Source organism: Oncorhynchus kisutch, linkage group LG20 (genome assembly GCF_002021735.2).
Source record: "Oncorhynchus kisutch isolate 150728-3 linkage group LG20, Okis_V2, whole genome shotgun sequence".
NCBI lineage: Eukaryota > Metazoa > Chordata > Actinopteri > Salmoniformes > Salmonidae > Oncorhynchus > Oncorhynchus kisutch.
The window spans coordinates 16,202,570-16,274,658 of NC_034193.2; the positions used below are offsets into that span (position 1 = coordinate 16,202,570).

Below are 72,089 nucleotides of genomic sequence, written 5' to 3' on the forward strand. Positions count from 1 at the left end.
AAATGGTGGTCACACCAGATACTGACTGGTTTTCTGATCCATCTTTTTTTAAAGGTATCTGTGATCAACAAATGCATATCTGTATTCCCAGTCATGTGAAAACCATAGATTAGGGCCTAATGAATTTATTTCAATTGACTCATTTCCTTATATGAACTTTAACTCAGTAACTCAATTGTTGAATTTATTTTTGTTCAGTGTAATACACATCCTAGTGGTCCTCATCAATCACGTTCCTCTCACAATGTACATCCTGGCCATAATGTTTTGGCTTTGGGCTGTGAGGACAGCTTCACCACAGTGAATGGGGCTAGACTGTGATTTATGCTGATAAAGGCCTGGGAGTCATTTATGTTATCTGGAGAAGTGCTGCCAGCCTCCGGCCAAAACCTCATCCCTTATCAGCAATGCGTTCTCTCACCCCCGGGAGTGGAGGGGCACGGCCCTGGCCTGCACCCTCTTCCACATCTCCTGTAGTTTAAAAAAATATGTATATATTTAACCAGGCAAGTCAGTTAAGGACAAATTCTTATTTCCAACGATGGCCAAACCCAGATAACACTGGGCCAATTGTGTGCCGCCCGATCACGGCCAGATGTAATGTAGCCTGGATTTGAACCTGGTACTGCAGTGACACCTCTTGCACTGAGATGCAGTGTTTTAGACCACTGCGCCACTCGGGAGCCCCAAGTGTTCTGCGAGACTATAATTATATAGCTGTAACTGCTTATTGCTCAATATTCCCAAGAAGGGATTTCATTTTGATGATGAATATTCCCATAGCCGTAGACCAGCATGAACAATACGTTTTCTGGTCCGAAATGTCTTCTGATCTTCATGAGAAATTAATCATTGTGTAATTAGCTGGAAGTACAATTACACATGTAAACAAAGTTGGACAGCACATTGCTTGGTTAAAGTTGGGTGGAAATTATCATTATTTTTGGTATACAATTGAAGCTCAGAATGAATATGCGGTCCTTGACAAATGAGATGTTCCAAGGTTACACAAACAACCTCTTTGGGCCCTGTGAATGTGACATGTGAAGTGACCACAACTCCATATCATAGTTATCTAAATGACATAGTGGTTCATACAGAAGCTGCTGAATGTGTGTGTGTGTGTGGCAGAAGTAGAGGGTGGGCCAGTCCCTGGGGAGGCCTGCCTCTCTTTACAGATGTCTCCTATCCAAATGTTCTGGGTGGAGCACCAAAGAGCGTGTTCAAATGGGGTCAGTGACTGCTTCTTTTACAACACAGAGCCTCTCATAATTCCCATCATTTAAAGGCTTGCTGTATTTCATTGTACTTTACATAGAGTTTGTTGGCACAGTCTGAGAATTATCCTATATGTGTCATTTGTCTGGGGTGAGAGAACTGTCTACAGTATTGTGGTACGTTAAGCTTTTTACCTGCTCTGTTTGTGACGGTGTAATAAAACTCACAATCACTGCAGTAGAAGACATGTGGCCGTAGTATTACTGGTGTATCAGAAACAAAGTTGTAAATGTTTCTTCCCTCCATAGTGGTGCTCTCCCTGCTGGCCTGTCTGAGCTCCTCTGTCTGTGAGGTGAGGAGGGCAGCCACAGCCACCCTACAGACCCTGGCCCAGGTGGACAGCTCTCCCTTGCACCCCACCATCGACAGGCGGGTGAGGACCACCGAGGAGCATCATCGACCTCACTCCAGCACCATCGCTGACCTCACTCACCTCAGCCAGGTCTCTCTCCCTCTCCCACACACACACTCCATAATTCATATACTGTCTACACACACACACACACACACACACACACACACACACACACACACACACACACATACATGCGCGCACACACACACAGTCCATAATTAATATACTGTCATATACTGCCCATAATGTCCATACACACCATCATATACATATATATTTATATTCTGGACTCTGACAATACTCGTTCTAATATTTCTTAATTCCTTTCTTTACATTTTTCAGATTGCGTGTATTGTTTTATGAACATTGGCATTTAGCCAAACCCACGAGAACTTCTGCAAAATATGTGTACGCAACCAATAACATTTTTCATTGGATTTTGACACACACACACATGTAAAAACAACCCATTAGTCACATATAAAAGCTTGGAAGTCAACCTTTATTAATACTGTTAAAAAAAAACATTAAACACATTAATGTCTTTCCATACTTGTTTCAGTACTCCCATTAATACATGAAAAACAATGGTTAACATGTAAAACAATGGTTAACATGTAAAACAATGGTTAACATTTAGCATCTCAAGAGTTTTTTTCTCTCTCAGAACACCACTCCACAAAGGTCCTAATAGTCATTCTGAAGCATAGAGATAAAAATAAAAAAACGACATAATAATGAGGTGTATATAATGTTGTTGCTTGCTCCTCTAACTACTGTATGTCATTGCTTGAGTGGGGTGATGTACTAATAAAAGCCATCAATCCAGTCTTTCATCATTGTCAAAAAGCAGAACTTTTATATTACACTTGGGTGCCTTTTTAGTTTTATTTGTGCTACTGTACCAATAAAAACAAAGTAAATATATGCACCTCTTAATCATCATCATCATCATCATCCTCCCACTTTCAGCAGTGCTACAAGATATCAAAGGAATATAGTAACTCAATGGTATTATAGTACATAATCGAATGAAGTACATTATACAAAGAGAGTAGAAAAATCTAAGTAGAAAAATCCTGAAAGGTACCGAGTGTAAAAAGTTTCTAATAGTGTTCCTCAACCTTTGTCTGTACCAAGGACTGGCATGCTGTAGTTCTTCCTCCTTTGGGGACTTGATTGAATCGCTGTTGGTGCGTAGAAAAATCCCTCAGATTTCACCATGTTTTTAATAGCCTTTAGATAAAGTACAGTTTCACTAAGGAAGCAATATTCCATGACCTAGTGCCGGACTATAGACCAATGGGGTTGAGAAACGCTGTCGTATGAAGTTGCGTGAATAGTTTGTTTACATGCACAGTGTGTCAGTTGACACCTTTGTCGTATTCAAGTACCCTCCTCTAGGTCTGGGGGTTAATAAATTAGAGACGTGGTGAACTGCCCTGCAGTTGCAATGTGATTGTGGTCAAAAACAAAAGGTAAACGATACAAGGTATCAAATTAGTGTAGTTTTGGGAATGTAAAAACATGATGACAGAACAATGACCTGACTTTGGTTGTTTCATTTGAGAGGTTCATGAGTCAAAAGGGATAAAAAAACAAATGAACGAAAGAAAACTAAAATAATGCCATATCTGAACTGCATTCAATGTGCACAATTACCAATATTAACTTAGGTAAACCTGGGTTCACCCTCAGATATTGACCAACAAAGTGTTTAAAAATGCCAGATTTTGTCGATACACATCTCCTACGCTATGTACGATTTTACAATTACTAATCAAAAAAATATACACATTTTACGCGTTCAGTCCATATCAAAAGTATCTCAGTGTCAACTTATGCTTATATGCTTATGGCTTCCGGCAACACTACCAAATGGGAGTAATGAAAATCGGTTTCTCAATGGGAATATGGACTAACTCACATGGGCTAAAACCAGTGGTGTAAAGTCCGAATGTAAAAATACTTTAAAGTACTACTTAAGTAGTTTTTTTAGGGGTATCTGTACTTTACTAAAACTGTTTATATTTTTGACAACTTTTACTTTTACTCCACTACATTCCTTATGAAAATAATGTACTTTTTACTTCATACACCCAAAAGTACTAGTTACATTTCGAATGCTTAGCAGGACAGAAAAATTGGGCCAATTTTATCAAGAGACCATCCCTGGTCATGCCTACTGTCTCTGATCTGGAGGACTGACTAAACTCAATTGTTCTTTTGTAAATTATGTTTGAGTGTTGGAGTGTGCCCCTGGCTAGCCGTAAAATAATAAAACAAGAAAATCATCAAAAGTAAAACATTTACTTTTGATACTTAAGTATATTTAAAACCAAATACTTTTAGACTTTTATTCAAGTAGTATTTTACTGGGTGACTTTCACTTTTACTTGAGTCATTTTCTATTTCTATATTTCTAAGATATCTTTACTTTTACTCAAGTATGACTTCGTTACTTTTTCCACCACTGGCTAAAACTGAGTTTAACTCATTTGGACATCAGAGAAAAAAACATAATCAAGCCCTGTTGTGTGACCCCCTAAACAATTTGCCCTTATGAAATCTTTCAATGTACAAAAGAGAGATCTAAAAAGCTATATGTAAATATTCACAAAAGAGAGATGCAAAAAGCTAATCTAGATTGGTTTGACAGCAGGTTCGTCATACTAGAAAAAATCCAATCCTTGTGGTTGAAAGTAAATCGACTCAGTGATAACTAAAGCCACACAAAGGCCCAGTCTACTCTACTGTCACCTTGACACTTACCATCATCGGATACTCAGTAGTTGAGAAACAAATTTCATCCATTGTAGTATTTTTCCTCCTATGACTAAATCTTTTGCTGTCCAGCAACAAACCATTACATCTCCTGCTAAATTCACCCCAACTCAAATAAATACTATGTTTATTTTTGGTTGAGGGAGCATCTTTGGCAGCGGGGACTATTGCTTTATTGGAGTGGGGTCCCTAAATCGCTTTCATGGTCTGTTGTTGGGGCACGGTGGGGGGCGCGAGGGAGGGGGGCAGGGGGGCCCTGGGGGGGTGCGGGAGGGGGGTGGCCCCGGGGGTAGCTGGCTGACGGGCGGTGCCCGTGGGGGCGAGCTGGTCTGTGCTGGCGGCGGTGTAGTGGGGCGGATCAGGGGATGGTAGTCTGGAGCAGATGGACTATGGGCCCGAGGAGGGGCCTTGGCTGCTGCCGCTGCCTCATCTTTCACCCGGGTGAAGTTGATGCATCGACCCTGGGGGGAAAGAGAGCGTAACATCCGATTACATGGTGATCAATGTCCTAAAAGTCAGGAGGTATACAGAACCCCATTAAGCTACAGTAAAGACATAACTCAGATTACATTGCACCCCCCCCCCCCCCCACATGGTCCAGCCCACCTCCCAAGTACAGTACACAGGTGTCTTACCCATCAGCCCCTGCTGTGACCTCTCTACCCTCTCCTCCCAGCCCAATGTCCTGTTCCAATGTCCTGTTCCAATGAAACTGTTCCAATGTTCTGTTACCAATGAAAATGTGGCCGCTTTCCAATAACCCCAAGTTGTTTATAGCACCATATGGAGAATGAGAGAGAGCAATGTAGAGACAGAGGGGGGTGGGGGGGTTGCTGTGATTTGAGTCAATTCAAAGCAATACGTTCCTTTTGCAGCATAAACTTTTGCTCCCTATTCTCGTCCACCACAGCTACTTCCCTACATAGTGAGAACCCCTAACTTCGACCACAGTGGTGTCTTACAGAGCACTCTCGCGGTATATGGTCTAACTCAGATTTATGCCCTTAACAGACAGACATCCCAGTGGCCCCTTTTCCATTCCCCACGCAGCTAGGCAGACATGGACTTACTAGGTCATACTGGAGAGCCATTTAACATATGCAAACACACACACAAACACACACACACACAACCTGAGTGGCTGCAATGAAAACAACAGAGGACACATTCCATTCATCTTGACTTGTAAATGATATATGAGGGTAGAAAAAATACAGAAATCCTCTGGTAAACAAACTCGGTCTCTGACATTCAATCAAGTCAATAACAGGATGAGAACACGAGAAGGGTCATGGATTCTAATCAAATATTCTTTCATTCTCAGTGCATACGTTCTCTGCAGACCCTTTGAGAGAGGCTCATTTTAGCGACCTATCTGCGAGTTCATAACATTGAACCACTGTGGTCAAATCAAATCAAGCTTTATTTATACAGCCCATTTCAGACATGGAACACAACAAGCATTTCGCTAAACCCGCAAAAACATCTGCTAAAGATGTGTATGTGACCAATAAAATTTGATTTGATTTGAATGTACTTCACAGGAAAAAATCAAATGAAAACAATAAATAAAAACTGAAATATTTACTACACAACAAACATAAGAGGATAAAAACAAAATAATGACATTAAAACTGAACGAATAAAAGGCACCCTAAGGAAAAGCAAAAATAAATGTGTTTTAAGATCTCTTTTAAATATGTCCAGAGTTTCGGCCCCCCTCAGGTTCTCTGGCAGGCTGGGGGCATAATAACTAATGGATGCCTCTCCGTGCATCTTGGTCCTAGGCTTTAGGATAATTAAAAGGCCAGTGCCAGAGGACCTGAGGGACCTACTGGGTATATAACTTAAAAACATCTGACATGTATTGGGGTGCACAAGCGTGGATTGATTGACAGACCAATAGAAGAATCTGGTGCGAGACTTTGAAACGGAACTTACAGTACAAAGGCAAAACCTCCCTCTTCTAACGTCTACCATTAAAACCCAGAGCTCATAAAACAGACTGTGTTACGTCAGAATGGTTGTCATGTGCCCCCCACTGGTTGAGACGACTCTCGCGGTCATCTCTGCTCGCTATTACATCATGTCGTTCGCATTGCGAACACTCTGTCAGACGTTAAATCAAAGCCTCTAATGTAACCTCAGGAGGCGATCTGCTCGAACACATGATGTTCTATGTAGGAGCTCGCTGAGAAGTTGAGAGTATTTAGAGACATAGCTGTGGTCCTATGTAGCGGTGTGGAGCCAGTGAATTAAGACTAAGGCTGCACAAAGAGAGAGGGATATGACTGAACCAGACTATGCACAGATAATCATACCCTGTAGGGCTGTGCTCACAGTACACAAGCACACACACACTGCACTATACCACACTCAACCGAAACTAAGCAAACAAGGAGTGTGTCTGGGTGTCCTAAACCAGCACAGAGAATCCCACAGTAAAGCTGGGGAGGAAGTTAGAGAGAGGGAGGGAGGGAGAGAGGGAGGGAGGGGGGAAGAGAGGGAGGGAGAGAGAGAGGGAGAGAGGGGGAGAGAGAGAGGGGAGGAGAAAGAAACTGCACAATATTAAGAAATACTATAGATGGAAGGAAAGTAGTGTAGAAATATACCCAAAAATAGTTAGGCAGCAACAAATTCAATCCCTTCTAGACAATTTCCTGGACAAAATGTTTCACTGTAATAGTGAAGGAGTAAACTTGGCAGTAGAAAACCTAACCACTCTCAGCTTCCCTATCAAATCCCAAAATTTCAAGCAGTCAACCTAAGAAAATGAACAACAATGACAAATGGTTTGATGAAGAATGCCTAAGAAATAAATTGAGAAACCTATCCAACCAAAAACATAGGGACCCAGAAAACCTGAGCCTACGCCTTCACTATTGTGAATCACTAAAACAATACAGAAATACACGACGGGAAAACAGCACGTCAGAAATCTAACTATTTCTGGGAAAATTGGAAAACTCGAAACAAACAACAACATGAAGGATTATCCATCCAAAATTGAGATTTATGGATAAACCACTTCTCCAATGTTTTTGGCTCTATAACAACGAACAAACATATACATGATCAAATATGAATCTTAGAATAATCTATTAAAGACCACCAGAACCCAATGGATTCTCCAATTACATTGAATGAACTACAGAACAAAATACAAACCCCCCAACCCAAAAAACCCTGTGGGGTCGATGGTATCCAAAATTAAATAATAAAATATACAGACCACAAATTCCAATTGGCTATACTTAAACTCTTTAACATCATCTTCAGCTATGGCATCTTTCCCAATATTTGGAACCAAGGACTGATCACCCGAATACACAAAAGTGGAGACAAATTTGATCCCAATAACTACTGGGGGATATGCGTCAACAGCAACCTTGGGAAAATCCTCTGCATTATCAATAACAGTAGCTTCGTACATTTCCTCAGCGAAAACAATGTACTGAGCAAATGTCAAATTTGATTTTTACCAAATGACCGTACGACAGACCACGGATTCACCCTGCACACCCTAATTGACAAACAAACAAACCAAAACAAAGGCAAAGTCTTTAAAAAAAGTTTTCACCTCAATTTGGCATCAGGGTCTGCTATACAAATTGATCGAAAGTGGTATTGGGGTAAAAATATACAACAGTATAGTGAAAATGCAGTGAAAATTAGCAAAACACACATACATTTCATTCCACAGGGCCGGGGGTGAGACAGGGATGCAGCTTAAGCCCCACCCTCTTCAACATATATATCAACATATTGGCGAGGGCACTAGAATCATCTGCAGCACCCGGCCGATACCCGCTAATTATCAAAATCCAGAAAATAACCGTTAAATTCTACAACCACCTAAAAGGAAGCGATTCCCAAACCTTCCATAACAAAGCCATCACCAACAAAGAAATTCACCTGGAGAGAAGCTGGTCCTGGGGCTCGATTCACAAACACAAACAGACCCCACAGAGCCCCGGGACCGCAACACAATTAGACTCAACCAAATCACGAGAAAACAAAAAGATAATTAGTTGACACATTAGAAAGAATGTACAAAAAAACTGAGCAAACTAGAAAGCAGAAAACCTGACCACTGTGACTGACCCAAACTTAAGGAAAGCTTTGACTATGTACACTCAGTGAGCATAGCCTTACTATTGAGAAAGGCCGCCGAATGCAGACCTGGCTCTCAAGAGAAGACAGGCTATGGCACACTGCCCACAAAATGAGGTGGAAACTGAGATGCACTTCCTAACCTCCTGCCGAATGTATGACCATATTAGAGAGACACATATTTCCCTCAGATTACACAGACCTACAAAGAATTCGAAAACAAGTCCATTTTCGATCAACTCTATTAGTTGAAATACCACTGTTGTCATCACAGCAACAAGATCTGTGACCTGTTGCCAAAAGAAAAGGGCAACCAGTGAAAAACAAACACCATTGTAAATACAACCTATATTTATTTTTATTTATTTTCCCTTGAACTATTTGCACATCATTACAACACTGCATTTATACATAATATGACATTTGAAATGTCTTTATTCTTTTGGAACCTTTGTGAGTGCAATGTTTTACTGTTCATTTTCTATTGTTTATTTCACTTTTGTTCATTATCTACTTCACTTGCTTTGGCAATGTAAACACATGTTTCCCATGCCAACAAAGCCTCATGAGTTGAAATTGAAAGAAAGAGAGAGCAACAGATGCTGCCTTTCTGTTTTTCAGTAGTCATGGAGTTAGATCAATAGCTACGTGAGTTGTATTCATAGGATGCATAGACTAGGGGACATAGCAGGTCCTTTGTAAACTGATGAAATCAAAGGAAACTGGGCTTGATAGATCAGCCTTTCTACTGTGGATACGAGGAGCATTCAGTCGTGTTTTATGGAATTGTACTGGAAAGGCTTTTAGCCAAGGCTTCTCTCAATAGTGCCATTCAGGATACAGGCGTCGTCATAGCAATCTGCGTGGTGATAAAATGCAACATAGCAACAGACTGAAATATGTCTGTCGGGAAACCAGATCTGATCTTGGCCAAATGGATCCAATGGAACACACAAGGCCTGTACATGTTCTGTGAACACCAATATGGCCTGTGTGTGTGTGTAAGAGTGAAAGAGCTGTGTTACCAACAAGCATGGCCCGGTCTCCTCAGGTAACACTTTACACAGGAAAGAAAAGAGCTCCTCTGCCTTGTATGTGTGTTCATTCCTCCCTGAAGGAAAAAATACATATTACACCAGTACAAGTAGGCCTGCCTCTGAATTTTTGTGCTTCTTCGTAACCGACCGCAAATTACTAGAGTAGGCGACGCCATTACACGGAGGGATGGAAACGATTCCGCTGGAGTAAGCATTGCGTCACGTAATCCTTTGTAGGTGGCGATCGTTAAAAGCTTTCCTGGGTCAAACCCTTTGAACAAAGTATCGACATCTTTTTGTCCGAGAGAAATCTGAAGGACGCTAATCATCATTGTTCCTCTTTGCGGTCGATAGCTGACTTCCCGTGTCGTTGTTGAGAGCTTATCTGGCAGTACAGTCATGTCTTCTCAGTTCCTATTTTTGGCCGAGATAATACTCTTTAAATGTGGAATTCCACTTAAAAAGGGCTATTGAAGATTTTCTGCAAATAACGCATGATTTTAACTAGGACCTGGAGAGGTGCCATCTCAACAGGCTAGCTGCAGCTCTCAAATGAAAGAGATCTATGGGAGATCTATGGGATACAGTCCCTCAGATAGTCCAGCCCTCCAAAGTGCATATCTAGAGCAAAGAAACTTCAATCCAAACTCCAATCTCCATTTTGATACAAAGGGTCAGCATTGCAAAGTTAAAACATGTGAAAGTAGAGATTTTAAAACATTAAGAGGAACTTCCTGGAGTGTGTCCACAGTCCTGGTTTATTTCCCTTTTATGGCTGATTTGAAGCAGGTGTTGGGTTCTGCCTGGTCATGAATCTTGGCACTGGTGAGGTGTTGGCCACTGCGGGGGCGTTTTTTGGGGATTGGACTGTCTGATGAGGGATTGGACTAAGGCTGGGCTCCCAGGGTTTTTTAAGGCTTTAGTACTCACATGTTCTCCTGGCTGAGGCCTCATGAGAGAGACCTGGTCGTAACCGCGGCGAAACAGGGCCCAAATGGCGTCCAGTTTACCCTGCCGACAAGAGACAGAGAAACGACTACAGTGAATACTGTCAAAAATAAATTCTAGCTAGCAAACTGGTAAGTGTGCATGGCCAATATGTTCTTTCATACTACACAGTACCCTATTATAAAAGTAGCGGAAGAGAGTGTACATACTAGTCTTAGAAAGAAACGAAGAAAGGAAAGAGAAGATAAGTGTGTTTCTACCTGTATGGGAGTGTACCACTTCCTATCCGCGGCTGGCTTCCTGTTGTGGGCCTTCTTGGGCTTGGGCTCGTAAGGCTCAAACTCCTGCTCGGGCATTTTCACCACAGCGTTCTTGGGCATCTCCAGTTTAGCCCCCTCCTCCGTTGAACCCTTCCCTCCCCAGCGCACCTGTAGGAGTGGGACACAGCTTATATGACCTACAGTACCCGCAGAAGGGCAGTGATGTAGTCTATAATAAAGTTCCAACTTTGGTGTGTTTGTGAAGAAATATGGAGGATAAAGACTCTTGACAATTTCAATGTCAAAAGTGGATTAGATTCAACTCGCCTCCATTCTTTTGATTCCTCCGACTCCTCTTCCTCCATAGTAGGATGCATCCACGGTGGGCCACTTCTTCTTGGGCATGCCATCTTCATCATCTGATTCCTGGCGGAGATAAAAGATAGGAGACAGTAGATCTAGCTGGTCTGTCATAGTATAATAGATACAGTAGATCTAGCTGGTCTGTCATATTATAATAGATACAGTAGATCTAGCTGGTCTGTCATATTATAATAGATACAGTAGATCTAGCTGGTCTGTCATAGTATAATGGATACAGTAGATCTAGCTGGTCTGTCATATTATAATAGATACAGTAGATCTAGCTGGTCTGTCATAGTATAATAGATACAGTAGATCTAGCTGGTCTGTCATAGTATAATAGATACAGTAGCTCTAGCTGGTCTGTCATATTATAATAGATACAGTAGATCTAGCTGGTCTGTCATAGTATAATAGATACAGTAGATCTAGCTGGTCTGTCATATTATAATAGAGATCTACTGTCTCTACTGTCTCTGTTCATGTGTTACGATATTATGCATCTTTCCCGTATTCTTGGCCACGATAGTAAGCGTCTACAAAAAGCTATTTATCTCACTTGCCTTGTATGAAAGCTTATTTCATTCACCAACAAAATAGCTTCACAGAAAGTGAAACAAGAATTCTGCCAAAAAGGAAATAGAATTGAAAGACTCCCAGTGAGAGTAAAATAGAGAATTAGTAAGCGCTTTAGGCCATTCATGCATCAGAGATCAATAGAATATAATGCCTCTGCTTCACGAACAGCTGTGTCACATCCATGGAAAATGTGACAAAGACTTATTATTTGTAATCAACTTCTGTGGCGAAATGCCCTGAAAAGGCCTCATGACTGCATCACTTAACATTTTGTCACTTACTCTTCGATTTTTCATCTGAATACTGTTGCTTTTTCTTGGAACTTCATCCATATTGAGCATAGACCCCACTTATTGAGCATAGACCCCACTTATTGAGCATAGACCCCACTGAGCTTGATGATGCGTTCCCTGGCTCACTAATAGACCTGTGCTATGATTGAGACCCTGTGTGTGACTGAGTGTGTGTGTGTATAGTCTTTAATGCATGTGTATACTTTCAGAGATTTAAGGGCTGACTTACTGGCTCTGGAGGGGGTGGCGGAGGAGGCTCCTTGATCACCTTGACAGGAAGTTCAGGGGAGAAAGTCACATTAATATCAATTGTTGGACACCAGCTATGTTTCCAGTTTCTTTTGGACATTTAGAGCGTTTGCATAGAAAATAGATTAGACAATCGCCTGCTAGGGTGCGTATCCATTTAATAATCTTGTTTTGATAAAACAGCTGGATGTAATGACATGACACCAGAAAAACTATAGTGTCTAATAAAAATGTAGTGGCTGAAGTGTTTCATTATCCATTGAGGTAAATTGCGCATGAATCAATTGGCTACAGCCTGTATCCCCTCCCACCTATCTGTTTCAGGTCTCAGGTAGCCCGAGAAAGCCAGCATGGATAGAATGCAATAACTGACTAATATTTGCCATATTCTAATATTTCCCATGTGCCTGAATGTATCGCCGTGGCAAAAGTTGCACTCCTGTGGATCTGACATAATTGGATGGTGAAACTTGAATCAAGACAACCAGAAAAACAAGGAAAAACAATTCAGCTGTTCTTGAACGTCAGGAAAAGTATCCTGCAAAGAAACATGATTTTTTTTATAGTTGAAAAATAGATTTAGCCGGCAGTTTAGATGCGGCAATCATCATTTATTGTCCAAATAAAGAATGTTCAACAAAAGGAAAACCACAGATGTATCATTTATTATCTGAATGAACTGCAAAACTGAAAGAAATTTGTTACAAATGTTTAAAGTAATGTTTTCTGGTAAGTAAAAGCCCTTACAAACAATAACAACATAATTGTCATTAGATTGAACCAGGTTACTTTGTTTACGGTAATTACATAAATCATTCCAATGAAAATGACTCTGCTATAGGGTCTACTCTATACAGTATACAGATGTAGGACCTTAATTTGAGCCAGTTTGCTACAGCAGGAAAATAATCCTGCAGTAACAGGAAATTTGAATTATTATGTGGATTATAATGAATGGACATTTTTGTAGGGGTTGATACATTTGATATAAAAATAATGTCTGAAATTTCCAAGTGGAAATAACAAACTTCAGAAGCCTTTTCAAATCACAAATACACCACATGTTTTAAATGTCATACATTGCAGGAAAGTTCTCCTGCAACCGGGCGATCAAATTAAAATCCTACACTTGTAAAATAACACATGGCCCATAATCGGCATCATATTGAACCAACTGTTAATGGAGGGTTTCACTAACCACAGTGCAGCAGAGGGGCCAGAACCACCACATGAACAGCACGGCCATTAACAGGAACAGAACCAGGAGGGTGATGAGAAGGATGGTGCCATCAAACTGCCAGGGAAGATAAAAGACAGAGTTAAGACAGGGTTACGACTAACATTAGGAGGAGGAGGAAGCAGAAATAAAAAACAGAACACGATTCAGATAGAAGAAACAAACCAAAGATTCAATGCAAAATCATGGAAATTGGATAATTGTTTCCCAACATTAGACAATTTCTAGTAAGTTTTGAGTAGTAGTTGTAATGTGATTGGTAGAGCATACTTACACACTCTGTGGTGGTGATGTGTACAGAGCTAGTGATGAACGACAGGCCTTCATTCATGCTCACTTGTAGATAAACAACCCTGAAACACAAAAACAGACATATTAGGCTAGTTAAGACCTGCTTGCCCAAGACCACTGAATGGCAAAAGGGCACAGTTGTCCAGTGCCAAGTGGCCACACAAAGAGAGCTTTGCGCCCAACAAACAAAACTATTAATGCGCAGACATGTTATTACATGTCTGAGACTAAGTAGGGCACTGGTATCACAGTTGGTTTAACCCTTGATGCCAGTATCTCCAAAAACTACTGCAAGTACCTTTCTCTTCTGGGTGCAAAACAATTATTCACATGTGACCTCAGGGAGCCTGGAAAACTTTTCAAACCTTGGTGATAAAAAGCCTAATTTGGAATTCCCTGCATTTTCTAGGGTTGCAAAGCACGCAGACTGATCAACAGGATATGCGAACTAGGGCATTTGGACTGATAAGCATTATTTGGTTTGGCTGTCTGGAGTCCGTGGGTTAAATTCAGTGCCAGCAAACGGCTGTGTAGACTCCACTCTTATCCCTGATAGAAGTAACGATCAAGGGAAAAATATGGTCAGTTGGACTTGGGCCATGTTCACATTTTGTGGAGATGTGAGTATGCGTGTGCATGTGTGTGAGGGGAGAATGATCAATTTGACCACGGGGTGCTAACTGCTAGATGACTCTACAGATTAAAAGAAGATGAAAGACGATGAGAAAAAAATTGTGAAAAACAATGGGAGAGATGGTAGGAGGAGGGAAGGAGGAGGGAGTTAACTAGAGAAACTGGATGTTCAGGAAAAAAAATACCAGACAGAGAGGAAGACAGGAAGTGCCAGTCTTGGCTGTGTGGTGTCAGACATCTGTTAAACAAGCAGATGAAAGGGCAGGGTCTGCACAAGGCAGACGTTCTGCTGCTTTGATCAGAGCTGTTAGTGAGAGAGAGAGAGAGAGAGAGAGGTGGCAGGGTGAGGGTAGAGGAGAAAGCTGGAGGGGTAGAGGAGAGAAGCAGGCAGGGGAGGGGGTGAGGGCTGGAGGGGTAGAGGAGAGAGTAAGGCAAGAAGGGGGTGAGGGCTGGAGGGGTAGAGGAGAGAGTAAGGCAGGAAGGGGGTGAGGGCTGGAGGGGTAGAGGAGAGTAAGGCAGGCAGGGGAATGGGGTGTGGGCTGGAGGGGTAGAGGAGAGAGTAAGGCAGGAAGGGGGTGAGGGCTGGAGGGGTAGAGGAGAGAGTAAGGCAGGCAGGGGAATGGGGTGTGGGCTGGAGGGGTAGAGGAGAGAGTAAGGCAGGAAGGGGGTGAGGGCTGGAGGGGTAGAGGAGAGAGTAAGGCAGGCAGGGGAATGGGGTGAGGGCTGGAGGGGTAGAGGAGAGAGTAAGGCAGACAGGGGAATGGGGTGTGGGCTGGAGGGAGACGAGAGAGGAATAGAGGAGTGGAGTGTAACAGGGTTTTGAGTCTGGGGGAACAAAAAGAGTGGGTGGGAGAGAGAGTTTGTGGGCTGGAAAGTACGTCATGTACTTGTATTTAATGTCTCCCTTAAACTGTCTCGTCCAAGGACAAAAGAGCCCTCAGAGTCTTAAGTCTTTTACCATTGCTGTCTAATTCCTCAATTTATGATCTGATCCAATAAGTTCTTAAAAATGGGGTTCTGAAGTGGTTTGTTGATGTTGGAGATTCTGAGGCCTACATTAGAAACGAGGCAGCCTGATGATGGATGTATCTGTTATTGAATTATGGAGCACACAGGAGGCTGCTGAGGGGAGGAGGGCTCATAGTAAGGGCTGGAATGGAGTAAATGGAATGGTATCAAACACATGGAAACCACATTCGATACCATTCCATTAATTCCGTTCCAGCCATGAGCCCTCCTCCCCAATTAAGGTGCCACCAGCCACCTGTGATGGGGCAACCATAACACTGTCCTCATTATGAAAACACAGGGCTCTGACCAATGAGGCTCTACCTGAATGAACTCATTGGCCTATAGAGAGAAGAGAATAGAGGAGGAGTGGAATTTGGCCCTGACAGAGTCCGTTAAGACACCCTAATGAATAGCAGGCTTCTTCTGGTAGTGTGTTTATGTGGGAGGGCTTGGGGGGTGATCGGCTAGAAATGCGAGGGAACACACACTCATCCTACAGTGCTTAAAAACAGTGATAGCTCTGACCATCTTAAAACAGATTAAAAAATTGTATTTTTTATAAAAGGTACTCACTGCCCAACTTCATCTATAACCGGAGCCGTACACAGCAGGAACGTGTCTTCGATTTCCACAGGCTTCTTATCTATGGAGAGAGCCAAACACTTGGTTTACTTAAATACGTTTTGTTTCTTCAATCGACTGTAGTTCTTCATGCATGTTACAGCTGGAAACACACATTGGTATGAAACACCTGGTTCAGCCTACAGTAGATGAAGTGTAAATGGAAGCAGGTACTCACTAATGGTGAGGGTGTCGTTGAGTCTAAAGCTGCACAACACCTGCTCTATGTTCCTGGCGTGAAGGAAACCGTTTCCTCTCACCACTACCTGGAAGCTCTCTGGAAATAAGACACACCCTAAGTTTTGAAAAATACTACGTACATGTAATATGATCATAGGCTATCAGACTTTGCACAATTATGTTGGGTAGCATACAAGAGTAGCTAGACTGACTTGTCAACATCGGTTAAATAAAATACAGAAAACATCATGCTCGGGGTACACAGGTCTTATGGGACTTTTTAGTCATTTATCAAATTGACTTCCATTTGGCAGGCCAGCATAAATGAAACATGGACATTCCATTTAGAGACCCTTTCATTACAAGATTCCCAATACACTACCCTCCATTAACCCCAATGGGGATTCCTGTCTGTTGGGGTCAATCGAGTGATCAGGGTCCCATTCATTAGGTACCAAATGGCCCCCCCAAAAAATAATATTCCAATAAGAAACACATTTTAGTTTATGCTCTTATCCAGAGCAACTAGGGTTAAGTGCCTTGCTCAAGGGCACATTTTTCACCTAGTCGGCTCAGAGATTCAAACCAGTGACCTTCGGTTATTGGCCCAACGCTCTTAACCGCGAGGCTACCTGCCGTTTTCCATTTCAAAATGTTTTTCTATGTTTTGCTACAGTGTGCCATAATGACTACGAGCCAGCTGAGCCCCAGTCAGAGGGAAAGGCACCAGCCTGGCCCCTTAATGAAATGAACACAGCACTTAGGCAATGACAGGGAACTAGCGCTGCTCTGCTTTGATCCTTTAGGGACCCCACCTCCTGCACAAACACTGGAGGGCTCTGCAGCTAGGATCTCAATACAGGACTTCTTGATGATCTGGAGAAGGAGAAAATGATTGAGTTGACAAGGTTAAATACGCTAAAGGTGACTCATATCTTGGATTCTGTATCGAAATAAGAGACAGGTTCTTCACATTTGAGACACTCAGTAGCTATAGGCTACATTTACAACAGTCTATTTTGACCTTTCAACTTGATTTGATATTTCTCTGAAGGTACTGTATGTTTCGTGAAACAGGTCTAAGTCTCTCCTTCCTGGCCAGTGTGTATTTACCGAGTCGATCACTCCTCGCAGGGCTACGAATCCGCCCATCACAGGAAACACATGCTCGATGGTGTCTGCTATGGTGGCCAGCTACAGGGGGATGGAGAGAACAGGTTTCATTTACACAGACCCAGTGCTTCCTCAGGAACCAGAGACACACACATCATGACCCATTCACCTTCGGTGAAGACTTCAATGAACACTTGATTTGAGATGAAATAACCATATAATCATATTGTATGGTGATTGTACCTTCATCTCTCTCTACATGCATGACCAGGTTAGGGGGGAAATAACAGTACAATGATAGGGACATTACATACAATCCTGATGAACAATGGACATTGGACAGAGGCCTAAACAACCTTGATGAAGGGAAAAGTACAGTATGTTATATCCAGACATTTAGTGAAAGTCAATCTGGGTGGTAGAACGATGCATACAAAATCAGGTTAAAACACTGCATGACTCTGAAGCTTGCTTCCTTAGCTAATGTGGTAATCGTTTGCATGCAAGTCAAAACGCCCAATTTCATTACTGCTCAGCCTGGCGTATAAGTAGCCCTGTAAACCTCACAAGCAAACTCGGGTTCAAGATGTGTAGGTAGATGCAATTATGGGATACATAGTCTACAAATGGGTTACTAAATATAAATAGCACATATTGTAATCATTGTTGTGAAATAATATTGAGTGCGTAGTATTACTAGATGTAGTTACAGCATGTCATTTTCTGTTAACAACAGGTTCCTAAATGTGTTTTGACAGGGGAGTAGGACATGCATGTTTTACTGCAAACTAAACCCTTGCCTGTGTCTCGTTAAAGTCCTTTACTCCAACACAGTACACCATAGCTCCTAGAGACCGGCTTCTCTCTGCCTGTTTGTTGGGGGGGAAACCAAGAATCAGCACCAGAGTACATTGTTTTAACATGGTCTTTCCTTTACATCAACAGGAAGGTGAATGTTATATCAATCCAATTGGCCTACCTCCTGTTGTGCAGTGACGAGTTGGTGTTCGTTCAGCTCCCCATCAGTCAAGGCAATGATAACACTTGCTGTCCCTGTAACGGAGAGGTCAATCAATTGTATGACCTCAACATTGCCAAGTATAGAGTGCTCTTTCCTGTCTAACCCTAGTGACAGATGCCATTGGAAGCTCACCAAAGTTTTCATGGTGTATCTGCTCATTTGCCTGAAAGGAGAAGACAATGTTAGTCTTCTCATTATGTTCAATTTAAAAAATAATAATGTTAAACAGGTGTATAACATGACAAAGTAAGACCATGTCAGGAGCAGATAAATACCCTTTCCAAGCCCAGGTGCATAAAGGTGTCTCCACCAGGTATCTCTTTTCTCAGCACATTCAATCCTTTTCTTATCTCCACCCTGACAAACAACACAAATCACACGTTATAAAAAATATATGTCTTGGTCTGATGTCTAAATGTCATTACTGAGTAAAATAGTCATCACCACTTCTATTCCCCATACAAGAAAAACAGATGCGTCCCAAAATGCACCCTATAAACTGAATTTGGGATGCATTTAACCAATATTTTCAGTGTACCTGTTTTCTGTCAGTTTCATGAGAGTGGTTCCTCTGGATGAGAAGACAATGAAGGACATTCTCAACATTGGGCTGTAAAACAACACAGCACACAAACAACGGTTAGATACTATGGTGGTCCTGAACCGTTCAACAATTGCCTTTTGTCAAGCCTCAAAGAGGCCATACTATGTTACAACTCAACACTTAAACAAACAAACTAAAAATCGGGACCACACAATGGACACACTCTCCAAATCATTTATTTCATGTATATATTGTGACATGCAAACACATGGATCTCATGTGCTAGCTGACATCGCTGTGCACTCTGGTCATGTATGTCTTTGTCCTCCAGCTTGAAGCTCTCGAGCTGCCATTATGTTCCTAACACATGCCATTACCGCGGTTGGTTGGTAAGTGAATGAGCACATGGACAGTCTGTGCTCCATTGGGGAAATCTTTTTTTTTTTTGCTGGGGGGGGTTATGTATTGTCGAGTGCTGTTTCTCTTAAAGCTCGTTGGATGGATCCTGCAACTACAGGCCAAGCAGCAATGAAGATACTTTTCCTATTAATAAATAAATGCTTTTACAGAATTCCCATGCTGACGGCGATGAAGGGCTATTTCCCGGCATGCGTGTTGTTTATTTCTCTGGCTGACGCCGCAGAGTCTGGCTTTCACCCACCCTCACATGAGAGATCGCTATCACCTCCAGCTCGTGGCCTCAGCCAATCGGACAGTCCCTATTCAACTCACCTCTGTGCAGGAACTAGCCATGCTGCCTCTTCAGGCCCTGATTGACAACAAAATATCTTTGTGATGTTCACTTACCTGATGAACTTTTCAGCTAGATGCTCCACAAAGGAGTAGATTTCTATCCAGTGATGTTTGACACTGCCAGATCTTATAAAGAAAGAAAACAGAGGAATAGTTATATCCTACAACCTAACCTTGTTTAAACCCACATGTGACACATTTCCTAAATGTTTATCCAACATCTCCTAGAACTGTTTGTACTCTTGTGACATATAAAGTCAACACAAAATCCTAACAGAGAGGTTATCAGTAAGCTGATTGGCCAAACAATATGTCATGGAAAACACAAGCCATTTGAACATTAGCAGAAGAATCTCTATTGACACAAACTAACCCCATTTATTAGGGAAAAGGAGGAAAGTGAGTTAGGACACATCTGAGGACCAAGTCTGTAACTTAGCAACCTAGTAGCAGTAATAGTCCCTATAAAATAGTCCCTATGAAAACTGAATGCTCTCGACAGAGAAGAGCTTCATTTCCTCTTAGTTTGGGAGGGAAGGGACCTGGCTGGGGGTTGTGGCGGTGACTCGTTACTGAAGAAAACTACACATGGGAAATGATCTAATTTATTGAACTGAACCAAACCGCTGTTAGCGGATGGATGAAGCAGTAGCCTGAAATGCGACAATGCTGCTGACGAAGCCTCACATGGATGTCTGATGTAATAGTTACAATCTGGGCACCAGACATAACATTAACTTTCCCAGTTTAGTCTCCGCACTGGTTTTCTTGGTGTATACTTGTGTCATTAATGTGTAGGATAAACAGGCATGACATACTGTGCAGCTAGGGTTGAGTATATTCTTTAGAAGCTTTACAAACATTGCATTCAACAGAGTCAAAGCACCTTGTGAGGACAATACTTGTCAAAGTAAACAAACCTCAACCAAACAGAACTTGTGGAGGAGGTCGGCGAGCGTCACACTTGGATGTTCAACAAATGTGCTGAATAAACAGTGTTCATCTGAAGCGGCTTGAACAGACACAGTCGGACTGCTCTGACCCGAGGGAAGAGCCAATCTGTCAGGCATGCAGTTCCTTTCATTACTACGGGGGAAATACTACACCTCAAAATGGCTTCTTTCATGTACAGTACAGCCATATAGGGATAGTGTTTCAGTGATTTTCAAAGAGGAGTGAAGCTAAGGACTCCCAACCTTGGAGATTATATATTTTTTTTGCATCACAATGGATATTATTTGTGTTGGACAAGAATGTTTTCTGAGGTACCAGGCAGTTGTGGGATTGGAGTCTAGCTTGCAGTTTTCTCACCTGTATAAACAGCATTAGGAAAGGAAGTGGGCTATTGTCTTGTGAGATCCTGGAAGAAAAATGTTGTGGTACTTTTTCTTTGATACAATATTAATAGACTGAGTTAAACCATCACAGTTCAAAAGTTTTGGAAGTTGTTATTGCAAGCTTCAACAGCTTTGTTGAATGACTGAGCTCTTGATGACAGGAGTTTGAGATTATATCATATCAAAAAGAGTGCACGTTTCCTTTGTCTAGTGTTATATAATTGATAAATCCTCTGACTATACGTACATGGTAAACGGCACATGTCAGGCCATATGAAACTCATTTTGAAACTGATGGAACCCCATAGCCAAGAGAGAGAGTGAGCGGGGTAACATTCGGATGACTGGGATAATTAAAACCACGCGTTAGCTCTTTAATGTCTCTGCTGCTGGGGGAAACAGAAAAGATCCACCATGGATCTCCAACCACAGTCTTTCAGCCCACACAGCCCAAATAGATCAGGATTGGTGAGGGCTGTGCTCTAACCAACCCACTGAAATCTGTCCTGGGGAATAACAGACCAACGAGCACAACAGACAAATGACATAAGACGAATGACAGGCTATGGCCTCAAGGCCATAAACAACTGCTATTTAGTTTACTACAGCGTTTGATCGGACGGCTGTAGCTGTATTGTTTCCAAACACCTTTGGACACTCAGGACTGTGCTAGATGTCTGAGAGGGAGAGAATTTGTTACTTTAAACAAGAAAGCCCAGAATCATTTATATATATATATATTATTTTTTTAAATCAAGCTTTTCTTTCCGCTGACTGTGTGAAAACTCACCACTACAATGAGCAAAATGAAGTGAGTGAGGGAGAGAAAGAGACAGACAGAGAGAGTGTTCATTCGGTCTAGGCCAGGGATGTCAGAAAACATGTGGGGGAAAAAGCTCTGTCAGACCCAGGTGTTCAGTAAACGGCTCTGCTCTCACGCTTCTAAGTGTTGAGAGGAAAATACAACACCATGAAGCTGTAGGGTCCCTTTCCAGTTGGGCCTGCTGCATGTTAAGAACCACCCCAGTCTGCGAAGCAATGTTCTTACTCCAATTTAACTGACTATGCACATGGATTTGTACGGAGAGGCCATTAACCTACTTTTAGTTTGAGGCCTACTTGCTGTGTCTAGGCTTCCAACTGCAATCTTTCTTTACTCTCACTCCCTTTTGGATTTCTTTCTTTTTTTCCCTCTCTTTCTTCTTCTCACCCTCTTTCTCTGGGTGCAATATTATTTTCTCTAAATAGACTTACGTAGAAATGTGAGTTATCCATCTGCCATTCTCGTTGAAAGCAAGTCTAAGAAGCGGTAGATCTGTTCTATGTGCATTAATTCTATGGCTCCCGTTCTTAAGTTTTTGCGTCTTTGTACAATACAAAAATACAATACTTTGGCTTATGGAAAATATATTTCACAGCGGTTTAGATGGTACAATGATTCTCTACACCAGGGATCATCATCTTGATTCAGCCGCGGGCCAATTATTTTCTTGAGCGGATGGTCAGGGGTTCGGAACATAATTACAAATCATTTGTAAACGGCAAATTGACCAAACGGACACAAGATTGAACTGAAACAGAATAATTTCAAACCTTGCTGACATTTGTATACGATCACTCACTGTATATCTGTCTATTACGCGTGGGAATACTTTGGAACAGATTTCCAAAATGAAAATCATTTGGAGCTGATTTGCTGGCATGTTTACAGACTTTTATGTCCAACAATAAAATAATAATTTAAAATCACCCGCTGGCCGCCAGTTTGGTAACCCTGCTCTATACTATACTTGCTTGTTTTGTCACATAAACTGAAATTATTTAATTAAATCTTTTAGAATTTTAGCAACCAGGAAATGGCGGCACGATTTCTTCATAGTGCATCACCTTTAACAAGGCATTTATTCCTGCAAAACACACACGCCAAAGTCTTCTTCTGATGCGTTATGGAGGCCAGAGCAGCACCATGGTCCAGGAGAGAGAAAAACAACACATTCCGCAGTGAAAAAGTCTTGACATGTTTACATTATTTATAGACTCCAGATGTAGTTCGGGTTGGCTTGGATTTTAAAAATGATCACAACTTAACGCCCAACTTCAATGTTGGCTTGTGGAAAAAAACATTTAGCAATGATTAACATTCTTGTGAGGAATGACGAAGACTTGAAAAGGAAGAACAAATGGCTGCTACATGCAGCTTCTATTGGGAAAACACAGGTGCCAAATATAATTGTTTCCTATTGTCCCATAGCTTGATCAGAAAACAATTATATCAAGGGCAAGCGGGTCAAGACACACAGTATGGCTGTAGGAATCTGCTAGGGCATCAGAGCTTCTAGCATTATTATCTTGTCTTCTAAACAGTGAATGTTCCGTTGGCCAGAGTTTTTACGTCCTACAAGAGGTAAATGCAGGTGGCAGTAGCTAGGTTTCCATCCGAATGGCGACAGATTTTCCCGCAAATATTCCCGCAAATCTGCATTATGAAAATATGCGAATTTCCCCACCAGTTTCAACGAATTGCACACAAAATGTACCTTTTCACTTAAGTGTTCAAGGACCGAATAAAAATCAAATGTTCAATGTGTTTCCATAGCTTTTTCAACTTCCAAACCGATAGTTATGTCACAAATACTGTTGCGTTAAATAGCAAATGTGCCTAGTCTGGTCTTTACACATGTGCTCTAGACAACAGCAGATACAGTGCGAGTAGGCTCTGCGGGTAGGCTCTGCGGGTAGGTTCTGCGGGTAGGCTCTGCGGGTAGGCTCTGCGGGTAGGCTCTGCGGGTAGGCCCTGCGGGTAGGCTCTGCGGGTAGGCTCTGCGGGTAGGCTCTGCGGGTAGGTTCTGCGGGTAGGCTCTGCGGGTAGGCTCTGCGGGTAGGCTCTGCGGGTAGGCCCTGCGGGTTGGTTAGTCCACCTTGCACTTTCACCACCCTGTGAAGTTCATCAAAACTTATTTCATCTGTAGCCTAATAAACTGCATGCTTTCCCGAGTCGTATTGTGAGGACCACACAACAAATCATCGTGTGACTCCAAGTTTACTTCGATATTATGTTTATTATATCAATAATTGCGCTTGAAGGTGTTTCCATCACCATTTCTCGTATAATTAATGTTACAGACACAAAAAGATGCCACCATCTGTTGGCATTTATAAAATTGTACCCGAAACATCCTGTTTCCATCACAGCTGATGTGATTATTTTTTATACAGTATGACTTTACTCACATAAAAACTGTGGATGGAAATGTGGTTTTTATTTTATTTTTTATTTAACCTTTATTTAATTAGGCAAGTCAGTTAAGAACAAATTCTTATTTACAATGACGGCCTACCAAAAGGCAAAAGGTATCATGTGGGGATGGGGACATGGGATAAAAAAGAAAATACAAAAATATATAAATATAGGACAAAACACACATCACGTCAAGAGAGACAACACCACATAAAGAGAGGCCTAAGACAACATCATAGCAAGGCAGCAAGAAGGTAGCGACAACAATACTTCACGCAAAGCAGCCACAACTGTCAGTAACAGTGTCCATTATTGAGTCTTTGAATGAAGAGATGGAGATAAAACTGCCCAGTTTGAGTGTTTGTTGCAGGCTGCAGCGAACTGGTTACAGATAAGGAAGTAAGGGCAAGGAAGTGATGTCAGCAGACCAAAAGTAAAACTAGGGTGTTTTCCCATAACATCTGATGAGCATTAGCTACAGTGGTAGGGAGTGAGTTTTGATGATTTTCATTATGCAGAACATTTGGCTTCAGTACTGGTCTGCAGTGATAGAAACATGCCCTAAAACAATACATTTAGTTGTGTTCCTCATAAAACAGCAGGATAGGGCCTACCAGTCTGATTAAGCTCAAAGTCATACCCATAGAGATCTTATTAAATTACTAATTATATGGTCATACTTCAGTAGGCCTATAGTACACCACAACATAGGGATAACTTTAGCTTGGTTCTCTTTGATCCACTACCCATTTGGACCTTAACAGTAATGATTCATGATATTCACATGGTCCGTTTTCCTTTATTCGGTGACCACTTGGCTGAGGGAGATTTTTCCATAAACTAGTCGTGAAATTTACAGGATTTATATTCAAAGAAACTCGAGACCAAAGTGTTGACTCCAGCCACTCCAGTGTTCGGCGCATGTGACAAATAAAATTGGATTTGATTTGTATCCTAGTTGTAGCCCTATGCAGTGTGACAAGAGCCAGACCCAGAGGAAAAACTCCTGGTCCTATGGGATGCAACTAAGGCCCAGAGTTTTTCCTGTTCAGGTCTGGTCAGGAACCCAATGACCAAGCTAAAGTACAAAGGGCTATGCCCTTAATATACATCTCAACCAGAATATGGTCTGTGCTAGTGTTGTCACGATACCAGTATTGCAATACTATGACACCAGATTCGTCTTGACAAAAAAGAAAACATGAAGCAGAGTCAACTTTATGGTCCATTAAAACATACTTTTGCAAAATAGGGTGTGCTATAGCTTGCAAAAAAAAACAAATGTGACTCTGGGTGACAACACAAGACAAGTTTTTTCCACCAACATTAGGACTTGAGTCTGCTTCATGTTTTGTTTCCTTTGCTTCCTTACTTCCTAGTATTGCGATACTGGTGTTGTAAAAACACTTGCCTGTGCATCTCATAAACAGCTCAGGCCTGAGGGATGAGGGGATGTCACTAACGAGCATCCGGTTGTTTGAAGTCAGGAACTTCGCTTAGTAGCACCAACATCCTCATCATCAGGGCCACACAAGTTTGCACACATAGAAATTTATCAACATTGAATCATATATCTTCTACGAGTTGTGTTACCAGATGAGAACTTATCTAAAATATGTCCAAATTAGATCAGATATATTACATAAGGTCAGAGAACTGGCAATGTGGTGCCAGGACAACAACCTATCCCTTAACGTGAGCAAGACAAAGGAGCTGATCGTGGACTACAGAAAATGGCGGGCCGAACAGGCTAGAGGTCGACCGATTATTCGGAATGGCAGATTAATTAGGGCCGATTTCAAGTTTTCATAACAATCGGAAATCTGTATTTTTGGACACCGATTTGGCCGATTTTACCTTTATTTAACTAGGCAAGAACACATTCTTATTTTCAATTGACGGCCTAGGAACGGTGGGTTAACTGCCTTGTTCAGGGGCAGAATGACAGATTTTTACCTTGTCAGCTCAGGGATTCAATCTTGCAACCTTACAGTTAACTAGTCCAACGCTCTAACCACCTGATTACATTGCACTCCACGAGGAGACTGCCTGTTACGGGAATGCAGTAAGAAGCCACGGTAAGTTGCTAGCTAGCATTAAACTTATCGTTTAAAAACAATCAATCAATCATAATCACTAGTTAACTACACATGATTGATGCTATTACTAGTTTATCTAGTGTCCTGCGTTTCATATGATCGATGTGGTGTGTATTCGCGAAAAAGGACTGTCTTGCTCCAATGTGGACCTAACCATAAACATCAATGCCTTTCTTAAAATCAATACACAAGTATATATTTTTTTACCTGCATATTTACTTAATATTGCCTGCTAACCTGGCTGAGAACTCTGTGAAGACTATTTCTTCCTAACAAAGACAGCCAACTTCGCCAAACGGGGGATGATTTAACAAAAGCGCATTTGCGAAAAAAGCACAATCATTGCACGACTGTACCTAACCATAAAAATCAATGCCTTTCTTAAAATCAATACACTTAAACCTGCATCAATACATTTAAACCTGCATATTTTGCTAAAACAAATCCAGGTTAGCAGGCAATATTAACCAGGTGAAATTGTGTCAGTTCTGCGTTCATTGCACGCAGTCAGTGTATATGCAACAGTTTGGGCCGCCTAATTTGCCAGAATTTTACGTAATTGTCACGTTCTGACCTTAGTTCCTTTGTTATGTCTTTGTTTTAGTATGGTCAGGGTGAGAGTTGGGGTGGGTAGTCTATGTTATTTTTTCTATGTTGTGTTTATGTGTTTGGCCTGGTATGGTTCTCAATCAGAGGCAGGTGTCGTTCGTTGTCTCTGCTTGAGAATCATACTTAGGTAGCCTTTTCCCACCTGTGTTTTGTGGGTGATTATTTTCTGTCTAGTGTTTTCTGCACCTTTCAGGACTGTTTCGGTTTTTGTTTATTTCACATTGTTATTTTGTATTTTCAGTGTTCAGTCAATAAACATCATGAACACATACCACGCTGCGCATTGGTCCGACATGTCTTACTCCTCGTCAGAGGAGGACGAAGAATCCCGGTACAGTAATTATGACATAATATTGAAGGTTGTGCAATGTAACAGGAATATTTAGACTTATGGATGCCACCCGTTAGATAAAATACGGAACGGTTCCGTATTTCACTGAAAGAATAAACGTCTTGTTTTCGAAATGATAGTTTCCGGATTCGACCATATTAATGAAGGCTCATATTTCACACATATTTCTGTGTGTTATTATGTTATATTTAAGTCTATGATTTGATAGAGCAGTCTGACTGAGCGATGGTAGGCACCAGCAGGCTCGTTGCATTCATTCAAACAGCACTTTCGTGCGTGATACTAAAGTGCCTATAAAAACATCCAATAGTCAAAGGTATATGAAATACAAATCGTATAGAGAGGAATTGTCCTATAATTCCTATAATAACTACAACCTAAAACATCTTACCTGTGAATATTGAAGACTCCTGTTAAAAGGAACCACCAGCTTTCATATGTTCTCATGTTCTGAGCAAGGAACTTAAACGTTAGCTTTTTTACATGGCACATATTGCACTTTTACTTTCTTCTCCAACACTTTGTTTTTGCATTATTTAAACCAAATTGAACATGTTTAATTTTATTTGAGGCTAAATTGATATTATTGATGTATTATATTAAGTTAAAATAAGTGTTAATTCAGTATTGTTGTAATTTTCATTATTACAAATACCTTTTTTTTTTAATTGGCCGTTTTATCGTTATCGGCTTTTTTGGTCCTCCAATAATCTGTATCGGCTTTGAAAAATCATAATCGGTCGACCTCTAGAACAGGCCCCCATTAACATCGACTGGGCTGTAGTGGAGCGGGTCGAGAGTTTCAAGTTCCTTGGTGTCCACATCACCAACAACCTATCATGGTCCAAACACACCAAGAAAGTCGTGAAGAGGGCACGATAAAACCTTATCCTCCTCAGGAGCCTGAAAAGATTTGGCATGGGTCCCCAGATCCTCAAAAGGTTCTACAGCTGCACCATCGTGAGCATCCTGACTGGTTGCATCACTGCCTAGTATGGCAACTGCTCGGCATCTGACCGTAAGGCGCTACGGCCCAGTACATCACTGGGGCCAAGCTTCCTTCCATTCAGGATATCCAGGACCTATATAATAGGCTATGTCAGAGGAAAGCCCATAAAAGTGTCAGAGACTCCAGTCACCCAAGTCATAGACTGTTTCTCTTCTACCGCACAGCAAGCGGTACTGGAGTGCCAAGTCATTAACAGATTCTACCCCCAAGCCATAAGACTGCTGAACAATTAATCAAATGGCCAATGGACTATTTACATTGACCCCCCATTGACTATTTACATTGACTGTTGGTTAAGGGCTTGTAAGTAAGCATTTCATGGTAAGGTCTACACTTGTTGTATTCGGCGCATGTGATTTGATTTGACATTCTGACTGCAAATTGACACAATACATTATATACAATTCATTTCTATTGGGCACAAAATATTCTGAAACACAACCAAAACAAACAGCAAATGCATCCAACAAATGTGTAGAGTCACGCGCTTGATGTAGTCATTGCGTGCTATGGAACCAAATACTTAACTTTTTACTACTTTAATACACATATAACTGAATTTGTCCCAATACTATTGGTTCCCTAAAATGGGGGGACTATGTACAAAAAGTGCTGTAATTTCACCCGATATGGATGAAAATACCCTTAATTGAAAGCTGATAGTCTGCACTTTAACCCTATATTCATTGTATCATTTAAAATCCAAAGTCATGGAGTAGAGAGCCAAAACAACAAAAAACGTGTCCCTGTCCTAAACATTTTGGAGCTCACTGTACACTATTGTCTGTTTAGTAATGACTTAATACCGTGTAACGAGCGAGGCTTGGCATCTCAATATAACGGCTCCCTGGGTTTATTATGCAGTATAATAATAAATATACCATTTAGACAGTTACTTACTTGTCAAGCACAAAATACAAGTCAAACGCCCCCTGACATGTACTTTCCTCCCCTTCTTCTTCTACTTCTTGCTCTGGTTCAGCATTTACAGATGCTAAAGTAAACATAAAAAATCCAAGGAAAAGTAGGGCAAGAGACACTTTTCTCCAAAACCTCGCCATCTTTCCCCCGCCAAAAACGCAAAATACTCCAAAACCTCAATGGAACTAAGTCAATGCTGTCTCACATCCACAAAGTCTTGAAATTACTTATCTAGGCAGAGATGCATAACCGACAAAAAAGACGGTCAAGGCTGCGCCATAGAAAACCGATGCTCTCAGTTTCCAAACAATACAGACCGTGTTGGTGAAGGCGAATATACCATACCAAAACTTGCAGCACTTTATTATCCTTTGAAAACGTAGAAAATAATTTGTTCAGAGATTTTACTCTAAGATATCATCCTGTCATATTCGCATGATAAAACAATCGTGGAGTATTTGAGTAACAAATCTCAAATGTTTCAACGTGTTAGATTATATGTGGATAATTCACAAAAAGACACGTTTCCTGTGAAAAGTGTCAAAATAATTTTGGTTAAAAAAGCTACATGGAGACGTGCAATGTTAAGAACTGGGAGCTCGGGAACAAACATGGCAGAAATGAACCAGGTTTCATATTTCTGCCTAGAGAAAAAAAACGAAAAAAGGTCGAGATTTCATCTTGCACCTCCCTCTCAAGGAGCTAACTTTGGAGAAACATATGCCTGCCTATAAAACAAGGAAGAAATGATGAGCTGCAGCATCCACTGACATCTTAACACCAAAATCCCATCTGTCCAGAATGTTATTGTAGGCTAACAGAGTACCACAGTATGAGTCATTATACCCAGAAAACCTAGCAGTCAAACAAGGAAATTGTTCCATTTTTTTTTCTCCACCATCCATTTTCCCATAGGGGATTTTAGAAACACTTAAAATAAGGGCTGAGTTTCTTGTAGGTTTACCCTGGCAAGACATTTGGATTTAAATCTCTATAGGACAACGTGACTTTTATCAATATATTTGCCTGTATTTACCCCCCCCCCCCCCCTCCCATGAAATGCTAATTAGCTGCTAATGTGGCTATCATAAAGAACTACAAATGCCATGATGATCTGGACGAAACTGCCAAATCGAGGCAAAGGTAAGAATCTCTGGATTAATTATCTAATGTTGGCTACATTTAATAATTAATAAATTGGCAACATTTTTTTCAATTGATAATTTTGTGAACTGTTGTGTGCACGTTTTCAATTGACAATCCCTATTAGCAAAGGTCTCAGCTAGAGATGACGTGCAGGAGCTTGCAGGGATTTGTAGTCTTGCATGATGTCTACTTTGATGCTAATTAGCATTTTAGAATCTGAGAGTAAATACAGCCAAATATGTTGATTAAAGTCAACTTGTCTGAGAGTTTTACATGATTATCGAAATATTACGCCAGGATATTCATACACAAAACACAGTTTTAGGTGTTTTGAAAATTCCCTATGGGAAAAATGAATGGTGGAAAAATTATTAGAAACCACCATGGGCTCCAGAGTGGCGCAGCGGTCTAAGGCACTGCATCTCAGTGCACTACAGTCTCTGGTTCGAATCCAGACTGTATCACACCTGCCCGTGATTGGGAGTCCCATATGGTGGCGCACAATTTGCCCAGCATCATCTGGGTTTGGCTGGGGTAGGCCGTCATTGTAAATAAGAATTTTTTCTTAACTGACTTACCTAGTTAAATTTAAAAAATCCCTGTTTGACTGCTAGGTGTTATGGTATTATGACACATCTGCTGTTGGGCTCTATTGAGTATGGTATGAGTCATAAGGATAAAATAATAGCCAATCAACATTGAGCTGAACTGAGTGAGCTCAACTGTGAATGGTCCTGGAGCACCAAAAAAAATGTAATGGGAAGCTAGTTTGGATTTGGCTTCACTCCAATAACATCACAACGAGAGCAATATGTCATTGACAGAAACAACTTGAATTGTTGCATCTCGTTGTGTTGTCCCCTGGTGGCTAGCTAGCTAAAATTGGCCATTTCCTAAATTAGCCATGGATGAAGATTGACTCGTTGTTTTACTTAATTCTCCGTACTGGCCAATGATTATAACAGCGATTCTGATCCAGCCATAAATTCATACATTGTGCCCCTGGCCTGAGATGATGGACGTTCAATATGTAGCTAGATGTAGAAGGCTAATGTTCACTTGCTAATGTTGCACATGAAAGGAATTTAAGCTGGCGAGCAAACATTTTAGCCAGGTAGCCTAGGACAACAAAAATGTAAGTGTGTACTGTATGACGGCATCACAGAACGTTTCATCAACATGAAAGAGAGGAGGAGGGCATTGGTGTTTTTCTTCAAGTAGGGTGAGTCAACATCTACTTGCATGAACGCACACAAGCGGAAAGAAATCACAGAAATCACCTGACAGAGGTTGCTCTCCAGTTTTGTGATGAAACAAATACGTGGTTGAATTTATTCTGCCACTGTGTCTTCTTATTGTCTCGGCCTTAGGCCTATATATCATGTTTGCAAGGTATATAAACAAACAGGTTATAGAGCAAACAATGCAATTATCACAATACACACTGCAGGTTGTAATATGTCTTTTCTCTCTGGCTTGGCTTCCCCAGTGATTTTACCCACTCACAGTTACTGTGCATATTACTAGCCTTTTCACAGCCCATCCCAGCATAAGACTAGTCTGATTAATCAGGCTGTAATACACAATGAATTTGTATATACAGCCTGAAACTAATGGCTGAACAATCCTATAACTGTTCTTTACAAGAATGTTTAATAAAATGACATTTAAAGGTGCACTATGCAGAAAGCGCGTCATCATTTCCTGTTTGCAAAAATGTGAATAGTTCGCCTAATTTCAGTTTATGTGTCAAAACAAGCAAGTATAGTGTGGAGATGCTAAAACTAAACGTAAGAATGGGAAGCATAGAAATACTGCACATAGAAGAGATCTACCACTTCTTAGACATGCTTTCATTGACAATGACAGATCTACAACTCACATTTCCATGTGAATTTGGTCATGTCGCCCAACAAGTTACATATTACAGCTTTAAACTCTACCGGTTGTCTGTGCGGTTTGTTATTCAGCTGCTCAAAATTAAAAAAAAAACGGAAAGTATTGTTTACCCAACTTTTTAGAGAACCGGTAGGCATAGGCTATGGTTCGGTTCGGCACCATGGTAAAGTTAGTTTTATATTGTATATACGGTTTTCTCTCATCAATAGCTATTGAACTAATAAGCTTGTCATGAAAATAAGAAAATTATATAAAATAAAATTGTATTTGTCACATACTCATGGTTAGCAGATGTTAATGCGAGTGTAGCTAAATGCTTGTGCTCATAGTTCCGACCATGCAGTAATATCTAACAAGTAATCTAACCTAACAATTTCACAATAACTACCTTATACACACAAGTGTAAAGGAATTAATAAGAATATGTACATAAAAATATATGGATGAGCGATGGTCGAACGGCAGAGGCAAGATGCAGTAGATGGTATAGAGTACAGTATATACATATGAGATGAGTAATGTAGGATATGTAAACATTATATAAATGGCATTGTTTAAAGTGGCTAGTGATACTTTTATTGCATCCATTTTTCCATTATTAAAGTGGCTAGAGATTTGAGTCAGTATGTTGGCAGCAGCCACTCAATGTTAGTGATGGCTGTTTATTAACAGTCTGATGGCCTTGAGATAGAAGCTGTTTTTCAGTCTCTCGGTCCCCGCTTTGATACACCTGTACTGACCTCGCCTTCTGGATGATAGCGGGGTGAACAGGCAGTGGCTCGGGTGGTTGTGTTCTTGATGATCTTTATGGCCTTCCTGTGACATCGGGTGGTGTAGGTGTTCTGGAGGGCAGGTCGTTTGCCCCCGGTGATGCGTTGTGCAGACCTCACTACCCTCTGGAGAGCCTTATGGTTGTGGGCGGAGCAGTTGCCGTACCATGCGGTGATACAGCCCGACAGGATGCTCTTGATTGTGCATCTGTAAACGTTTGTGAGTGTTTTTGGTGACAAGCCAAATTTCTTCAGTCTCCTGAGGTTGAAGAGGCGCTGCTGCGCCTTCTTCACCACGCTGTCTGTGTGGGTGGACCATTTCAGTTTGTCTGTGATGTGTACGCCGAGGAACTTAAAACTTTCCACCTTCTCCTCTACTGTCCCGTCGATGTGGATAGGGGGCTGCTCCCTCTGCTGTTTCCTGAAGTCCACAATCATCTCCTTTGTTTTGTTGACATTGAGTGTGAGGTTATTTTCCTGACATCACACTCCGAGGGCCCTCACCTCCTCCACCCTGTAGGCCGTCTCGTCGTTGTTGGTAATCAAGCCTACCACTGTAGTGTCGTCTACAAACTTGATGATTGAGTTGGATGCGTGCATGGCCACTCAGTCATGGGTGGACAGGGAGTACAGGAGATGGCTGAGAACGCACCCTTGTGGGGCCCCAGTATTGAGGATCAGCAGGGTGGAGATGTTGTTACCTACCCTCACCACCTGGGGGCGGCCCGTCAGGAAGTCCAAGACCCTGTCAGGAGGTCCAGGACAGGGCAGTTTGACGAGTTTGGAGGGTACTATGGTGTTAAATGCTGAGCTGTAGTCAAAGAACAGCATTCTTACATAGGTATTCCTCTTGTCCAGATAGGTTAGGACAGTGTGCAGTGTGATTGTGATTGCATCGTCTGTGGACCTATTGGGGCGGTAAGTAAATTGGAGTGGGTCTAAGGTGTCAGGTAGGGTGGAAGTGACATGGTCCTTGACTAGTCTCTCAAAGCACTTCATGATGACGGAAGTGAGTGCAACGGGGCGATAGTCATTTAGCTCAGTTACTTTCGCTTTTTTGGGAACAGGAACAATGGTGGCCCTCTTGAAGCATGTGGGAACAGCAGACTGGGATAAGGATTGATTGAATATGTCCGTAAACACACCAGCCAGCTGGTCTGCGCATGCTCTGAGGACGCGGCTGGGGAGGCCATCTGGGCCGGCAGCCTTGTGAGGGTTAACACATTTAAATGTTTTACTCACGTTGGCTGCAGTGAAGGAGAGCCCACAGGTTTTGGTAGCGGGCCGTGTCAATGGCACTGTGTTGTCCTCAAAGCTAGCAATGAAGTTGTTTAGATTATCTGGAAGCAAGACATCATGGTCTGCGACGGGGCTGGTTTTCATTTTGTAGTCCGTGATTGACTGTAGACCCTGCCACATACCTCTCGTGTCTGAGCCATTGAATTGCGACTCTACTTTGTCTCTATACTGACGCTTAGATTGTTTGATTGCCTTGCGAAGGGAATGGGTACACAGTTTGTAGTCGGTCATGTTTCCGGTCACCTTGCCCTCATTAAAAGCTGTGGTTCGCGCTTTCAGTTGTGCGCGAATGCTGCCATCAATCCACCGTTTCTGGTTGGGGAATGCTTTAATAGACGCTGTGGGTACAACATCACCGATGCACTTGCTAATAAATTCGCTCACCGAATCAGCGTATTCATCAATGTTACTGTCCGATGCCATGCGGAACATATCCCAGTCCACGTGATCGAAGCAATCTTGAAGCGTGGAATCTGACTGGTCCGACCAGCGTTGAACAGATCTGAGCACGGGCGCTTCCTGTTTTAGTTTCTGTCTATAGGCTGGGAGCAACAAAATGGAGTCGTGGTCAGATTTTACTAAAGGAGGGCGGGGGAGGGCTTTATATGCGTTGCGGAAGTTATAATAACAATGATCCAGGGTTTTGCCAGCCCGGGTCGCGCATTCAATATGCTTATCAAATTTAGGGAGCCTTTGTTTTCAGATTAGCCTCAAGATAGCCTCAAGATATGTGGTTTCCAGTTTACATAGAGTCAAATGAATATCTTTCAGGGCCGTTGAGGTGTCTGCTTGGGGCGGGATATACTCGACTGTAATTATAATCGAAGAGAATTCTCTTGGTAGATAATGCGGTCTGCATTTGAATGAATTCTAGGTCAGGTGAACAAAAGGACTTTAGTTCCTGTATGTTGTTATGATCACACCACGTCTCGTCAATCATAAGGCATACACCCCTGCCCTTCTTCTTACCAGAGAGATGTTTGTTTCTGTATTGGGCTGTTATGTTTTCCCACCTTGTTGGGCTTACACACGGATGACATGTAAGGCCTATTGTCTATTCAAGAAATCCCAAAATATCCCTTTAAGAGATAAACATGGTAATGATTTCACTGATTGCACATAAAGGAAGATAGTTCCTAAATGATAGTGTGCTTGCTTTGTTATTGTCACGTCCTGACCTTAGTTCCTTTTTTATGTCTCTATTTTGGTTTGGTCAGGGCGCGAGTTGGGGTGGGAATTCTATGTTTTTCATTTTATGTTTTGTTCTGTGTGTTGTATTTCTATGTGTTTGGCCTGGTATGGTTCCCAATCAGAGGCAGCTGTCAATCGTTGTATCGGATTGAGAACCATACTTAGGTAGCCTGTTCCCACCTGTGTTGGTGGGTAGTTGTTTTCTGTTTTTGTATTCTGTACCAGACAGAACGGTTTCGTTCATTCTCTTTTGTTGTTTTTCCATTCAGTGTTCAATTCATAATAAAAGATGAACACTTACAACGCTGCACCTTGGTCCTCACCTTCTTCAACCCACGACAGCTGTTACAGTTATCCAACTGATCTTGTTTCCTTTCTGTCATCCTGTGAACCCCGTTCATTGCTGCTTGCAGCTATATTTATTGTTTCTGTATACTTCTCTAGACAAACAAAGTTAATAGATTTATTCAAGATAAAATCTCACCTCTTGTAGGTTACCACTGACTTGTAACCTACCTTAACCCTTGTTTACTGGGCTGGTCCTTCCAGTTAATTAGCACTGTGGAATGATGTGACTATGTAATTGTCATGTAATTAGCCTACACATTTATAATGACATGCAATTACTGGGACTGTAATGAACACATGTTGATTGGCACATTCTCATCCTCTCTCAGAGGCTGAATGTTGAAGAGCCAAGTAGGCAGAAGCTGTAGTGATGTCCACAGTATTTAATCCATAGCCAGCAAGCTGCTGCAGGTACCACATGAGTCAGCTGTAAAGCAAAGTTACGCCTCCAGAGACAAGTAAAGTAAGAATTATCAAATGAATGTGATGACTACAGGAAAACCGGACGTCTGTCTTAACATGTATTTCTCCATTGATCATTTTTCCCATTACTCTTATCTACTTTTTCACACAATGGAAACATATAGTACAATACAGTACAGTGCATACAGTACATGAAATACAGAACACACACACATACTGTACACACACACACACACACACACACACACACACACACACACACACACACACACACACACACACACACATACACAGCTAAACTTTAGCTACTGTATGTGGTCTGTGATTAGCTTCATTCATCTCTTCATTCAAAGACTCAATCATGGACACTCTTGCTGACAGTTGTGGCTGCTTTGCATGATGAATTGTTGTCTCTACCTTCTTGCCCTTTGTGCCTTTGTCTGTGCCCTATAATGTTTGTACCATGTTTCGTGCTGCTACCATGTTGTTGTCATGTTGTGTTGCTACCATGCTGTGTTGTCATGTGTTGCTGCCTGGCTGTTTTGTTGTCTTAGGTCTCTCTTTATGTAGTGTTGTGTTGTCTCTCTTGTCCCTCGGCTCTGCACGTGTTTATGTACGTGGTATTCCCTGCATAACGTATCCTGTTAAATCCTTGTGTTTTGAAAATGTGCTCGCCAAAAGCTGGTCTGTTCTCACTCTCTCACTGATCAGTATCTGTGCCTCTGAGATGTTACAGCTGCACTGCCATCTCCTGGGTGGAATGGATTTGCATCCCAGTGGTTGAATAGAATGGTGTAACAAATTGAAACTGCAGAAAGCAACTAGAATGGGTAAGTATGACTTGAATTGACAGACTGATAATTGTTCTCAGGTTTTAAATTCTCATCTGAATGAGTAGTTTTTGTAAAATGCTTTTGCTACTTAGAGCTGAAACACAGTTTATCTCAGGCATAATCTCACTAATTTGTTGGTTTGGATTATTACAAGAGGCTCTAACGGAAAGTTGTGTAACAATGGCTGGGATTGATTCCATTTTGTTGGTGTGTTTAATTGCCATCGGGAGAAAATCTGGTAGGAATTGTATTAATTATAATGTGTTTGGTGTTATATGATATAAAAAGCTGCTTGGTTTTCTTGATCAACTCCTAACCTCTGTTATAAAACAATACACATATGTATTATTGTGTTTCCATTGCCTTTATTGTGTCCCACCATTGGAATTGATACAACCCAAATGTCTTCACATGGCAAGTCACTATGTATGGACACAACACAACTTCCCATACACAGCAAAAAGACCCTGAATCAAATTTAAGAATGCTCCCCCAACAGACAGGACAATTTGTTTGTAAAGGTCCTAACAATGTTACTTGAAATTATATAAGAATATCATAGGAAAAGCAAATATGTCATTACAAATATTTCAGCGTTTGATTCAATGCTGCTTTTTAAACTAGTTTCAGCTTTCCTGCTCTCGCACAATTTACAATTCACATTATTTTTGACAGCCAAAGATCTAAGTTGCTTTGACAAATAATTGCCACAAAGGCTAGTGGATCAGTAACTCAAACACAAACATAGTTTCTGAACCACTCCTTTAAGAGTCACATTTCAGTATAACATTTAAATTCACTCACACTTTCTTAAATCATTCTGCAATCACAGTAGTTTTCAGAAGTAAAAACTATAAGTAAAAACAAACCACAAACTGGTTCAGAACCTCTCACATTTTCTTGCAAAACGAGAACAGGCTACAGAAAGAAGGCTTAGGTGCAGAGGCTGGTTGCCTAAATTTGGTCAATTACATATAACGGTACCCTACACACTTCTCTCCTCTGAGAACATAAGATCCTAAACGCCTTTGGCTGCCAACATCCACAGTTGGAGACTTCACTTCTTTGCACCGGCGAAGTGCTTGTTGAGGATGCCCTTGGCGGTGTCCAGGGCTGCGTCGGCGGGCACGGGGATGTGAGGGGTGACCCCGGCACCCTCCCAGGCGGGGCCCTGGGCTGTGTCTGAATGGGTGGTGGGGATGCTCAGGAACACATCACTGTCGCCCACGCGGAAGGTCTCAGGGGGGTGTGAGGCACCGTTGGTGGTCTCGCCCACGATCATGGCCCGACCATGCTTCTTCATGATGTAGACAAACTCCTCGGCGGCGCCGGCCGTGGCTCTGCTGGTCAAGATGATCAGGCTCTTCTTAGAGCCATACCTCGCACCTGAGAGAGAAGATGAGAGTCATTTTCATCTGCTGACAGCGCACAGTTGTGTTCTGCTTAATCCAAATCGATAAACTCATTATACAGTGCACATTATGAAACTTTAGAATTTTTTTTAACCTGTGAGCTCAGGTAGAGTCCACAGCTCCTTAGTGGTGCCAGACGGTCTGTCGTACAGTTTGTCCAGCAAGACCTGCTTGTCTGCATCAAAGAAGTAGGAGCAGAAGCCCGCAATGGCAGTAGTGGCCCCGCCAACGTTGTTTCTGCAAAATCAATTATACAAACTCATTCAATATAAAAGATGAACATGTTGTAAAACTTTCCCTATGGTGCAACTGTCCCCATTTAACCCAACAAAATGGTAAGCCACTCTGTAACTCTGTTCATCTTGGTGAACATAAATATGTTCCTCCAGTTGCTATGCTCGTAATTTGAGCTTTGATTTTCACTATAAAGAGAAGTTCTACAGATGTAGGATCTTAATTTGAGCCAGTTTGCCACAGCAGGAAAATAATTATGCAGCAACAGTAGATGTGAATTATTATGGGAATTATAATTAATGAACATTTTTGTAAGGGTTGATACATTTTTCATAAGGGAAAATCAAAATTACAAACTTCCGAAGCCTTTTTAAACCTCATACACACAACTAGTTTGACATTCTTCTGCAACAGTGTGATCAAATTATGATCCTACATCTGTACCTGAGATCAACAATCAGAGCGTCAGTGTTAACAACTTTGTTCCACACATGCTCCACGATGATCTGGGCAATGGCCTGAACCTCCTCGAAGTTACCAAACATGTCAAAGCGCAGGTAGCCAATGTTGTTCTCAAAAAGATCCGTGTGGAAGGAGACCTTGATCAGCTCAATGAACATCTCTGGAGATGGGTTCTGAAATCAACATAAAATGTCTCAAAATTGTCCCCCCTCAATATATATATTTTTCAGGCAAATATTCATTAAAAAGTTGCTCTCTGGATTCACATAAAAGTATTCTCTATAGATAAATGTATTACATAGGCTAGAAATACAATACAACATCAAATGTGTCTTACCATTGGTGGCAGGGGTGGGGTGTTGTGTGTGGTCTTCAGGCACTTGTCTCCAGACAGTGTCATGAGGTCAGCGGAGAGTTTAGTCTCCAGATCCACCTTTGAAGAGATCAAGTTGTAGTCACCGCTCGCTGCTGCCAGCTTCTCTGCAACGTCCGCTCCGACATTCTCAAAGGCGTAGTTGTCGGCCACCAGAGTGCCAGCTGCCTCGAGAATGGCAGGGATCTCGGCACGGAGGTTAATGATCTTAATGGCAACAGCCAGGGCATCTTCAGCATCGACCTCAACATCGGGCGTCACGCCGGTGACCTCCCAAGACTTCCCTGTGATTGGGTTGATGGACTTAGCCGAGGGCACTGTGACATAGAAGTCTGTGTCCCCAATCTTGATCTTGTCAATTTTCACGGACCCGCCAGCAGTTTTCTCCCCAACGATTGTCGCCCTCTTGAGGTTCTTCAGACAGTAGGCGACATCCTCTGCAATTCCCTTGGTGTTTGCACTGGTCAGGATGACGAGGGATTTCTTGGTACCGTACCTCTCGCCCAGCAGTGTGGGCATGGACCACATCTCGGTGGTGGTGTCGGAGGGACGGTCGTACACGCTGTCGATGTGAATCAGAGGCTCGGCGTCGGTGAAATAAGACACAATGTATGGGATGCCAGACAGATCCCCGCTGCCTGTGTAGCGGAGGTCAAAGATCAGAGCGGACGTGGGCAGAATTTTTTTCCAGACCAGCTCCAGGAGGAGGGTGCCAATCTTGTCGGCCAACTCCTCCCCGATGATGTGGTCGATCCTCAGGTAGCCGATGTTGCCCTCTAAGACCTCCAGCTTAATGGAGCTCTGGAGCACGCCGATAAGCTGGTCCGGTGGCAGGGGTGGCAGGGCAGGGGCCACCGCAGGGACATAGTTGGGCTCATTGGAGATGACCAGTCGGGGGTCGTTGATGGTACTCTGGACCCCACCGGTCAGGACAGAGGCGAGAGTGTCGGGGTCAGGGATGCTGAGGATCTCTGTATTGCTGCTCGCAGCGTCAATGGCCTCCTGCATGCCAGTCAGCTTCTCCGGAGAGCAGTAGTTGTCCAGGAGAATTTTAGCCATGTCTACAATCAGGTCGGGTGCAAAAGCGCTGTGGATGGCAACATTGCCGAAGACCACCACTGATGCCAACAAGAGGAGAGACTTTGCCATCTTGTCGGGTTTCTAGATTGCAGTAAACCACAGTAGTAGCTGCTCTGCGGTGGAACGTACGTCTGCAAAGAGGTCCTTGGTCAAATGAGACTCTTTCTCCTGAAAGTTTCTGTTAACACACACAAGGCTTTTCCTCACAATAAACCTTTAATCGTATTATCCTGAGTACTTGGGTAAGACAATAACAAGCTAACAATGTAGGTGCAACATGTTGCCCAAGATGTAGATGTTAAAAATATGTTTGTTGCTGTGCATGTGAGGTAAGGTTTGACTAGACACAAATATCTGCTATGATTATACTTGGTGGAAATATTCACATTACTGTATACATATATGAATATTTTTCATTTGAAGAAAACATCTCACTGATTGAACATCAATGTTAACTAGATATAACTAGATATAAATATATATATATATATATATTTTTTTTGTACCTTGTAATTAGACCTTCTGTTGGTCAGTAAGTTGATCTTAAGTGTAATATATTACCTGTCCTTATACCATATTTAGGAGTCTAATCTCACACTCAGCATTATCCTTAGAATATAGAATTTATACTTAGAACATAGAATTTATACTTAGGACATATAACTTATACTTAGAACATAGAATTGTACTTAGAACATAGAACTTGTACTTAGAATTTATACTTAAAACTTAGAACATAAAATAGTCAAGTCGTCCACCCCCCCCCTTTCTTAATTTCCCATTGGCTGACCCAATATTATGGTCTGTAAATATGACATTGAGCTCTGAACAGTTCATCTCAGGTAATCAATAACTCACAAGTTTATTTAACACTTTAGTGTTGATTAAAAATCAAATGAAACTTACCAGGAACCAACAACATTTGCTCTACAGTTATATTCAACCTACTATACCAGCGTAAAAAATACAATTTGTGTTTTCTCTTCTAAGCTACAGTATATGGCCTCCGTTTGGTCATGACACTATTCATCATTTCATGTGGACAGACTGCGTAAACATAAATGGTACCGTAGATCTGTCATGATAAAAAGGGATGCTCTTCGTTCCGGTTCCGATCCTTGTTCTATAGTCTTTTCTCCTAACATGTATGAGCCCAGAACTTAATCAAGCATTTGACCAATTATGTGAAACTAGGTTAACCGATATTACACTATTCATAATGAGTTCATGTGGTTATCGTTGATGCTAATACACAGTAGGAGAACTGAGTACAGTAGTTCACTACAGGTTTGTATAGGAAATGCTCCCTCTACTGACTGGATAAAGACTCCTCTACGTTGCATGACTTAACAAATGAAGAAAAGGACAAATAACAAATGCATTTAAAAGCAGATTAATATAGAAGTATAAAGTATTTGCGATAATCAAATGAAGTCCGTGATAGTACAATGAAATGAAATATCAACCCTGTTTCCTCGCCCATATTTAGGCCAACACAAATGTAGCCCAAAGAGTTACATCAAAGAGATTAAAAATACATTTAGATATTCATAACATATAAACAAGAGGATTTACTTCTAAATCTAATCCAATTTCTCAAACAAAATGACGCACAGAGGGGTTGGTCAAATTCATCGAAGGCAACGCATTTGATCCCAGTGCTGCGACAGTTATTGATCTGTATATTTTCAGGTGCAAAAAGAACGCTTTCAAAAGGTGCCTAAATAATAATGTGCTATCTACTATTTTAAGATTTCGAATAAGAGAACCAAAATAGCTTTCCTTGGGGTGGATATATATTATACCACAGATACATTATGTCAGGTTACAGAAAAATGATGATAATAAATAACATTTCTGTTAGAAATTACACAGGAAAAATAACATCATTCCAAATACAGGACAAACAAAGCAAACATTTAAAGGAAAGAGAAACGTGACCACTATTTCCCTTTATCTCGCTTTAAAAGCCTGGCTGCAATGATTCTCTGTGCAACACTCAGAGCATCATTTGCCTGGGCAGCAACGTGTGGCTCGACCCCAGAGACACTCCACACCTTCCCAGTAACAGCACTCAGGACCACCTGGTTAGGTATGGAAGCATACAGGATACTATTCCCGATCTGGTAGGTGCCGCTGGACAGGGACCCTCCGATGGTCGGCTCCCCAATCACCTTCACTCTGTTCAGGTCCTTCATGGCCCGCGTGAACACTTCGGCAGCTGACCCTGTCATTTGACTAGTGAGGATGTAGATATCCTTGGTGGAGCCGTACCTCTGACCCTGGATCTGAGGCAGGGTCATGACCTCGGTCATGGTGGTTGTAGAGCGGTCAAAGACGGTGTAAAGGTGCCTCAGGGGCTCAGCGTCGAAGAAGTAGGTACAGAGGAGCGGTATGGCTGTGGAGTAACCACCTGTGTTGTATCTCATGTCAATGATCATTGTGTCCGTGTTCACCAGCTTGCTCCACACCAGTTTGATCAACTGAGGGCCGATGGCTCTCATCACTTCTATGTCTGCCATCATATCGAACCTCAGATAGCCCACGTTCCCGGGCATCACCTCGATCTTGAACAGCGTGTCAATGATGTAACCCACCTCCTGAGCTGTTGGGATTTTTGGCATGTCATGCAGAGACTCGGGTTCGATGTCGCAGTAGAATATGTGCAGCCGGTGGTCGCCTGACGTCTCCTGGAGGTCAGCTGTTAGCTGGGATGCCAGAGACTCATAGTCGACCACTGATCGATATGAGCCTTCGGCCCATTTGGTGAGCAGCACTCTACTGACCTTGTTGGCGACCTCAGGGATGGCATAGTGTACTTCCAAGAGCTCCCCTGTCCCCTCCACCAGTGATAGAACCTCCTTGTGAAACTCTATTATCTCATGGGCGTGGTCCACGGCCTCCTCAGCAAGCACTATGGCATCGGGGACCACGCCTCCACCTAGCCAGCACTCCCCGTTGTTGTCTATGAAGTTTATGAAGGGGACGGTGATGACAATGTCTGTGTCTTCCACCTGGAATGACTTGGAGTGCATCAGGGTCCCAGATGTGATTTCCCCGATGAGGGTGCCACGGTGCAGCGACTGCATCAGATAAGCAAATTCCTCCCCTGCACTGGCGGTATAGTGACTAGTCAGGATGTACACTCCACGTTTAGACCCGTAGGGTGGGCCTAGGAGGCCGGAAAGCGTGTTAAACTCAGTGGTGGTGTTCTGGATCCTGTCGTATATGGTGAAGAAGTGGAACTGTTGTGATGGGTCTTGGAGGAAGGAGAGCAGGATGCCCATGGAAGCTGAGGACCCGCCTGTGTTGTATCGCAGGTCGATGATGAGGTTCTCTGTGTCTTTGAGGGCCTCCCAGATTTTTTGGGCAATCTGCTCTCCTAATTTGGCCATCACTGACACGTCTCCAAACTTGTCGAAGCGGAGATAACCAGTGTTTCCAGTTAGGATGCGTACTTTGAAGACTGTATCCACCAAGTTCCTGAGAAATGCCGGATCACCTGGTATGTTCCCAGGTTCAAAGTCTTCCTCAATGATAACCGGGTGATCTTGGGTCAGTTTGATCATCAGACGAGGGTCCTCTGACACAGACTGCAGTTCATTGTTGAGTTTATTCGCCAGGTCCTCCTCTGAAATGACAGAGAAGAAATCAGTGGATTCCAGATGTTGAAGGAAAGCCGGTACTCTGTCTGTGAATGAGTAGTACTGCCTGATGATGTCAGAGACGCTCTGGATGGCCCTTGGAATGGCACTCCTGACCACCAGTAGATTTTGGGCGTTAGCAACAGCCTCCTTGGCATTGATATTTACAGAGGGAGATACTCCATTCACTTCCCAGCTTTGGCCTGTTATTGGGTTCACTGACCTGGCCACTGGAACTGTGATGTAGAAACCAGAATCTCCTATTCTTATCTTCTCCACTTTCACGGACCCCCCAGCTGACCTCTCTCCAACAATGTTCGCCCTCTTCAAATGCTTCAGAGTGTAGGCGACTGCCTCAGCCGCACCCATAGTACGCTTACTGGTTAATACGATGAGGTCTTTTCGCTTTCCGTACCGCTCTCCCATGATAGATGACATAGTCCACAGCTCCTTAGTGGTGTTGGAGGGTCGATCGAACACAGTGTCAATGTGAATGAGAGGTTCTGGGTCGGAGAAGTAGGAGATGATGAACGGGACCCCGGACAGCTCCCCAGCTGTGCTGTAGCGCAGGTCAAAGATTAACGAGGAGGTGTTGGCAACCTTGTTCCAGACGTTGTCCCGGAGCAGCGGGCCAAGCTTGGCGGCCGTCTCCTCCCCTATGATCTGGTCGATCCTCAGGTAACCCACGTTATTCTCCAGGACCTCCAGCTTCACAGAGTTCCTGACCAGACGGATGAGCTGCTCGGTGGGGAGAGAAGGGAGGGCGGGCGGCATCACTGGGACAAAGTTTGGCTCGAAGGACACAGTTAGTCGAGGGTCATTGAGTGCACCCTGCACGCCAACTGTCAGCACAGATGCCAAGGTCTTGCGGTCAGATATTTTGAGGATTTCTCCACTGTTGATGGCTTGCTGAATGGCCTCCTGCATGCCGACCAGATTCTCAGGGAAGCAGTAGTTGTCGAGTAGGATTTTTGCCATGTCCAGCACCAGAGCCGGCTGGAAGGAAGAGCTGCCAAAGAGAACATGGCAAAGAAGCACCAGCAGTGCTGGTGAGAACCGACCTCCTGCCATTACTGCGGAGAATGTTATATTTTATTTGTGTTATCCTGCTTTTTTTGTCCATTCATTCAGAGGGGCGGTCCTTTGTTAAGAGAGAATGTTTTAACCACCAGGTTTCGGACAGCAACAATGACGTAAGAGGCTTTTGTTCCCAATAAACCTTTAATCGTATTATCTGAGGTGCATCCGCCAGACAGTAACAGATGAAAATGTTTAACTGGAGATGTTACATCAAAGGTATTATAATGTACATATTTGGCCACAGGATTATTGGAGTTTCTCTTTCTTCCACTTGCTTTATTTCAGTTATTTTATTACTGTGAATGTTTCTGTGTGGATGTACAGTATTTCGTTTTAGGCATCAAATATGAAACCTTTGCATTCCATATAATTTTTGGGGAATTTCTATGATATGCACTATCATGTCATACTCATTTTCTTGAAAAAAAAGGGATGAGATATGACAAGAGATTAGGTCAGATTAAAGAAGTGAAAGACAACCGCATTAGTATGAAAGCCCCATGTGAAAGTCACAATCACTTATGAAAGCATTGTGGTTTGGCCAGATGGAGAATAGGGCCATGCTTTGTGAGGCCATGTCTGGGGCGCGGAGTGGATGATACGATTACACAGATTGTGTTCACGTGTGTATTCCTGATACGCTGCCTTAAACACAGAATGCAGGATGGAAACTGAAGATTCAACAGCAATGATTATAAAAATGAACATTAATTACCATTTGTTTGAAAATACTTATATATTCACTATTTACAATGCATGTTTGCATCCAGATTTTCACTCACTGCATTGCCCCTATGTTAATTTATCAACGGTGAATAGAATTTAGGGTTGAGTGAGTTCAAAACTGAAATGTATCACTGGGAATTTTTACAACACAGAATTACGCAACTACATATCGTCTAATGCTGAAGCACGGTGTGTACCGTTAATCTTGCCTTAACTTCTAATACCCATTCTTACATAAGCCCGTCTGGCGATTCCTCATGACCAATCAGGACCTGGAATCTCATTTTAAGACTCTGGTACATTGTTCACTGTGTCATTTGGGAGGGTTAGTGTTATCCGTGATCCTTGGGATGTCCCTATCCTAAACCCTAACCTTAATCCCTACCCTAACCCTACCCATAACCATTACCTAAGCCTAACCTTAACCCTAACCATTTTAATGGGGTAGGGACGTCCCAAGGATCCAGAAAGCAAGGACCTTTTTTGGAGGGTATGCTTGGCGCTAAAATGGATAGTGAGGAGGTCATCAGGGGGAGGAACTAATTTAGGAAATTGTGGACTCTGTTAACTAGGCTAAAATTAGATGTCACATTGTTTTTGAATGTAAAGGTGACCTCAACCCCAAAGGTGTTTGATGGGGTTGAGGTCAGGGCTCTGTGCAGGCCAGTCAACTTCTTTCACACTGATCTCAACAAACCATTTCTGTATGGACCTCACTTTGTGCACAGGGGCATTGCCATGCTGAAACAGGATAGGGCCTTCCCCAAACTGTCGCCACAAAGTTGGAAGCATAGAATTGTCTAGAATGTCATTGTATGCTGTAGCATTAAGATTTCCCTACACTGGAACTAAGGGGCCTAGCCCGAACCATGAAAAACAGCCCCATCCGCCAAAACCAGATTCGTCCATCAGACTGCCAGATGGTGAAGTGTGATTTACCACTCCATAGAAGGCGTTTCCACTGCTCTAGAGTCCAATGGCGATGATCTTTACACCACTCCAGCCAACGCTTGGCATGGTGATCTTGTGTGCGGCTGCTCGGCCATTGAAACCCGTTTCATGAAGCTCCCGACGAACAGTTCTTATGCTGCTTCCAGAGGCAGTTTGGAACTCGGTAGTGAATGTTGCAACCGAGGACAGAGGATTTATACACGCTACACACTTCAGCACTCAGCAGTCCCGTTCTGTGAGCTTGTGTGGCCTACCACCTCGGGGCTGAGCCGTTGTTGCTCCTAGATGTTTCGACTTCCCTATAACAGCAGGGCAGACCGGGGCAGCTCTAGCAGGGGAGAAATTGACTAACCGATTTGTTGGAAAGGTGGCATCCTATGACGATGCCACGTTGAAAGTCACTGAGCTCTTCAGTAAGGCCATTCTACTGCCAATGTTTTTCTATGGAGATTGCATGGCTGTGTGCTAGATTTTATATGGCTGAAATAGCCAAATCCACTCATTTTAAGGGGTTTCCACATTTTGTATATATAGTGTATATTAAGACTGGGCTATATTTGTTTTTACTGTGAAGCGGTGATGTCAGTGTCTACATCTAGGCTTCCTCATCCCCTGATAAACATTTGCTTCATTGGGACGGGAACCATCACCTCTGATTAGAATACATTGATGTGTATTGACTATTGTGCATTGACTAATGTTCACAACGGAAGTATGTTGGGATCAACGCGTACTTAATATTTAGATATGTGTGCAATATTTTTGTTGAATAATTACAAAAACAGTCAAAAGAAAATATAAGGCATGAATGAAGGAGTAAGATATATACATAACAAATAGTTTATTGTCCACCATTAGAGGGCACTCTGTACACATTATTCAAAGGAGAAATTCATCCCCAAAAGTTGAACTTTAGAAATTCAAAATTAATATTAATTTATACAGTAGAACATATTTAGCGGAGAAATACACTGCTATGCTATAGAGCAGTTTCTGCCTCTAATATGAAACTAATGAGAACACTACATGTTTAATTCAAATGAATAATTTAGAAGTCATAATCGTCATTTTTATTTAACCTTTATTTAACTAGGCAAGTCAGTTATAAGAACACATTCTTATTTACAATGACGGCCTATCCCGGCCAAAACCGGACGATGCTGGGTCAATTGAGCACGCCCTGTGGGACTCCCCATCACGGCCGGATGTGATACAGCCTGGATTCGAACCAGGTACTGTAGTGACGCCTCTTGCGTACACTACAGAAATGCCCTGTTACAAAAAATATTTTCAAAATCGACTCTTTTCGATTATGATAATTTCGTTATAGATATCAAACAATTGATGAACACTGACTTCATAATAGATACAATTTATCATCTCTTTTGTTTTCTAAAACCATTACAATAATGATACATAGTTAATAAATACTGAATTTCAGGTTTTATTGATATATTTTCTGAGCGTATACTAAATCAAATAGGTCAAAAGCATCTTACAACAGGAATGTACAGATTTACAGTAAAGGGTAAAGGGAACCACCGTGGATGTTACCTCTTACTACCTACATCCACACTCTGCCACCTTCATCTCCTCATACATCTGTCGCAAGGTGATGACACCATTCTCCTGGTACATGACCGGGATTGGGGCCAGTTTTGTGGGAACGCAACATGCCATGTTGGCTTTTTTGGGGTTCTTGAGATTGACCAGGGTTTGGATGAGGGCGTGTTTGGAAGGGGTCATGTCCTCAGTCAGGGGGTAGTAACACACCCCTCTACACTCAAAGGCGTCATACTCAGGGGGCGCTACGATCCACTGGTCCCAGCCGATATCTTTGAATTTGACGCGCATGGAGGTCCGTCGGCAGTAGCTGGTGTCCCCCTGCCTCTTCCGCCTGGGGTGTAGGTCCACGGGGATCTCATTGAAGTCGGGCCCTTGCCAGTCGCTCCCTGAGAAGACCGTCTCTTCCTCATGGACTATCTCCTCCTTCAGCTCCTTCTTGGCCTCTCTCTTCCTGCTCCCCAGGTCATCAGAGAAGACAATCAAAGCAGCTGACTGGTTATTCCCCGCAGCCACGCTCACGTCAAAACCTCCGCCTTTGAAAGGCCCACAGTCCCACCTGTCGACCACCACCTCAAATGCACTTGCCCCACGGCCTGATTTGACCCAACTCTGGATGGCGGTGGTCACATCGAAAGCTTCCCAAGAGTGATGGGCCCCAACGACCTCTTTCCCATTCACAAAGTGGGCTGTGACATTGTTTCCTTTATACTCCACTTCATAGACCTTTATGGAAGCCCCGATCTGATTGGAGGAGGTTGAGTGCGAGGGCGCCCTATTATCCAGCAGGGTGAATAGCCTGAGTTCCGCCATGGTGACCTCTTCGTGATTTGGGACAGTTACATTGAACAGCAGTCTGTGTTTTGACTTTGTTCCATTTTTTGCAGAGTGACTAACATCTGCGAAAGTAGGCAACAGGCATACGCAGTTTCATATTTGATGTCACATATTTGAATCAATAGCCATAGAGGCACGCATGCTTGCTTAATAAGCATACAGTACTAACATAATGCCTTCAGAAGTATTCAGACCTCTTTACATTTTCCACATTTTGTTGTGTTACAGCCTGACTTGTGTATTGTTTAAATTGAGATGTTATGTCACTGATCTATACACAATAGCCCATAATGTCAAAGTGGATTTTTGTTTGAAGAAAAAAAATGATTAAAAAAATAAATAATGATAAGCTGAAATGTCTTCAGTCAATAAGTATTCAACCCCTTTGTTATGGCAAGCCTTTGTTATGGTAGTCACTACAAATATACAAGCATCCATCCTAATTCAGTTGCCAGAGAGGAAGGAAACTGCTCAGGACTTTCACCATGAGCCAATGGTGATTTTAAAACAGTTACACAGTTTAATGGTTGTGATACTGTTATGACAAAACTGAGGATGGATCAACAACATTGTAGTTACTCCACAAAACGAATCTAAATGACAGAGTGAAAAGAAGGAAGCCTGTACAGAACAAAATATTACAAAACATGCATCATGTTTGCAACAAGGCATGTAAGTAATACTGTAAAGAATGTGGCAGAGAAATAAATGTTTTGTCCTGAATACAAAGTGTTATGTTTAGGACATATCCAACACAACGCATTACTGAGTACCACTCTTCATATTTTCAAGCATGGTGGTGGCTGCATCATGTTATGGGTATGCTTGTCATCGGCAAGGACTAGGGGAGTTTGTGGGGATAAAAAGATACGGAACACAGCTAAGCACAGGCAAAGCCCTAGAGGAAAACCTGGTTCAGTCTTCTTTCCAACAGACACCGGGAGACAAATGTATCTTTCAGCTGGACAATAACCTAAAACACAAGGCCAAATCTACTCTGGAGTTGCTTACCAAGACGACATTGAATTTTCCCGAGGGGTTTAGTTACACTTTTGACTTAAATCAGCTTGAAAATCTATGGCAAGACTTGAAAATGGATTTCTGACAATGATCAACAACCAACTTGACAGAGATTGAAGAATTTAAAAAAGAATAATGGGCAAATGCTGTACAATCCAGGTGTGCAAAGCTCTTAGAGACTTACTCAAAAAGACTCACAGCTGTAATCGCTGCCAAAGGTGTTTCTAACATGTATTGTCTCAGGGGGGTGAATACTTATCTAATCAAGATATATTAGTGTTGTAGTTTTCCTAAATATTTCATCAATGTTAGAATTTTTCTTCCACGTTAACATAACAGAGTATTTTGTGTAGATCGTTGACCAAAAATGAGAAATCAATTTTAATCCCACTTTGTAACACAACAAATTGTCCAAAAAGTCAAGGGGTGTGAATATTTCTGAATACTTTCTGAAGCCACTGTATGTATGTAAATGTTGTGATAACTGATTTTTTAAAAACCCTGTGGCATAAGTCTTGCCCCCAATATTCCTGTTTGACTTGTACATACCTTGAACGGCGAAGCTGCGAATGACATCAGAACGAGGCATCGCGGACTTGTCGGAGGCATACTTGTTGTACAGTTCAATCATGAACGGTGGTGGGTATATCTTGATGTGCTCTTGTGGGACATCTGATAAGTTGAGTTCTCTCAGAAACCCTTCCTTCATGTTTTCCAGAAAGCTCTGTAACCTGCTGTCCATTTCCTCCTTTTCAACAAAGTCCTGCTTGGAAGTCTCAGTGAAACCCTCAGGATCTTCACTTTGGAGGACATCGTTCAGTGACTTGCATCTACAGGACCCCGTGGACACCAGCAAACTCAGACACATCTGGAAGAAGAATCGCCTTGAGCATTGCATCTTCAGAGCAAATCCTTCCCAATCAACACACTTTACCTTCCCAGTTCCCACTATGTATTTAACATGGACTTTGGGTGACGATCTGTTGAAATTGAGCTTCTTCTATGCTACAGCTGGGATCCGCTCCCATGTTTTAGAGTAAACAGTAGCCTCGTTTCAACCAAAATAGTAGCACAGCCATTCTTATCTCGACCATTGATACTGTATCTTCATTTGGGCCTTGTTATCATTAGGGCGCTTGCCGTTAATGAATATTCTGTAAACATTTGACAGACACACTGCGATAATGAGCGAGGCGCTGGAAATTGTGAGACTACTGACAAACACTTGGCTAAATTCTTCCCACTTGCTTCCCACTAACGGGTCATAGTTTGAGGCCGACGGAAATCACCATAAATTAGGAGAGGCAAAAAAAAAAATTGTGAGAACTTTCCCATATTGATACAGGACATGTTTTCTTCAGAGTCTTTCAGATACATAAGCAATAAAGATGTCAAACTAACACATTTGCTTAGAAATGTTAGTTACAGGTTAAATTGGCAGCACTCGATATTCCAAGGGGAATTATTTGTGTAGAACACCTTCTTCATCACCAGTAAACACTGTGGCTAGGATCCAGTGACATCCGAGGCCAATGTGTCTGAGGACATTGGCCTGAGTCCTGGCACTTTCCAACAGTGTGTTTTTCTCTCTCACACATTCAGGCAGACCCCCCCCCCCCCCCCCCCCCCACTCTGTGGGATATCTTTATGAGTAAAGGCCAGTTATATATCCTCTGACATGCATTTTCCGTAGAGAAGAATGCACCAGATAAACAAGTGATTTGGTGATTAAGGTACTTTCTTTATTTGAGTCTGAAATGAGTAACCCATTCCTATTCCCTAAACATTCCTGTAATTATAATATTAGCTGCTTGGCTAATACTGTAAATATGTAGGATGCTTTTTTTTCTCCACTGATTGTTGTTTTGACCAATCACATCAGAGTTTTTCACATCCAATCTTTTTCAGTGCTGATCTGATTGGTCAAAAGACCAACTAGTGAAAAAAAAGATCAGAATTGGGCAGCCTGTGTAAACGCAGCCTATGAGGACTCAGGACAAGGTCATCATAAAATGATTACAACCCCAACCAATCTCCCAGGGTTCTCATTATTCATGTACTCCACTTTATGGAGCATTCAGTTTATTTCCATTTAAGTTTTGAGTCAATCTAGGCCATATTTGGGCAATTAAAGCACACATGATCAAAACCGGACAAAGCCTAAACAAAGGATAAATGCACAATTCACAATGTTGGAATAGAAATTACATAGCCCAATATTCTCAAGACTTTTGTGGTAGTTTGACGTTAATCAACTACAGTATGATGCTGAACATTTTGAATGTAATAACTTTGCACTAGTGGTCTATAAGTAATTAAGCTCTCACAATCTTTCCGTCAATAAGATCAAAACAATCAATATCAGGTCTACCTCTTCAAATGGCCATTTTTTGAAAACTATTTTCTATTTCAAAACAGCAGGTGGCAGGAATGTGCTGTCTATCTCCATTTTCTTCGCTGAATATGATGACAATGGATTCCTGATTCAAACTTATGCAAACATGACATGTCAGAAAACAACATGGGATTATTTATTATAACAGTACATTCTCTCATGTATTAACCATTTATGTTGACAGATTAATTCAAACTGCACAACTAGTGAACACTACAGGCAAAACATAGTTTAAGATCCCAGCAATTATTTACAGAAATAAGTCTTATTTAGTTGTATTAGTTACATTATTATTTACAGAGGTTCAGCTTTTGAGTCTTGTACCGTATAAAGACATCACATCTAAAGCTCACCTGAGTCCAATAGTCTAAGTGCAGCAGTGGAGGCTGGTGGGAGGAGCTATAGGAGTAGGGGCTCATTGCAATGGCTGAAACTGAGTAAATGGAACTGAGTCGTACATGTCGTTTCCATGTGTTTGATAGCATTCCATCTATTCCATTCAAGCCATTGCAAGGAGCCCGTCCTCCTGTAGCTACTCCCACCAGCCCCCACCGAAGTCCAGTACATGGCAATAGGGTCCATCATTTGAGTTACTTTGGAATCCGTGTATACATCAGGAACTCTGGATGGCTGAAGACTTGGAACTGACAGTGATACAGGCCCAAATTCAACTACAGTTGAGCTGCTGAATGACAAGGAAATGTCTGTGTGAATCACACTGATCTGATAGTCAGACACGGCGTTCTCTGCATCTCGCCACCCTTATCTATAATCCAGAAACCCTTATCTATAATCCAGATCTCCCTCCATGGTGGGTTTATCCATCGCAGCCTCATCTAAAGATGTCTGTCTTTTTTACTGTACTGACTGAATGTCTCTCCTGCTCCACTCTGTCTGATTCATTGTACTCTGGCTCATGCATTATGCATTGAGGCTCCTTCCGGGTGGTTCTACTGGCAGGCGCAGGTCTCCACAGACATGTTGGGGTAAACCTTCAACACCATGTTCCGGCTGGGGTCCAGGAAGAGAACACTCAGAGAGCTCATCCTGTCCGGAACACAGCAGGGCTCCGGAATGCCGGGAACGATTCCCACCGCCCTCACAATGCTTTGGATGGTGGCGTGGTTCGAGGGCCGGGCAACCTGGGAGCCAGAGAGGGAAAGAAGCTGGAGTTAAGAGGGATTCTCTTTCACAAGGGAGTATGATGATGACATCACGTTTGTTAGACACTATATATACAAAAGATGTAGACACTCCTTCAAATGAGTGGATTGGTTATTTCATCCACAACCGTTGCTGACAGGTGTATAAAATCTAGCACACCGCCATACAATCTCCATAGACAAACATTGGCAGTAGAATGGCCTTACTGAAGAGCTCAGTGACTTTCAACATAGCACTGTCATAGCATACCACCTTTCCAACAAGTCAGTTCCTCACATTTCTGCCCTGCTAGAGCTGCCCCGGTCAACTGTAAGTGCTGTTATTGTGAAGTGGAAATGTCTAAGAGCAACAACAGCTCAGCCGCGAAGTGGTAGGCCACACAAGCTCACAAAACGGGACCGCCGAGTGCTGAAGCACGTAAATATCATCTGTTCTCAGTTGCAACACTCACTATCGAGTTCCAAACTGCCTCTGGAAGCAACGTCAGCATAAAAACTGTTCGTTGGGAGCTTCATGAAATGGGTTCCCATGGCCGAGCAGCCACAAACAAGCCTAAGATCACAATGCACAATGCCAATTCCCAGCTGGATTGGTGTAAAGCTCGCCTCCATTGGACTCTGGAGCAGTGGAAACGCCATCTCTGGAGTGATGAATCACGCTTCACCATCTGGCAGTTTGACGGACGAATCTGGGTTTGGCGGATGCCAGGAGAACACTACTTGCCCCAATGCATAGTGCCAACTGTAAAGTTTGGTGGAGGAGGAATAATGGGCTTGGGCTAATTTCATGGTTCAGGCTAGGCCCCTGAGTTCCAGTGAAGGGAAAACTTTGTGGCACAGTTTAGGGAAGGCCCTTTCCTGTTTCAGCATGACAATGGTCTGGTGCACAAATCGAGGTCCATACAGAAATGGTTTGTCGAGATCGGTGTGGAAGAAGTTGACTGGCCTGCACAGAGCCCTGATCTCAACCCCATTGAACATCTTTGGGATGAATTGGAACGCAGACTGCGAGCCAGGCCTAATCGTCCAACATCAGTGCCCGACCTCACTAACGCTCTTGTGGCTGAATGGAGGCAAGTCCCTGCAGCAATGTTCCAACATCTAGTGGAAAGCCTTCCCAGAAGAGTAGAGGCTGTTATAGCACCAAAGGGGGGACCAACTCAATATTATTGCCCATGATTTTGGAATGAGATGTTCGATGAGCAGGTGTCTACATACGTTTGGCCATGTAGTGTATTTTATATGCCCTTCGTCATCTGATCAATTAAAGCAATCCAAACATCTTTTCAAAACAATTCAATATTTCATTTACTAAATAAATACTACATGACACACTGAAGTAAAACACTACGCTAACTTACCTTAGGAATAGGAAATCCGCAGGTGCCTGCACAGTAGTAGGCATCAAAGGCTTTCGGGGCTAGCACCCACTCGCTCCAGCCGATGTCTGCAAAATCCACTCTCAGGTAGCGTCGGGCGCAGACCCTGGGCTCACTCCACTGTCTCCTGCGAGCCTTCTTCATGGTCCTCTCATCAAAGCTCAGCACCTGGGGCTTATTCAACCCCTCACTGCTCTCCTGACCATGCTTTTGCCCATCTTTCATTGAGGGCTTGATCTTGGGAACCAAATAAGTGCTCTCCCATAGCTCATGGCTCTTCAGGGTGTTGAACTGGACCTCAGGCAGGTCATTGTCCAGTATTTGGTCCAGGGGGGACAATGCTTCTCTTTTCAGCCTAGAGGCTGGAGGAGATTCGTTGGATGACCGGGTGGGCTCCTCGCCCGAAGGGAAAGGCCCGTACCTCTGCAGGGTCATGGCCACACTGTTGGGCTCAGATATGGCCATGTCGTTGGCATACGCCAGGACGTACGGTAGGATGGCTGGAGAAAGGTGCTCCTGGTTCCTCTGGGGCCTCATCCCGAAGTCAAATTCAGCGGTAATGAGGAAGACTCCCAGGATGCGGGCCTCTTTGACTACAGCGGAGACATCACTTGTCTGCCAGGACCCTCTCCTGGGAGGGGGCAGGGTGACGTTGCCCAGCAGGGAGGCAAAGGCAGAGTTTGGGGACGTTCCTCGGAAGAGGAGCTGGGACGGGGGATGCCACTGAAGGCGACAGGAAGCGCTTCGGGAGCGCCGGCAGATCCAGGGTCGGTGGCGGGGACGCTGGTCCAGGAAGTGGAATGTGGCGGACAGGATGTCCTCCGACTCCTGGATGGACGACAGGTTGAAATGGAACCATACACTGTTCTTGGAGACTCCTGCAAAAAAAAGACAAGACAATGGAAAGACGTGGTGACAGCATTTTCAATTCTAAACTTTATTTTTCAATGTAGCTTACTTTCAACTGTTTTCTCTGCTAACTATAATGTCATAAAAACAATGAATGATTAGCTCTGGGTGAAATAGCATCACATACAGCAGGTTATAGTGCATGCTACCACATGGCATGATAACGATCTGATTGCAATATACAACATTTGGATTACAATAAACAATCATCTTAATTTCATCCCTTGACTCCCACTGCTGTTTGAAAGATAAACATTGCCTCTGAAAAGGTCTCAGACATGTGGAAATGCTTAGGAGCGCACGAGAAGAATTTTCCATGTGCCTCTATTGGCGTCATAATCGGCTTTGGTCTAATATGTCGTGGATACTAACAGTAGCCTATACTCTCACATTGAGCTTGTATCAAGTAGTGACAGGGCATGGGGGGTGCTTATATTAAACACATTCAGTAGCTGAACTTTATTTATGATTTACGTTTTGCTCTTGCAAAATTATATTTATGTCACTGTACGGTTCCAACTGATATAGGCTACTGTAGCTGCTGTATCCTACCTACAGCAGCCCGCCACTTCATATTAGGTTATGTGACATTACAGTGTCATGCAGTAACATATGCACATATAATAATAATGCATTTTATGTAGCAGACGGCTTTCGGGACACTCAATGACATCTTACGTTAAAAAGGCCTACATAAAATATACTGCCGTACATAGGGCAGGAGAACACTCACCTGGAATAGCCTTAAAACTTCTAACGGTATTTTCGTCTCGATGGCGTTGTGGTTCCTTACTGTACTTTTCATAGACTTTAAACATATTGATGGAGACCATGTCCCGCCGTGCGCTTTCGCGCGAGGAGGTGCTATCGGTAGTTTCGTGGATATCGCTGTCCTGCTGCGTAATTTCGAATGGCTCCTCTGATAAAACTTCTCCGATACCGGAATGAAAAAATAACATCAAATGCACCAGATGTAATAATATCTTCGTCATATTTTCGATGCAAAACTAATTATTCCATCAAGGACCGTCTTTCTTTAGTGTTTGAATGTGCCAAAATGTGAGAAAAATCCTCCACAGTTCTCGGCAGTGCAATTCCAGGACGCGCTTGATTAGTTGTTTTTCTTTTTACTCATATGTAGATTGGAGGTCAATATTTAAATCGGTAAGTCGTATGGCAAACTTCACAGCGTATTGCTCCACACTGTTTTCTTACTGACAGAGAGACCGGGGGGTAGACTACTGCTTTAGCAGTGACAGATGGTGACGCTTTGCAGCGCCCAGCCAACGAGAGAGTCAAGTCCGCAGATCTCCCACATTGTAGAATAACTGTATGTGCTGGCTGCTGTTAAAATTTACAGTACTTTAGATATTGCAACTATGAAAACAGGAATTATATTATTATTAAAGGTTTTCATACATCATTTTAAAAAACTAATTAATTAATTAATTAAAACTAACTAATTAAATTAATTTTGACTGTTTGAACTTTAATGTCTATTCCGTTCCATTCTGGATAAACATAGGCATGATGATCACACAATGACTGGGGCACAGGGCACTCCCTTGTAGTGAAGAGTTGCATGAAGAATGGATGTTTCGGTGGCATGCCGATATGTAAAGACATATCTCCCTTCCTGGTCTCTCCAGCCAACCATGTGATGTTAAGACCTTTTGTGAGGTGCTCTTGTTTTTCTTCCATTTCATTCTTTTGTGGCCCCTCGGTCGGAGGGCCCTGCTGGAGCCTCCTGCGTTTCTGAGGTCTTGATGTCTAGTTAACAGCAGCACAATGCGGACCCTGTGAGAGAGGTGGTGACAGCCTGGCTACTGGGGTCAGTGAGCCATTAAAATACCTTCTACTGGCCCGACGGGAATCACTGGGGCCTTTCACACCACGCTTTACATGTCCTGCAACAGCACTAAAAGCCCCCTGCTCCTGAAGCACTCACTAAAGCAAGGATTGTCTTTTCACTACATAGCCCAAGCAAGATCATATCAGCCTCAGCTGTCATCATGTGTCGCGATCATGGTAGACCCTTCCCATTAGAGCTACCCATAATTTCCTTTGTAACAATGAGGTTGGAATAATACTGTGAACTTGTGAAAATTGTGTTAATGCCTTTTTAGTGTAAGAGCTGTTTGAAAAGACCACCTGGTGATGTCACCAGGCGGTAAATTAGTTAACAGACCAATAAGAAAGCGAGTTCCAAACCTCTCTGCCAATAACAGCTAGTTTTCAGTTTTCCCTTCCCCAACCAGACCAATCCAAAACAGTCCTAGAAAAATGATTGCTTGAGAAATGTCTCTTAGCTAAGAAACTATTTTTGTTTCTTCTGGACCATTTTAATTGAAAACAATCACAGTAAGGTACTTAATTGTTACCCAGAAAGGAAATTAATATTGCGAAAGAAATTAATATTGAGATAAAAATGGCTGCATTGGACCTTTAACTGTTCATCATTTCATATTTTTTTAATCGGTACAGCAGACACTGGCCAAGACAATGGCCCCTCACACATAAGACCATTTAAAAAATGGCATTCCGTATGACATCATGCATGCATGAATCACCTCTGGTAGAGAGATGAAGTAGGGGGACAGAAGAAAATGCTTTGATTCACAGAATATCTGCCTGGGGCGTTCATCAAGGAGTGAAAGACAGTGAGTCCGCCATGTTGCTTTTGGCTGGACACCAATCTCCCCTCGACTTGTTTTCTTACTGCTGGCTAGGACTAAATGACCGCTCTGACTGATTTGGTCATGGATGTCCAAAGGCCATGAAAACCCCTCCATTACTCATCTGATCCCTGCCAAGATGTCCATGTGTGATCACACAGACCCTCACCAGACTGGGTCCTCTGCCATACCTCCCTCATGGACACTCAGAGAGAAGAGTTCACATCAATGTCCTCCTTCTGAGAAAAACAGACAGCAAGACAGACAGCCTTCCTCTCCCAGAGAGATATCCGGAACAGCTCCTGCATTTGCATAGCAGCACATTTAGAGATCAACGCCAACAGAAGATGGAATGCCTCCTGGAAAGGATTTGTTATGACAAATTTATGGCCCAAATCTCAGCAAATTGCAGGGTTTACTGGGTATAGATGGCATCCGAGTGGGACTGGAGTAGTTTATCCCCCCCCCACACACCACCTGGGCTGCTTGCTGACAGAATGATCACATCAGGGTGTATTTCTGCAGGCCTTGTCTCGTCCAGCCGGGCCGCTCAGACGTCTGATTTCTGAATAAAGGCCTGACCCAGTGCCTTGGCCTGTCGGAGCTCCGCATAAAAAGTGAGTGATTTATCATTGGGGTTCAGACATTTGGGTTCAGTAACAAAGGTAAAGAGCTGCTCTCAGCAGTGCGAGCAGCGCTAGCTGAGCGGTGCAGCTCCTCTCCTGAGACCCACTACATCTGCAGAAACTCAACCCACGAACAGAGCCAGCAATCAACATGATGGATTTCACCTCCAACGTTCGCTTCATGTGACCCAATTACAAAAATACTTTTGTGTGTTATTATTACTGCAAGAAATCATTATAGATACAAAATTAGACTTGAGGTATATTCTCTGACCACTTATGAATACACCAAAGTTATCTTTGCCTCAGTAAGGAGCGCTGGAGTTTTTCCCTTCAACTCAGGAATAATTGGCTGTAGATAGGGGAACTCCCTTAGCACTTAGGCAGAGAAAGAAACCATATAGTCTTGAATCAAAGTTACATCCACTCATTAGATGGTTTTATTTCTTCAGCTCATTTTCTTCAAATCCCAGAGTAATCTTTAAGCCTCTGTATCAGTCTGCAGTATATCTGCCAAGACACTTACAACTAATACAGTAAAGCACAGTCACTTACACAATTGACCGTATGAACTCTTACCATTGCACTCACGCACACAATCTACTGAGATGGACCATTCTCTATCTCTTATGACGCTATGTCAAGTTATTATCAGTTGATGATCACTTTCCAGAACGTGAACTCATTGCTTTGATTACTTAAAGCAAGTTTTAATTTAATTGTTGGTCATTCTTAATGCGAGATGCCTATCTGAAAACAAGCAAGCCTGATGTGTTTGGGCACTTTTGAAAAATGGACAAAGCTATTGAGTTACAACCATTATTCACTGTTGGAGGCTTCTGTTTGGACGACACAGTGAGTTTGGCTGAGAAACAGCTGTATCTGCTTCAGGCAGGGGGAATGGGCCACGCCAATGGTCCAGTCGCTCTATGGCCCCTCTTTTGTTTATGCCTACGATGAGTTGCGGAAAGCGTGATTGGTCATAGAGCGTTGTATTCAATCCACATGGTAATCAATCACTTCAAGGGCTCCCAAACAGGGAGGCCATTTTCCCATCATCATTCAGTCAGTGAGACCATTACACTTCACTTTAATGCACCAAATGGACTGACGACTGGCACTGCTCTCTCCCCTCCCATCCACACCGTTTCGTTTGACTGTCTATAAATCACTCCGTAATGCTGTGACTTTGGCCCTGCACAACTGTAATGGATGAGATTTGCCCTTAAGTCATTTTTTAATCTAGTCTATGTGTGATATATCAGTGCTCGGACGCAAAGGATTTGAATGAAGTGTGTAATTTACCAGGCAGTTTTGAAGTTGTGCCCCCCTCCTCTTCCCTCCAGCCCATTTTGTCATGAGAGAGAATGGAATTAGCTTGGTGTATTTCAGACAGACTTTTCTGGCCAAGCACATTGTTTCTCTTGGCCTCACACAGTAAGTCTGGCATTATGGGCTTTTTTTGTGCCTTGAAATATTTTTTTTTCATTGATCCATATGGGAATGCTTGATTTTAAGCAGGATTTAAGACGATGCTATACTCTGTTAGGGGCCTGGATTTGCATCCGTATTCTCATAGTGCTTTGATGAAATACTCAGTAATATCGATAATCATGATAATAGTAGATGGCTGCCGTTTTAGGATCTCCTAACGAATTGTACTATTGAGTGCGTTTTTTCGCGTTATTTGTTACTTATTTTGTACTTAATGTTTCTGCCACTATGTCTTATGACCGAAAAGGGCTTCTAGATATAAGGACGGTGATTACTCACCCCGTACTGGAGAAATACTTTTTCTTTAACGAGTCGGACGGGAAGGATTTACTTCAGACGCCCAACAAGGCCCTCATCCCTGACATTCGCAGGAGGAAGAGACAGAGATATCGGGGACGAAGGTTTGGTAATCTGCCTTCACCATCAGTCCTAATAGCCAATGTACAATCATTGGATTGTTTCTCATCCAGCACCCATACCAACCGGTCATCTGGACCCTCTATTTCTGAAACTATCCGCCGCCATTGTCGCAACCTCTATTACCAGCCTGTTCAACCTCTCTTTCATATCGTCTGAGATCCCCAAGGATTGGAAAGCTGCCGCAGTCATCCCCCTCTTCAAAGGGGGAGACACCCTGGACCCAAACTGTTACAGACCTATATCCATCCTGCCCTGCCTATCTAAGGTCTTCGAAAGCCAAGTCAACAAACAGGTCACTGACCATCTCGAATCCCACCGTACCTTCTCCGCTGTGCAATCGGGTTTCCGAGCCGGTCACGGGTGCACCTCAGCCACGCTCAAGGTACTAAACGATATCATAACCGCCATCGATAAAAGACAGTACTGTGCAGCTGTCTTCATCGACCTTGCCAAGGCGTTCGACTCTGTCACCATATTCTTATCGGCAGACTCAGTAGCCTCGGTTTTTCGGATGACTGCCTTGCCTGGTTCACCAATTACTTTGCAGACAGAGTTCAGTGTGTAAAATCGGAGGGCATGCTGTCCGGTCCTCTGGCAGTCTCTGTGGGGGTGCCACAGGGTTCAATCCTCGGGCCGACTCTTTTATTTGTATATATCAATGATGTTGCTCTTGCTGCGGGCGATTCCCTGATCCACCTCTACGCAGACGACACCATTCTATATACTTCCGGCCCGTCCTTGGACACTGTGCTATCTAACCTCCAAACGGGCTTCAATGCCATACAACACTCCTTCCGTGGCCTCCAACTGCTCTTAAACGCTAGTAAAACCAAATGCATGCTTTTCAACCGTTCGCTGCCTGCACCCGCACGCCTGACCAGCATCACCACCCTGGATGGTTCCGACCTTGAATATGTGGACATCTATAAGTACCTAGGTGTCTGGCTAGACTGTAAACTCTCCTTCCAGACTAATATCAAACATCTCCAATCGAAAATCAAATCAAGAATCGGCTTTCTATTCCGCAACAAAGCCTCCTTCACTCACGCCGCCAAACTTACCCTAGTAAAACTGACTATCCTACCGATCCTCGACTTCGGCGATGTCATCTACAAAATTGCTTCCAACACTCTACTCAGCAAACTGGATGCAGTTTATCAAAGTGCCATCCGTTTTGTCACTAAAGCACCTTATACCACCCACCACTGCGACTTGTATGCCCTAGTCGGCTGGCCCTCGCTACATATTCGTCGCCAGACCCACTGGCTCCAGGTCATCTACAAGTCCATGCTAGGTAAAGCTCCGCCTTATCTCAGTTCACTGGTCACGATGGCAACACCCATCCGTAGCACGCGCTCCAGCAGGTGTATCTCACGGATCAAAACAAATCAAAATCAAATCACATTTATTTATATAGCCCTTTGTACATCAGCTGATATCTCAAAGTGCTGTACAGAAACCCAGCCTAAAACCCCAAACAGCAAGCAATGCAGGTGTAGAAGCACGGTGGCTAGGAAAAACTCCCTAGAAAGGCCAAAACCTAGGAAGAAACCTAGAGAGGAACCAGGCTATGTGGGGTGGCCAGTCCTCTTCTGGCTGTGCCGGGTGGAGATTATAACAGAACATGGCCAAGATGTTCAAATGTTCATAAATGACCAGCATGGTCGTATAATAATAAGGCAGAACAGTTGAAACTGGAGCAGCAGCACGGCCAGGTGGACTGGGGACAGCAAGGAGTCATCATGTCAGGTAATCCTGGGGCATGGTCCTAGGGCTCAGGTCCTCCGAGAGAGAGAAGGAGAGAATTAGAGAACACACACTTAGGACACCGAATAGGTCAGGAGAAGTACTCCAGATATAACAAACTGACCCTAGCCCCCCGACACATAAACTACTGCAGCATAAATACTGGAGGCTGAGACAGGAGGGGTCAGGAGACACTGTGGACCAATCCGAGGACACCCCCGGACAGGGCCAAACAGGAAGGATATAACCCCACCCACTTTGCCAAAGCACAGCCCCCACACCACTAGAGGGATATCTTCAACCACCAACTTACCATCCTGAGACAGGGCCGAGTATAGCCCACAAAGATCTCCGCCATGGCACAACCCAAGGGGGGGCGCCAACCCAGACAGGATGACCACATCAGTGAATCAACCCACTCAGGTGACGCACCCCTTCCAGGGACGGCATGAGAGGGCCCCAGTAAGCCAGTGACTCAGCCCCTGTAATAGGGTTAGAGGCAGAGAATCCCAGTGGAAAGAGGGGAACCGGCCAGGCAGAGACAGCAAGGGCGGTTCATTTCTCCAGAGCCTTTCCGTTCACCTTCCCACTCCTGGGCCAGACTACACTCAATCATATGACCCACTGAAGAGATGAGTCTTCAGTAAAGACTTACATGGGTAGGCAGACCGTTCCATAAAAATGGAGCTCTATAGGAGAAAGCCCTGCCTCCAGCTGTTTGCTTAGAAATTCTAGGGACAATTAGGAGGCCTGCGTCTTGTGACCGTAGTGTACGTGTAGGTATGTACGGCAGGACCAAATCAGAGAGATAGGTAGGAGCAAGCCCATGTAATGCTTTGTAGGTTAGCAGTAAAACCTTGAAATCAGCCCTTGCTTTGACAGGAAGCCAGTGTAGAGAGGCTAGCACTGGAGTAATATGATCAAATTTTTTGGTTCTAGTCAGGATTCTAGCAGCCGTATTTAGCACTAACTGAAGTTTATTTAGTGCTTTATCCGGGTAGCCGGAAAGTAGAGCATTGCAGTAGTCTAACCTAGAAGTGACAAAAGCATGGATTAATTTTTCTGCATCATTTTTGGACAGAAAGTTTCTGATTATTGCAATGTTACGTAGATGGAAAAAAGCTGTCCTTGAAATGGTCTTGATATGTTCTTCAAAAGAGAGATCAGGGTCCAGAGTAATGCCGAGGTCCTTCACAGTTTTATTTGAGACGACTGTACAACCATTACGATTAATTGTCAGATTCAACAGAAGATCTCTTTGTTTCTTGGGACCTAGAACAAGCATCTCTGTTTTGTCCGAGTTTAAAAGTAGAAAGTTTGCAGCCATCCACTTCCTTATGTCTGAAACACATGCTTCTAGCAAGGGCAATTTTGGGGCTTCACCATGTTTCATTGAAATGTACAGCTGTGTGTCATCCGCATAGCAGTGAAAGTTAACATTATGTTTTCGAATAACATCCCCAAGAGGTAAAATATATAGTGAAAACAATAGTGGTCCTAAAACAGAACCTTGAGGAACACCGGAATTTACAGTTGATTTGTCAGAGGACAAACCATTCACAGAGACAAACTGATATCTTTCCGACAGATAATATCTAAACCAGGCCAGAACTTGTCCGTGTAGACCAATTTGGGTTTCCAATCTCTCCAAAAGAATGTGGTGATCGATGGTATCAAATCAAATCAAATTTATTTGTCACATACACATGGTTAGCAGATGTTAATGCTAGTGTAGCGAAATGCTTGTGCTTCTAGTTCCGACAATGCAGTAATAACGAACAAGTGATCTAACTAACAATTCCAAAAAAAACTACTGTCTTATACACAGTGTAAGGGGATAAAGAATATGTACATAAAGATATATGAATGAGTGATGGTACAGAGCAGCATAGGCAAGATACAGTAGATGATATCGAGTACAGTATATACATATGAGATGAGTATGTAAACCAAGTGGCATAGTTAAAGTGGCTAGTGATACATGTATTACATAAGGATGCAGTCGATGATATAGAGTACAGTATCTACGTATGCATATGAGATGAATAATGTAGGGTAAGTAACATTATATAAGGTAGCATTGTTTAAAGTGGCTAGTGATATATTTACATCATTTCCCATCAATTCCCATGATTAAAGTGGCTGGAGTAGAGTCAGTGGCATTGACAGTGTGTTGGCAGTAGCCACTCAATGTTAGTGGTGGCTGTTTAACAGTCTGATGGCCTTGAGATAGAAGCTGTTTTTCAGTCTCTCGGTCCCAGCTTTGATGCACCTGTACTGACCTCGCCTTCTGGATGACAGCGGGGTGAACAGGCAGTGGCTCGGGTGGTTGATGTCCTTGATGATCTTTATGGCCTTCCTGTAGCATCGGGTGGTGTAGGTGTCCTGGAGGGCAGGTAGTTTGCCCCCGGTGATGCGTTGTGCAGACCTCACTACCCTCTGGAGAGCCTTACGGTTGAGGGCGGTGCAGTTGCCATACCAGGCGGTGATACAGCCCGCCAGGATGCTCTCGATTGTGCATCTGTAGAAGTTTGTGAGTGCTTTTGGTGACAAGCCGAATTTCTTCAGCCTCCTGAGGTTGAAGAGGCGCTGCTGCGCCTTCCTCACGATGCTGTCTGTGTGAGTGGACCAATTCAGTTTGTCTGTGATGTGTATGCCGAGGAACTTAAAACTTGCTACCCTCTCCACTACTGTTCCATCGATGTGGATGGGGGGGTGTTCCCTCTGCTGTTTCCTGAAGTCCACAATCATCTCCTTAGTTTTGTTGACGTTGAGTGTGAGGTTATTTTCCTGACACCACACTCCGAGGGCCCTCACCTCCTCCCTGTAGGCCGTCTCGTCGTTGTTGGTAATCAAGCCTACCACTGTTGTGTCGTCCGCAAACTTGATGATTGAGTTGGAGGCGTGCGTGGCCACGCAGTAGTGGGTGAACAGGGAGTACAGGAGAGGGCTCAGAACGCACCCTTGTGGGGCCCCAGTGTTGAGGATCAGCGGGGAGGAGATGTTGTTGCCTACCCTCACCACCTGGGGGCGGCCCGTCAGGAAGTCCAGTACCCAGTTGCACAGGGCGGGGTCGAGACCCAGGGTCTCGAGCTTGATGACGAGCTTGGAGGGTACTATGGTGTTGAATGCCGAGCTGTAGTCGATGAACAGCATTCTCACATAGGTATTCCTCTTGTCCAGATGGGTTAGGGCAGTGTGCAGTGTGGTTGAGATTGCATCGTCTGTGGACCTATTTGGGCGGTAAGCAAATTGGAGTGGGTCAAGGGTGTCAGGTAGGGTGGAGGTGATATGGTCCTTGACTAGTCTCTCAAAGCACTTCATGATGACGGATGTGAGTGCTACGGGGCGGTAGTCGTTTAGCTCAGTTACCTTAGCTTTCTTGGGAACAGGAACAATGGTGGCCCTCTTGAAGCATGTGGGAACAGCAGACTGGTATAGGGATTGGTTGAATATGTCCGTAAACACACCGGCCAGCTGGTCTGCGCATGCTCTGAGGGCGCGGCTGGGGATGCCGTCTGGGCCTGCAGCCTTGCGAGGGTTAACACGTTTAAATGTCTTACTCACTTCGGCTGCAGTGAAGGAGAGACCGCATGTTTTCGTTGCAGGCCGTGTCAGTGGCACTGTATTGTCCTCAAAGCGGGCAAAAAAGTTGTTTAGTCTGCCTGGGAGCAAGACATCCTGGTCCGTGACTGGGCTGGGTTTCTTCCTGTAGTCCGTGATTGACTGTAGACCCTGCCACATGCCTCTTGTGTCTGAGCCGTTGAATTGAGATTCTACTTTGTCTCTGTACTGGCGCTTAGCTTGTTTGATAGCCTTGCGGAGGGAACAGCTGCGCTGTTTGTATTCAGTCATGTTACCAGACACCTTGCCCTGATTAAAAGCAGTGGTTCGCGCCTTCAGTTCCACACGAATGCTGCCATCAATCCACGGTTTCTGGTTGGGGAATGTTTTAATCGTTGCTATGGGAACGACATCTTCAACGCACGTTCTAATGAACTCGCACACCGAATCAGCGTATTCGTCAATGTTGTTGGCTGACGCAATACGAAACATCTCCCAGTCCACGTGATGGAAGCAGTCTTGGAGTGTGGAGTCAGCTTGGTCGGACCAGCGTTGGACAGACCTCAGCGTGGGAGCTTCTTGTTTTAGTTTCTGTCTGTAGGCAGGGATCAACAAAATGGAGTCGTGGTCAGCTTTTCCGAAAGGGGGGCGGGGCAGGGCCTTATATGCGTCGCGGAAGTTAGAGTAACAATGATCCAGGGTCTTTCCACCCCTGGTTGCGCAATCGATATGCTGATAAAATTTAGGGAGTCTTGTTTTCAGATTAGCCTTGTTAAAATCCCCAGCTACAATGAATGCAGCCTCCGGATAAATCGTTTCCAGTTTGCAGAGAGTTAAATAAAGTTCGTTCAGAGCCATCGATGTGTCTGCTTGGGGGGGGATATATACGGCTGTGATTATAATCGAAGAGAATTCTCTTGGTAGATAATGCGGTCTACATTTGATTGTGAGGAATTCTAAATCAGGTGAACAGAAGGATTTGAGTTCCTGTATGTTTCTTTCATCACACCATGTCACGTTGGCCATAAGGCATACGCCCCCGCCCCTCTTCTTACCAGAAAGATGTTTGTTTCTGTCCGCGCGATGCGTGGAGAAACCCGCTGGCTGCATCGCTTCGGATTGCGTCTCTCCAGTGAGCCACGTTTCCGTGAAACAGAGAACGTTACAGTCTCTGATGTCCCTCTGGAATGCTACCCTTGCTCGGATTTCATCAACCTTGTTGTCAAGAGACTGGACATTGGCAAGAAGAATGCTAGGGAGTGGTGCACGATGTGCCCGTCTCCGGAGTCTGACCAGAAGACCGCTTCATTTCCCTCTTTTTCTGAGTCGTTTTTTTGGGTCGCTGCATGGGAACCATCCCGTGGCGCTGGTTGTAAGGCAGAACACAGGATCCGCATCGCGAAAAACAGCAAAAGCAGCACTAAGGTCTAGGAGCACGAGAACAGATGCAGAGCCTCGGTCCGATGCCACTGATCATCCCTAAAGCCAACACCTCATTTGGCCGCCTTTCGTTCCAGTTCTCTGCTGCCTGTGACTGGAACGAATTGCAAAAATCGCTGAAGATGGAGACTTTTATCTCCCTCACCAACTTCAAACATCTGCTGTCTGAGCAGTTAACCGATCGCTGCAGCTGTACATAGTCTATCGGTAAATAGCCCACCCATTTTTACCTACCTCATCCCCATACTGTTTTTCTTTATTTACTTTTCTGCTCTTTTGCACACCAATATCTCTACCTGTACATGACCATCTGATCATTTATCACTCCAGTGTTAATCTGCTAAATTGTAATTATTCGCCTACCTCCCCTTTTTTTTCTACTGTGTTATTGACTTGTTAATTGTTTACTCCATGTGTAACTCTGTGTTGTCTGTTCACACTGCTATGCTTTATCTTGGCCAGGTCGCAGTTGCAAATGAGAACTTGTTCTCAACTAGCCTACCTGGTTAAATAAAGGTGAAAAAATATAAAATAAATAAATAAATCTAGCAGCCACCTACACCAGCCAGTCATCTAGCAGCCACCTACACCAACCAGTCATCTAGCAGCCACCTACAAAACCACTCATCCAGCACCCATACCAACCAGTCATCTAGCAGCCACCTACAAAACCACTCATCCAGCACCCATACCAGCCAGTCATCTAGCAGCCACCTACACCAACCAGTCATCTAGCAGCCACCTACAAAACCACTCATCCAGCACCCATACCAGCCAGTCATCTAGCAGCCACCTACACCAACCAGTCATCTAGCAGCCACCTACAAAACCACTCATCCAGCACCCATACCAACCGGTCATCTAGCAGCCACCTACAAAACCACTCATCCAGCACCCATACCAGCCAGTCATCTAGCAGCCACCTACACCAACCAGTCATCTAGCAGCCACCTACAAAACCACTCATCCAGCACCCATACCAGCCAGTCATCTAGCAGCCACCTACACCAACCAGTCATCTAGCAGCCACCTACAAAACCACTCATCCAGCACCCATACCAACCAGTCATCTAGCACCCATACCAACCAGTCATCTAGCACCCATACCAGCCAGTCATCTAGCAGCCACCTACACCAACCAGTCATCTAGCAGCCACCTACAAAACCACTCATCCAGCACCCATACCAACCAGTCATCTAGCAGCCACCTAAACCAACCATTTATCCAGCACCCATACCAACCAGTCATCTAGCAGCCACCTACACCAACCAGTCATCTAGCACCCATACCAACCAGTCATCGAGCAGCCACACCGACCAGTCATCTAGCAGCTATCTACACCAACCAGTCATCTAGCAGCCACACCAACCAGTAATCTAGCAGCCACCTACACCAACCAGCCAGTCATCTAAAACCCAAAACAACCAGTCATCTAGTAGCCAACTACGCTAACCAGTCTTCTAGCACCCACACCAACCAGACATCTAGCAGCAACCTACACCAACCAGTCATCTAGCACCCATACCAACCATTCATCTAGCACCCATACCAACCAGTCATCTAGCATCCATACCAACCAGTCATCTAGCACCCACACCAACCAGCCGGTCATCTAGCATCCACACCAGCCAGTCATCTACCACCCACACCAACCAGTCATCTAGCAACCACCTACACCGACCAGTCATCTAGCACCTACACCAACCAGTCATCTAGCACCCATAGCAACCAGTCATCTAGCAGCCACCTACACCAACCAGTCATTTAGCACCCATACCAACCAGTCATCTAGCACCCAGACCAACAAGTCTTCTAGCAGCCACCAACAAAAACCAGTCATCTAGCACTCACATCAACCAGCCAGTCATCTAGCACCCACACCAACCAGTCATCTAGCTGCCACCTACACCGACCAGTCATCTAGCACCCACAACGACCAGTCATCTAGCAGCTACCTACACCAACCAGTCATCTAGCACCCATACCAACCAGTCATCTAGCAGCTACCTACACCAACCAGTCATATCGCAGCTACCTACACCAACCAGTCACCTAGCACCCACACCAACCAGTCATCTAGCAGCCACCTACACCAAGCAGCCAGTCATCTAAAACCCAAACCAACAAGTCATCTAGCAGCCACCTACACTAACCAGTCATCTAGCCCCCATACCAACCAGTCATCTAGCACCCACACCAACCAACCAGTCATCTAGCATCCAACTACACCAACCAGTCATCTAGCCCCCATACCAACCAGTCATCTAGCACCCACACCAACCAACCAGTCATCTAACACCCACACCAACCACTCATCTAGCAACTACCTACACCGACCAGTCATCTAGAACCCACACCAACCAGTCATCTAGCAACCACTTACACCAACCAGTCATCTAGCAGCCACCTACACAGACCAACCAGTCAGTCATCTACCACCCACACCAACCAGTCATCTCGCAGCCACCTACACCAACCAGTCATCTAGCATCCACACCAACCAGTCATCTAACAGACACCTACACCAACCAGTCATCTAGCACCCATACCAACCAGTCATCTAGCAGCCACCAACACCAACCAGTCATCTAGCACCCACACCAACCAGCCAGTCATCTAGCACCCACACCAACCAGTCATCTAACAGACACCTACACAAACCAGTCATCTAGCACCCATACCAGCCAGTCATCTAGCAGACACCTACACCAACCAGTCATCTAGCACCCATACCAACCAGTCATCTAGCAGCCACACCAACCAGTCATCTAGTAGCCACCTACACCAACCAGTCATCAGGCACCCATACCAACCAGTAATCTAGCAGCCACCTACACCAACCAGTCATCTAGAACCCATACCAACCAGTCATCTACCAGCAACCTACACCAACCAGTCATCTAGCACCTATACCAACCAGTCATCTAGCAGCAACCTACACCAACCAGTCATATAGCACCTATACCAACCAGTCATCTAGCAGCCACCTTCACCAACCAGTCATCTAACCCCTATACCAACCAGTCATCTAGCACCCACACCAACCAACCAGTCATCTAAAACCTACACCAACCAGTCATCTAGCACCCACAACGACCAGTCATCTAGCAGCCACCTACACCAACCAGTCATCTAGCACCCATACCAACCAGTCATCTAGCAGCTACCTACACCAACCAGTCATCTAGCAGCTACCTACACCAACCAGTAGTGTAGCACCCACACCAACCAGTCATCTAGCAGCCACCTACACCAAGCAGCCAGTCATCTAAAACCCAAACCAACAAGTCATCTAGCAGCCACCTACACTAACCAGTCATCTAGCCCCCATACCAACCAGTCATCTAGCACCCACACCAACCAACAAGTCATCGAGCATCCAACTACACCAACCAGTCATCTAGCCCCCATACCAACCAGTCATCTAGCACCCACACCAACCAACCAGTCATCTAACACCCACACCAACCAGTCATCTAGCAACTACCTACACCGACCAGTCATCTAGAACCCACACCAACCAGTCATCTAGCAGCCACCTACACCAACCAGTCATCTAGCAGCCACCTACACCAACCAGTCATCTAGCAGCCACCTACACAGACCAACCAGTCAGTCATCTACCACCCACACCAACCAGTCATCTAGCAGCCACCTACACCAACCAGTCATCTAACAGACACCTACACCAACCAGTCATCTAACAGACACCTACACCAACCAGTCATCTAGCACCCATACCAACCAGTCATCTAGCA

At 43.4% G+C, this 72,089-nt stretch overlaps 4 protein-coding genes across 4 annotated transcripts; all 4 read right to left on the reverse strand.

The window, feature by feature from the left end:
- Nucleotides 1–2,114: 2,114 nt before the first annotated feature.
- On the reverse strand, nucleotides 2,115–30,023 carry LOC109865129 (anthrax toxin receptor 1). Its single transcript, XM_020453243.2, has 18 exons — nucleotides 29,208–30,023; nucleotides 19,718–19,789; nucleotides 18,905–18,976; nucleotides 18,642–18,723; nucleotides 18,499–18,529; nucleotides 18,325–18,398; nucleotides 18,146–18,214; nucleotides 17,346–17,426; nucleotides 17,048–17,108; nucleotides 16,231–16,329; nucleotides 16,005–16,074; nucleotides 13,771–13,849; nucleotides 13,458–13,553; nucleotides 12,240–12,278; nucleotides 11,103–11,201; nucleotides 10,776–10,943; nucleotides 10,498–10,578; nucleotides 2,115–4,878 (listed from the first exon to the last, which is right to left on the reverse strand). The coding sequence occupies exons 1-18, from the start codon at nucleotides 29,366–29,368 to the stop codon at nucleotides 4,618–4,620; spliced, it is 1,695 nt and encodes a 564-aa protein (XP_020308832.2). The 5' UTR covers nucleotides 29,369–30,023; the 3' UTR covers nucleotides 2,115–4,617.
- A 7,457-nt stretch (nucleotides 30,024–37,480) lies between these two features.
- On the reverse strand, nucleotides 37,481–45,534 carry LOC109865186 (retinol-binding protein 3-like). The gene is made up of 5 exons (XM_020453291.2): nucleotides 42,756–45,534; nucleotides 39,583–39,897; nucleotides 39,228–39,418; nucleotides 38,644–38,786; nucleotides 37,481–38,523 (listed from the first exon to the last, which is right to left on the reverse strand). Exons 1-5 carry the CDS (start codon nucleotides 45,411–45,413, stop codon nucleotides 38,195–38,197), a joined length of 3,636 nt encoding a protein of 1,211 aa, XP_020308880.2. The 5' UTR covers nucleotides 45,414–45,534; the 3' UTR covers nucleotides 37,481–38,194.
- Nucleotides 45,535–47,923: 2,389 nt separating this feature from the next.
- Nucleotides 47,924–51,707, reverse strand: LOC109865924 (growth/differentiation factor 2). Its single transcript, XM_020454435.2, has 2 exons — nucleotides 51,069–51,707; nucleotides 47,924–49,561 (listed from the first exon to the last, which is right to left on the reverse strand). The coding sequence occupies exons 1-2, from the start codon at nucleotides 51,415–51,417 to the stop codon at nucleotides 48,660–48,662; spliced, it is 1,251 nt and encodes a 416-aa protein (XP_020310024.1). The 5' UTR covers nucleotides 51,418–51,707; the 3' UTR covers nucleotides 47,924–48,659.
- A 532-nt stretch (nucleotides 51,708–52,239) lies between these two features.
- On the reverse strand, nucleotides 52,240–57,944 carry LOC109865205 (growth/differentiation factor 10). Its single transcript, XM_020453318.2, has 3 exons — nucleotides 57,099–57,944; nucleotides 55,439–56,334; nucleotides 52,240–54,056 (listed from the first exon to the last, which is right to left on the reverse strand). The coding sequence occupies exons 1-3, from the start codon at nucleotides 57,355–57,357 to the stop codon at nucleotides 53,865–53,867; spliced, it is 1,347 nt and encodes a 448-aa protein (XP_020308907.1). The 5' UTR covers nucleotides 57,358–57,944; the 3' UTR covers nucleotides 52,240–53,864.
- Between the last annotated feature and the right edge of the window lie 14,145 nt (nucleotides 57,945–72,089).

Coding starts and splice junctions, on each gene's coding strand:
- LOC109865129 (XM_020453243.2), bottom strand. CDS start 29,368: ATGGCGAGGTTTTGGAGAAAAGTGTCTCTTGCCCTACTTTTCCTTGGA. Junction 19,790..29,207: donor TTGTATTTTGTGCTTGACAA/GTAAGTAACTGT, acceptor TTTCTTTATAAG/ATCTGGCAGTGTCAAACATC. Junction 10,944..11,102: donor GAGGAATCAAAAGAATGGAG/GCGAGTTGAATC, acceptor CCACTCCTACAG/GTGCGCTGGGGAGGGAAGGG.
- LOC109865186 (XM_020453291.2), bottom strand. CDS start 45,413: ATGGCAGGAGGTCGGTTCTCACCAGCACTGCTGGTGCTTCTTTGCCAT. Junction 38,787..39,227: donor GCTCTGATTGTTGATCTCAG/GTACAGATGTAG, acceptor TTGATTTTGCAG/AAACAACGTTGGCGGGGCCA. Junction 38,524..38,643: donor GACTCTACCTGAGCTCACAG/GTTAAAAAAAAT, acceptor CTTCTCTCTCAG/GTGCGAGGTATGGCTCTAAG.
- LOC109865924 (XM_020454435.2), bottom strand. CDS start 51,417: ATGCAATGCTCAAGGCGATTCTTCTTCCAGATGTGTCTGAGTTTGCTG. Junction 49,562..51,068: donor TCGCAGCTTCGCCGTTCAAG/GTATGTACAAGT, acceptor CTACTTTCGCAG/ATGTTAGTCACTCTGCAAAA.
- LOC109865205 (XM_020453318.2), bottom strand. CDS start 57,357: ATGACGAAGATATTATTACATCTGGTGCATTTGATGTTATTTTTTCAT. Junction 56,335..57,098: donor AAGTTTTAAGGCTATTCCAG/GTGAGTGTTCTC, acceptor TTTTTTTTGCAG/GAGTCTCCAAGAACAGTGTA. Junction 54,057..55,438: donor GCGGATTTCCTATTCCTAAG/GTAAGTTAGCGT, acceptor TCTGGCTCCCAG/GTTGCCCGGCCCTCGAACCA.